Genomic DNA, 72,089 nt, shown 5'->3' with positions numbered 1-72,089 from the left:
AAGATTTGGATCTCCACCAAAACATAAAGTTTTTAGAGCTCTGAATCAGCTTTCTAAATCTTCAAACGGTTCATCATTCGGAGTTCGGAGCGCAAAGTTATGGCCATTTTACCAAAGTAGGTCCGGGCGGAGCAAACCAAGCATAGGGCATTCTGCCCAATTTTCGAGTGCTTGAGGTCCTATTTCGAGCACTCGAAATTAGGGTAGAATTCTACACGACTCAGCCCACTTGTGCTCAGATTTTACCTACTTTGGAAGCTCTCCTTTATGAGTTGGTTGGGGATGTTTCTTGGAGGAGAGAGAGGGCTTTTTGGGTGGATTTCTTATCTAGATAAAGAGGGGAGAGCCACACATTTTGAAGAGGATTCATTTTCTACAAGATGAGAGGAGAAAGAAGAGAGCAAAGAGGAGGAGTTCTTGAAGCTTCAAGGAGGAAGCTCGAAAATGGAGGGGAAAGCCTTGCTTCTTCCTTCTTCTAACTCACTCATGGGTAACTAAACTCCATTTAGGGAGGTGATGAAGCCTCCCCTTTTGTTCATGTTCTAGATTAGGTTCTATTTTGGGGATTATAATGTATAAACTTTGGTCTTTTCATAGTTTAAGAGCTTATTACTTCTTGTAATGAATTTTTATGTTTAAATGATTGATGTGAGTTCTTTAGCTTGTCTTGATGATTCTTACATTAGTCTTATTGCTTTTATTTTCATAGTGACAATGAAGATATTAACTATGAATGGTTTTCAAGGCATGTTGATTTTGAAACTTGATATTCCATTGCTTAGGTACCTCCTTTGATGGACTATGCTTGATTCTTACCTTCATGTGCTTTATCATTTGATTGAATGCTTGATGGTCTTTTACTTAAGTTAATGTATTTGATACTACACCCTAGTCTAGGTAGTCCAAATGTGTTGTCTTTTGATAGACCATTCTTGTTTTAATTTCATGAACTTTTTATTGGTTATGAAGCAACTATGTGTTGCTACATAATTCTTGATCATTACTTATATAGTGTTTATCCCCAATTTAGTCTTGATTTAGCATGTATTTAGGGCGTAGGTGGATTCATTTCCCTAGTCTCTTTTACCGACATTTTATCTCTTTTAAATTCTTGCAAGTTCTATTTTATGCATCTTAATTTCATAGATTTAGTGACCATCAAACAAACCCTTATTACCCCTTATCATTCTAAGAACAATTCTAGACACTTAGGTTGCCATAAACTAGCGCAGTCCCAGTGGTTCGACTTACCCGACCAATAGCCCTATTTTACAATGATTCGTGCTATTGCGAAGGTTGATGTATGATTGACCAACCGATCAATTTTTGGCGCCGTTGCCGGGGACTGCAAACGGTTTAGCGACCAAGGTTCTAGGGTTAATTTTAGTTTGATTGTGAATACTGTGTTTTGTGAATATTTCTTGTGTGGTTTAACCATTTTTGTGTTGAAAGTAAGATTCTAGGGACTCAAAGCTCGCCGTGGGAATGATAGCAAATTGTAAGTCTAGAGGACCTCAGGTAAGTCTCGTGACTTCTAGTTTCAAGTTGTGAATATTGTGCATGTGTTAAATCTAGTTTTAGTTTAGTTGTGAAGCCCTTGTTGAGGCTTTTATCCTGTTTTAATTTCGTGTTCAAGCATCGGTCCTTGTCGTGGCCAATTTAATTTTTGCTTTATAATTGAGGAGAAAGGGAATATCATATGTGGAGGTTATGGTGATGAAGTGTTGTGTTGATTGCTTTGTGTGTTATTGAATTACTCCTAGATGGAGAATAATTATCTCCCAACTCAATTCTACACACCACATGCGTTTTGTGCTTTTTGCTCTAGTAATACACATCATACAAGAGATTGTCTTCCAACGAGACAATTCTCGGATTTTTATCTAGAGCAACCAAATGCAAATTTCTCTGAACCGGGTAGTGATCCATACTTCAATGGTTATAACTCGGGTTCAGGAGATCATCAAAACTTCTTGTGGCATGACATAGGAAATTCAGTCCCACAATCTCTTGGGCAACATTTTCACTCCAATTTTCAACCCAATGATCATTATTTCCAGCCCTCTTCTTCTCCTTTTCTACCGTCTCCATTGGATGAGTTAATAGCTGCCAACGAACAAATGATAGAGTCTATGCATACGTAAATAATGGAGTCCAACAAGCAAATGTTGGATGACATTGTTAGCATGCAATCCACCGCCTATTCTCATTCCCAATCTAGAGTTGATTTAGATGACCAGATAGCCCAAATTCAACAAATGGTTGATGTTCTAAATCAGGAAAAGGAAGAAGAATTTCCAATTGAACTTGTGGTCAATCCAAAAGAGAATTCTATGAATGATGAGTTTACTTCTAGTAATTTTCATCACGAGAATGTTCAAGTGGTTACCGCATGTGAAAATGAAGAAATAGTGGGTGAAGATCAAATTGTCGCCACACAAAAAATTGAAGAATTTGTGGTTCAAAATGAGGAAATTAATGATGATGAGATTGTATCCTATAAAAATCCAGCACAGCCCCTACATAATCCCTTGCTTGATGCACCTCCTTTAATGGAGGATCCTCTAAAAACATGCTTAGCTCATTTTAATTATGAGGATTTTGATGGTGCCAATTCTGTTTGCGAGGTCAATTCTTTGCTTGATATTCCTCCTATTCATTCTCTTCCTTTGTCAACATTAAATGTATCCCTCTCTTGGGAGCTTGCATTTCCTCTCATTCCTTCTCCTGAGTTATCTCAAGCTATTGAGCCCGAACCGCCGGATAAGTGTGAGGAGGATGTTGAAAGTCTGAAGGATAACTTCTTGAGCATTCCCGTGCTCAATATGACCCTTCATAAGTCGTTGCTTGGTGCACCTTCACCTAATCCATCTTCCCATAATCCAAAGTTCTTCATTGAGGATGAAGAGTGGGTTGAGGTCTTTCCGCTACCTCTTTTCCACTTTTGTCTTCAAGCTCTTCCTCCTTCGCTTTTAAAAGAATTATCCTATTTGGGGAAGCTTGAATCTCTTGAGAGACATGGTATAGGATAAGGAGGACTAACCTGATCTCGGTGTGTTTAGTACCTGCTCTAACTTCGTCTAGCTATCGACATTAAATTTAGCAAAGCAAGGGAAGCAATTCTTTCAATTTCCAAGCTTCCTTCTCTTTGAAATTGCTCGTGCCTTGCAAAATTTTCTGGGAAATGGTTTAGAAAAGCCAAAAATTTGATTTTTCTTAGACTTTCTCAACTCTAATTTTCATTCCCGGAAATTTCCATCGCTTCCTAACAATTTCATCGGATCTTGGGAATGCTACTCATGTGCATAATGTCTCATTTGTAATACATTCTTGAAAATTTTCGCAAAATCATCCATGCATTGAAATTCTTGCACTGTTTAAAATTTTTCCATGCATTTGCAATGTTTGAAAATTTTTCAAAATTCCCCATGCATTGTCCCATGCAAAATTTCAATTTCTTTCCATGCATGCAAAGCTTCAAAAATCCATCCATGCATTAGATTGGAATAATGTGCAAAGTTTTAAAATTTTCCATGCATGGCTTGAATTGAAGCTGCTACTTGCAATGACTTTTCAATGCATGGGAATAACGTGAAAAATTTTCGATGCCTGGAATGGCATGTAAAGTTTTCAAATATTTTTCCAACTGCCATGCAAAGCTTTAAAAATCTTTCCATGCATGGGAATGGCATGCCAAGTTTAAAAATTTTCCATCCATACATTGGAATGGAATGAATTTGTAAAGTTTAAAATTCATCCATACATTGGAAATGTGTTACATTTTGAAAAATTTTCCAATTATATTCATGCATTAGCAAGATGTTGCAAAGTTTGACACATTTGTTTCAGCAATTGCATCCACTCAAAATGCTCATTGGGCCAAGATTCTAATGCTCGAATGATCTAACCAAAATTCCATGAGCTACTACCCATTTTGGAGCACTCTAAATTCCATTTGGATTGCTCCAAATGTCTTCACCATTAATCCCAAGCTCACTGCCCATTTTTGGAGCACTCTAGCTTCCATTTGGATTGCTCCAAATTACCACACCAACTTGCCGAAGTCACTGCCTTCATTTCGAGCAATCTAGCTCCATTTTAGAGTGCTCCAATTGTGAACCAATCTTGCATGCACCACTGCCCAATTTTAGAGCGCTCTAAATTCCATTTGGATTGCTCTAAATTTTCAGCCCAACATCCCGCAGCCACTGTCTCCAATTCGAGCACTCGAAGGCCAAGCTTTGAGTGCTTGCAGCTGCTAGCCCACTCTTACCATGCATGCCGAGTGCTCTCAAAACTTCAACTCCACCATCCTAACACCATGCAAACCAACACCATCCCACAACAGCCGAGCCCTCTGCTTATTTTTCGAGCACTCATCGCTCCTAGCTCGAGTGCTCGAACCACTCTCTTCAACCTACACAAACCACAACCCACTTCCCTCTCGCAACCAACCAACCTCCTCAACTTCTCCAAACCTCTCTCTATCTCGGCATCCAACCCTCATCCCTCCCCAACCATGCCAAACACCACCCTCACCACCTCCACGCATGCACACCATGCACGCCAAACCAACCTCACCCCATGCCCATGCCAACCCCTCGGCATCTCTCTCCACACATCAACCAACCAACACCATTCCCCCAACCCCCATTTCCTGCAACCTACCCAAACCATCCCTCTCAAACCAACCAACCTCACCCCTTACTCCTCTCGGCAGCCATCAAGTTTTCCTCCATGCAACCAATCCAAACTCACCCTCCCTCTAACCATGCATGCATGCCAAAAAAAAAAAATCGTATAGATTTTTGTCTTTCTTTAACATTCATGTTTGTATTCTTATTTATGTTTTGATTTTTCTTAAAAGACCTGTGCTTTTACCTGTGTACATTAGTTGTGTTTGGATAGGTCTTCATGTCCAAGTTTGGGGGACGCTTCTGCACATTCACATCGATGGATATCTTTTGTCTTCGTCACTCCACTTGGTATTATTGTTCTTTTACCTTCTTTGCTCTTATTTTGTTTCCCTTGTCTTCACACATTGAGGATAATGTGACATTCAAGTTTGGGGGTGCATTAGGACATTTTTGGTTTTGCATTTTTGCTAAACAATGATAGTATAACTTGACACTTGTCGGAGACAAAGCATATGTTTAATACCTTGTGTATAGAAGCAATTGAGAAATTTTTGAAAATAAAGAAATTTGAATTTGAAGTGATCATGCAAATACAATGTAGTCTGTATAAATGCCTCAATTAGATTCTTGCTGAATTTACACTCTTATAAGCTTCACAATGCACAGATGCACATTGGAAACTTAACTGTGAGGCATGCAACTTGATTGACCTTGACCTTGGCCTAGTTAATCTGATTTGATGAACCTGATAGATGGATACCTTTGGCATGTATCTATTAAAAATAATAAAAAATAAAAAAAATGAGAAAGAAAGAAAAAAATGACCAGTTGACGTTCGTAGTCTTTCCAACTCGAGCTATTAAGCCCTAAGAGTGTCTCTACACTTAGCACCCTAAAGCCGTCTGGTTTGGGAGTTGTTGGCCTAACGCTTGCTACAAGGGTTGGTTAGAAAGCTTAAGGGACTTAAACATTGCACGGTCATTCAAAAAAATAAACTAGTAATAAACATGGTTCGTTGGAGTTCGTAGCCTTTCCAACTTGAGCTATTAAGCTCTATGGAGTGTCTCTACACTTAGCACCCTAAAGCCATCTGGTTTGGGAGTTGTTGGCCTAACGCTTGCTACATAAGTTGGTTAGAAAGCTTAAGGGACTTCAGCATTGCACAACCATTCTATGTTTCGCTTATGAGTTGCAATAAATTGTCAACAAGTAACAAAAGTTGTCTTGTAAGTAAAATCATGCCTTAGGGACCTCATTTAAAGGGGAATTCAATGATTTGAAAACTTGTGCTTGGAAATTGGAAAAGAAAGTAAAAGCCGCATGTTGAGAATCCAATCCACTTTCACTGAAGTTAGAGTTGATTTCCATTTAAGAGATGGCAATTGAGTTTTTTATATGGACTATGATGTTGATGCATGCATGTTAAAATGTGTTTAGTATCAATGCTTCATATATGCAAGGTAGTCTTCCCAATGACCCTATCTCCAGCTCTTTTTCTGTTTCAAGTTATTTTTGAGCTATATATATATCTCATTTTACCATGGATGATATTTTTGTAGTAGCATGCCCATGGTTGTCTTTTCATTAAGTTTTTCATTCTAGTTTTGCTAAGGGACTAGCAAAATGTAAGCTTGGGGGTGTGATAAGCGCCGAATATTGCATATTCAAGTGCCCTTAATTGCATTATTTAAGTCCATTGTTTGCTTATTTTATGTAGATTATCCCCATTTGTGTGTTTGTATATATTTTCAGGTCCTTTTGCCAAAAAGGAGTACAAATAAGACTTTGTGGATTTTAGACCATCAAAAGGCACAAGGCTGAATTTCTGGCAGCAGTGGAGTCAGGACTTTGCTCACCATTTCAACCTAGCAAAATCAAGAACTGGACTTCCCTCATAACATGAAAGATTTAGAGCTCTGAATCAGCTTTCTAAATCTTCAAACGGTTTGTCATTCAGAGCTCAGAGCAGAGAGTTATGGCCTTGTTACCAGAGGTGCGCAGAACTGCCTGGCAGCAATGAAATTCTGCATTGATCTTCATTTTCGACCAACCATCCTTGAGAATTGGATCTCCACCAAAACATAAAGTATTTAAAGCTCTGAATTAGCTTTCCAAATCTTCAAACGGTTTATCATTCGGAGTTTGGACCACAAAGTTATGGCTGTTTTACCAAAGTAGGTCCGGGCGGAGCAAACCAAGCATAGGGCATTCTGGCCAATTTTCGAGTGCTCGAGGCCTTATTTCGAGTGCTCAAAATTAGGGCAGATTGCTTCACGAGATCAGCAGTGGAGTTAGGACTTTGCTCGCCATTTTGACCCAGAAAGTTCGAGAACTGGACTTCCATCATAACATAAAAGATTTAGATCTCTGAATTAGCTTTCTAAATCTTCAAATGGTTTGTCATTCGGAGCTCGGAGCAGAGAGTTATGGCCTTTTTACCAGAGGTGCGCAGAACTGCCTGGCAGCAATGAAATTTTGCCTTGATCTTTTTTTTTGACCAACTATCCTTAAGATTTAGATCTCCACCAAAACATAAAGTTTTTAGAGCTCTGAATCAGCTTTCTAAATCTTCAAACGGTTCATCATTCGGAGTTCAGAGCGCAAAGTTATGGCCATTTTACCAAAGTAGGTCCGGGCGGAGCAAACCAAGCATAGGGTATTCTGCCCAATTTTCGAGTGCTCAAGGCCCTATTTCGAGCACTCGAAATTAGGGCAGAATTCTACACGACTCAGCCCACTTGTGCTCAGATTTTACCTACTTTGGAAGCTCTCCTTTATGAGTTGGTTGGGGATGTTTCTTGGAGGAGAGAGAGGGCTTTTTGGGTGGATTTCTTATCTAGATAAAGAGGGGAGAGCCACACATTTTGAAGAGGATTCATTTTCTACAAGATGAGAGGAGAGAGAAGAGAGCAAAGAGGAGGAGTTCTTGAAGCTTCAAGGAGGAAGCTCGAAAATGGAGGGGAAAGCCTTGCTTCTTCCTTCTTCTAACTCACTCATGGGTAACTAAACTCCATTTAGGGAGGTGATGAAGCCTCCCCTTTTGTTCATGTTCTAGATTAGGTTCTATTTTGTGGATTATAATGTATAAACTTTGGTCTTTTCATAGTTTAAGAGCTTATTACTTCTTGTAATGAATATTCATGTTTAAATGATTGATGTGAGTTCTTTAGCTTGTCTTGATGATTCTTACATTAGTCTTATTGCTTTTATTTTCATAGTGACAATGAAGATATTAACTATGAATGGTTTTCAAGGCATGTTGATTTTGAAACTTGATATTCCATTGCTTAGGTACCTCCTTTGATGGACTATGCTTGATTCTTACCTTCATGTGCTTCATCATTTGATTGAATGCTTGATGGTCTTTTACTTTAGTTAATGTATTTGATACTACACCCTAGTCTAGGTAGTCCAAATGTGTTGTCTTTTGATAGACCATTCTTGTTTTAATTTCATGAACTTTTTATTGGTTATGAAGCAACTATGTGTTGATACATAATTCTTGATCATTACTTATATAGTGTTTATCCCCAATTTAGTCTTGATTTAGCATGTATTTAGGGCGTAGGTGGATTCATTTCCCTAGTCTCTTTTACCGACATTTTATCTCTTTTAAATTCTTACAAGTTCTATTTTATGCATCTTAATTTCATAGATTTAGTGACCATCAAACAAACCCTTATTACCCCTTATCATTCTAAGAATAATTCTAGACACTTAGGTTGCCATAAACTAGCGCAGTCCCAGTGGTTCGACTTAACCGACCAATAGCCCTATTTTACAATGATTCGTGCTATTGCGAAGGTTGATGTATAATTGACCAACCGATCAATGAGTAGGTTACACCTTTTGTTTTTATTTCCAGTAAGGAAGGCAGATGCTTGGTCTGATGTTGTTTGGTGACCATAGAGTGTTGGTCATAGATTTGTTGAGCTAGGATGAGGAGTGACCTCTTGGGCTTGGTGGCCTGTCCTATTTGATTTCCTTGTTTTATGGCCCTGTGGGCGGGTGTGCGTGAGCGTGTGCAGGTGGCACCAGAAAGCTACTGGGCTAGCTGCGGGCACACAACTTAGAAGAAATCGATGTGGACGTTCCATTATGTTTGATGGTAGTCATAGCGATTGGTTGGGAAATGATAGTGTCAGGGGCGTAGGAGTTATATACCCTTTTGTTTGGTCGGATAGGTCAGTCGTAGGTATGACTTAAGTGTCCAGTTAGATACCAATGAGAGACCATTGTTTTGTAATTGTCGTAGAGTGTAGTTTGTATGGTTAACCGTTTAGCATGGTATCTGTTGTCCCTCTTAGGGATTGGTCCTGTAACGTTGTTGCGTAGGATTCTTATTTTCTTGTAGTGGGTTATTGACGAGGGTGTCAGGTATTATGAGTGATGTGTGTTTTCATGTCGTGTTAGCGTCACTTTTGAATGAGTGGTTGGTTAGTAGAGGCTCGTTGTTTCCAAGGGATTGGAGTTTGTGCAGTTATTTAGGAAGGAAGTAATGATTGACTACATCGTTGATGGTTTTGAGGCGACAATTGGGTGTTGAGCATTATGAGATTTGTACTAATTTTATTTTGTGAATTTGTCGGCATAGCATTGCCGTATGAAGGTTCTTTTCTGGTGGAAAGTAGTGGTTGTTGCAGGGAGTATCAAGAGTGGTGTTTATTTTCGCGTTTTGATGGTGTTATCTTAAGGATGTTTGAGGAAGAATTGTTTAGTAGTGACTTGATGGTCAGGTGGGATGATAGGTTTGAACTATTGTTTAGTGCTGTTAAGTGGAACAATTTGAGGTATGATCCGAATTTGGTTTGGGGATCTTGAGTTATTTGTTGTGTGTTGTCAGGTAAGTGATGGTAGTGTGCGCTAGTTGAGGCAATTATGGTCGGCTTAGTTTTTAGAACCAGTGAGGGCGATGTTGCCAGATAGGCACCTTTTTCTTTTAACGAGTAGCGGGTCATTGTGACAGAGGTCGTGGGTCTTATGTGCGCGGAGATTTAGGCAGTGTTGCCTGGGAAGGTAGAGATGAAATGGGTGATCATGTGTCATTATATTTCATAAAGTTTCTCATTGGGAGATTATTGGGTAAGACAGGACGCGGTGTCCAAAGTACAGTGATGATTCCAAGTGTTAGTATGTTGAGGGTGTTAGTGCTTTTATCTGATTGGTTTCGGTTAGCATAGTGTTGCGGAGAAATGTGTGCAAGATTTCTGTGTTGATTGTGTAGGACGGTCCGTTAGTGGCGAGGTCGCTTAGATTGGTGTTCGTGGTCCCGTCTATGTTTCCAAGTTGGTTCTTTTCCTTGTGTATAAGGAGTTCAATTCATCCCAGGTGAGATTGGGTGTCTATGGTTCAACAAATGATGGGTAGCGTGTGACAGGTTGTCGGGTGCATTTAAGTGCGAATCGTCAAACTCTTATGAGAGTGGGGTTCGTTAGCCTTTCCGTTGTTCTAGTCCTGGTAAGGACGTTGTTTGTTGTGAATCTTGTTCTCCATTTAAGAGTTGTGCACGTCTGTAGGTGGACAGACCTATGAGTGGTTTGTTATGCTGTTGGGGTTCATCGGTAGAGGTTATGATCGAATGAGTCAACTAACTCCCTTGGAGGGAGGTGAAGTCTTTGACCGGTGGTATATGGGGCACGAGTTGTCGAATAAGGATTATATGTTTTCAGTGTCTAATACTGGTGGTGGTGGCAAGGAATTGTTATAAATAAAAGATTGAGGATGATCAGGTGATGTGATGTGACTCATGTATTTGGATGTTTTTATAGGTGATTGATTCTAACAGTGTTTTGAGGACAGGTGTTGGTATTGTCGAATGTTATGCAGCTAGAGAATGATTATGGGGTTCCATTGAGGATTAATAAGAATGATGGACTTTAATTTTGAGGCTTCAGGCATGAGATGGTCGTGTTGTGTGTTTTGACGAGGTAAGAATTGAATCGAGTAATGTTATGAGTTATTTACCTGGTGTGGGTGTTACAAGGAAATTAGGGATCTTTTATGCTAGTTGATAACTCTAACGTTTAGTACCGTGTTGTTTTTAGCCTATTACGAGTTTCATGATTGAGGAATTATTGAGATTCTTAGAGCTGGTATGTGACCGTGTAGTTACTGAGGTCATGTGGAACAATGGATGGATAGTGAGTGGATTTCATGATTATTTTATGGATTGTGTGAGACTGTGTTTGAGGTTTGAACCTGAGGACAGGAACGACGTCTGTGTTGAGACCGGATCGAGGATGAGAGTGGCCTGGCCAACCATTACTCATAAATCAATCCTTCTTTAGCGCGACGTCGTGTCAAAGGTCATGCTGGGTGTTGTGTCAATGGGGTGGTGTGACTTCAGGGAGTTGTTTCGGGTGACGAGGTGTGTTAGGTTGGACCGAGTGTCCAATTCATTTGATTATTAAAGGTCTTGTTTTGAGATTTGTGTCCTGGGTACAGGATGGTGCGTTTCACTAATTTGGTGACTAATGTTTATGTAGTCATTAGGGGACTCATTGTTTAATCATCTTGAAGTCGTTAAATACAATGATTGTCATACAGTGTGATTTGTAGTTGTTGGTACGGTTATGTGGTGGTGTAGCTACGTACTGGATAGCAAGTGTTTGGTCTGCTAGGGATGTGTATATTAGAGTTGAGATTAATCAAGAGATAGGCAGGATTTTTTGTTTGGGGTTTGGTGTATCCTTTGAAGGATGTGTTGAGGTTAGATGTTGTCTTTTTCGGTGGTTTGATAACTTTCTTTTTTCTCGGGTTTTGGAGCCTTTTGTAACTGTGTAGAGTAGATTGATGTCCGTTTTGAGTCAAGCGTAAGGTCTAGTTGGTCTTGTGTTTGATGAAGGGAGAGATGGGCAACCGCATAGGGTTTTAGTGGCAGTGATATGTGATTGCCTGATGATGTCCGGTATCAAAAACAATAATGTCGGTGGGTTCATAATCTCGATGTTTTGTGAGGTGTTCATAGAGAAGAGTGTGCGCCTGTGGGCCTTCTTCATAAGGAGGGTAGATTGTGATGTTTCCAAATTTTCGCCATTTTTTATTTTTCTGGAAATTTTGTCTCAACAAGGGCATTTTCGTCTTTTATCTTTTTCTGTACTACTGTGGAGTGTGTCGGTTGTGTCTGAGAGTTGTTTGAGGCATTTCATTGAGTCCAGGACTTTTTGAAATGTAATGGTGGTCATTTTTTGCATTTTTTCATTTTTTGAGCTGGACGGTCCCGTGTGGGACCCATTACCGGAATTGTCGTGCACGGGGATTTTAATTGGGTCCATTTACATTATATATATTTTATTTAATGTGTTATATAAGGTGATGAAAATTATTTAATGTGTGTATATGTATATGTGGTGTAAAATGAAAACAAAAGAAAAAGGAAAAATAAAATAAAAAGAAGTGGGACCCACCATTAATGGAATTAAAGCAAAAGAGATCATGTTTGGTCTCACAATTCTCTCTTCTCCCGCTGGTAAATCTCTCTTCCTCTCAAGCTTTCTTTTTCTTTTTCTTTTTACACCAAAACTTTGAATCTTGATTTTTCTTTCAATCCTTGGTATTTTTAAGTGCCATTTGCGACAAATTGAAGCTCACGACGAGATCTACAAGTTGATTGGAGTAATTTCTTGTTTGGTGCCCTCTAGGGAATTCGGGATCTAGGGCATTAATTTAGGAATTTTGGGGCTTTGCTTCAATTAAGAGTTAGAGATCTCTAATCCATATATTCTTGGGCTTTGTGAGTTAATTTCAAAAAAATTTGTGTTTTAGCATGCTTAAATTGTGAAATTTCATGTAAATTTATTTACTTGCTATGTGAAAAGGCGTGGTATATTTTATGTGATATATGATAATGAAAGCATACTTAATTAATGAATTTTCATGCCCATGGTATTAAATTGTTATGTTTATGTGATGATAAAACATGAATTATATAATAAATAAATAAATGAATTTCTTACGAAGCATGTTAATTGTTGATTAATTCAAGCCCTTTGTGCCTTTAGTGCTAGTTTGGTGATTAGAAAACATGAAATATAATTTTAGAAATTTTTATGTTGTAAAATATGTATATTATTGAATAATTACTTGATGAGCATGAATTTCTCTATTTGTACAACATTGAGATATATGAGACATTCATGCATAGCATTGGGCATGAAAAGGAAAAAATTGTTTTTGAAAGTAAAAAAGGATTTTGTGACAAAGTTTTGATTAAAGTGATTTTTATAAAAACCCGGTCACCGTGGAGTCACCAAAGGGCCGTGGTGTTAATATAACCTAAAGGGAACTAGGGAAACACCCTAACGTGTTTAAGCTATCTGGCCCCAAAAGACGCCGCGGGGGTACCAAGGGTCAAGAACAGTAGCCAATCTTTCTCTCGTGTCGCTGCGGAGTTATCAACAAACGGGTTATATTAACAGTTTGAAAAGTGATGGATTTGGATTTTGGAAATGGGGAGTGACATACATGGCATTGCATTCATGGACAACATTGTTTGTTTTTGAACTTGAAAAGTAATGTTGTATTCTTTCTCGACATAGTTGACCCCGTTTCCTATTTCTATTCATTGTTTGGATTCACGGGGTCACAAGATGTGTGTCTTAGGCGCCACCTACTGAGCTTTATGCTCACCCTATTATTATAACATTTTTCAAGACAGGGGAAAGAAGTGGTGGATGACGTTCCACCACATGCCTAATTTGGATTAGAAGATCATTTTGCTATTTTTGTATCCAAGTCTCACTATTTTTGTAACACTTAGTATATTATATTTTGTACGGAGACTTATGGACTCTTGTTATTGTAATTATATTCATGGACTGTAAGTAGATGTAATTGGAGTAAAATTCTAGTATGTGAGCATGGAACTATGTATAAGACAAGTACTCCTTTATTCTAGATGAATGGGTCGATGGTGATGGGCTATTTTGAGGAGGTTATTGATGTTGTTGTTTTGGGAATATTTTATAATATTTGCATTGTGTGCTGGGACAGGTTAGACAAATTTTGAAGGTCCAAGAGAGGTCATTGCATTTTTATGCATTTAAGCAGGTTGGCGTAGGACCCTTTTTAGTAAAGGTCATACCAATTTTTTTTTTAATTGGTATCAGTTTAGGGTTATTACAGGAGTGGTGTAATCTTTATTATCCTACTAGCTTTGTGGTGGTTGTTCTTGCAAGTATATTGCTATTGTTTGATTTCGCATTTTATTTCAAGTTGACAATCCTAAGTAGTTGTAACTTCTTGTTGGCATTGGTGTTTCTAATATTGTTTAATTACGTTACTTGTTATGGATTGCTTTCAAAATATTTCAAAGTTAGCTTTAGGATAATCCCTTAGCTTTCCTTTGAAACTAAACGTTAGAAAGCATAATCCATACGTGTTTGGTTTGTATTACATTTACAAAAACCATTAAAACTTTAGGGTATACGCATACGTTTCATCCTACTGAGTAACTTGTTTACTTACCCTAGTTGATATTTGTTTTTCAGGCAAGGTGGCTCTCTTTTTGGATGCACAACATCCCTAGCTTGGCTTGAGTTTTATTTGAATACCTTTTGTATATTTTTGACATGCAAGTGTTGGCATGATATTGCTCTTTCGAAGTTATTAATGTATAACTTGTTTAAAAACATGCCTTGCTTTCTTTTGGAAGTGTAATATGAACTTAAGTACTCCATTTTGATGCTACTTTAATTTGTATGTAATGAAGCCAAGGGCCAAACACTTTTTATGTATGGAATGTATGATATTTTATAACATGTTTTTATCTCTTTGGCATAGTTTAATATTGGGGTCATTTTAGTCATTTTATGTTGCATTTTATTTTTGGTTTGGACCATGTCTGATCAGAGGAATCATTTTTTAGGGAGAGTTACTTCACAAACCTTTTCCAAAAAGTCCCGTTTTAGCCTAAAAATCAAGCGTTTTCGAAAAATAATTGCTCGCAGCCAAATACTTTTTCTTCTTGACATACCTTGCGCTCGGGGGCATTTTGGTCTTTTTATGTTACTTTTTATTCTTGGTTTGAACCATGGTTGATTAGATGACTCATTTTTAGGGGTGGTTTCTTCACAAACTGTTTCCAAAAAGTCCTGTTTTAGCCTTGAAAATCACGTGTTTTCGAAAAAAAAAACTGCTTGCAGCCAAATCGATCGTACCGAGCACATTATGACATTTTTTTTTTTTTTTTTTTGTAAAACTTCGAAAATTCATATCTTTTTCGTTCTAACTTCAAATCGATTTTTTAGTATAAGTTTATTAATTTTTTGTTATCTATCCGATGGTATGCACGGTAGCATCCATTTTTGTTTGAAAATGACCATTTTTACCCCTAGTGGCATCTTTGACCGTTTTAAACCCTAACTCCCGCATTTATTTCCTTTTGAGTCTCGTAACTTCTCTGGAAGTCACTTTGGCATCTTAGAGGTTGTATTAATCTCTAGAGACTTCTTCTCTTTCATTGCTTCCGCATCTGGGATCCGTTATCGGGTCAATTTTTGGTTTACTCGTTAACGCACCGGGTTCTTTGAAATTCTAGCCGTCACGGGATTTCTCATTCTTTCACCAGAATTCTTCTTTTCTCAATATATTAGACTTGCTCTCAAGTCTGAAGTCTGGTACATATTAGAATGGGCTCACCTCAACCCCTTTTATAGGGCTCTAATTTAGGGGTGGAATGGTTTAAATATGTATTTAATCCAGAAGCCCAAAGGTTATTGGCCCATTAACCATTAACCCATGTTAGACGACCAAGATCAGTTTGATCTTGTAACTCTCGAGCAATTCAAGAGTCTTGAAAGATCGAACAACTATGATCTCTTGCTTGATCGGGTAACCGATCAAGGGTCCAATATTCTCTCGTGCATGTGCATGGCTCGAACACAAGACCTCTTGTGCAAAATGGTAACTCTTAATCTCCATTTACCTGTTGGAAATTGAGGCATTAAAATCATAAACTTTGGATGAGATTTGGAATAGATTCCGCTGATAATTTTTTGCGGATCTCTAGACGAGCGCGTATATTTACTTTCTCAAATCCGTTTCCGGGTGAATGAGAAATTAGCTCCAAAGTGTGGTGTTTTGATAAGCCTAAATGGGTATGCAAAATGTGGGAAGTGTTTGTCCCACATGGAAAAAATGTTGAAACTAATTGAAATTTAAATAAGCCAAATTTGGGCTTGGGCCTAATTGTAAAGTCTAATTATTTTTTTTACTAAATGGAATCTTGGATTGGGCCTTAAATTTTAGGCTGAGCTTATTTAAATGGGTGGTTAGTATTTGAATTTAAATTAAAAGTTAGTTTTTTTTTTTTAAAGGATTATATCTATTTCTAAAGGGTTCCATCTATTTTTCAAAGAGTTGCATCTGTTTATAAAGGGTTGCAACTTAAAACCAACAGACATAACTATTCATGTGAACCATTGTAACTTATTGGAGTGAATGTGTCTATTGGTGAATAGACACCATATGAACCATTGCAACCTATTGGAGTGGATGTGTCTATTGGTAAACAGACACTATGTGAACCATTGCAACTAATTGGGGTGGATGTGTCCAGTGAAAAGACACATATAAATGGTTGTGTCCAATGATGAAGAGACACACCCAATTCGAAAAGGCACATTGTTGCCTATAAATACCCCCTTTGGATCATTTGCAAATCATTCATTTTCATTTTCTTCTATCTCGCTCTCTACACTTGAACCCAACCCAAGTGGGTTCAAACCATAGGTTAAGTGGTCCGAACCACTTAGACCCTAATCCAATTTCATCGAGCCATATTAAGATTGGTTCGAACCATTTAGTTCGGATTGCATTCAATTCAGCATTTATATAATATAGATGCATTTTTGAGTCGGAGAGAGTATTACACGGAGAAGGTTCGCCGTATCCACGAGTTTGTAGTGCTGCTACTGGTGGATGTAAACCGTTGTATCATGGGAAATAGACGCTATTGAGTCCATAAGTATCATAACGAGTCGAATCTGTCTTAAGGATATAGTATCAAATACTAGCCTCGGTCCAGATTCTTTATTTATTATTATTATTTTATTTTACATATTTAATTAATTATAGAGTTGCATATTTAATTAATGATTTCTTAGCATATTGTTAATTATCTCATAACATATTAGTATAAGATTTGTTATATCTTAAATGCTACATGAAACATATATATTTACCAACATTACCAACTAGGCAGACAACTTGTTGGTTGCGTTATAAAATAGGGAGCAAATATATTTAAAGTATATTTTAAATTCCTTTATAAAACTAAACATAAATTTTAAAACACCTTCCAACATAGGCGGCCATATGTTACTTGCGAGGCAAGCACTTGCAATATATATTTATTGACCAACCATCAATATTCCTGGTGCGTGGTGTCCGAAAAAGATAGGAGAGAGAATGTGTGCGAGACGGGGAAGATGAGGAATTTTAGGTTAATAGAAAAGGGTAAATATGAAACTAAAAAATATATTGTGTGGTTTAGTAACTTTTTTTTTTTTTTTTTTAACTTTATTCTAAAAAAATTTAAGAGGGGAGTGCCACAAGAAATTGGTGGAGAGCCAATATCACTACCCTATTTTAATCCCCATTTGAGTTATCATATCGAATTCAAATAAAAATCCAATCTCTAGGCAGACATAAACATAATAATACATTTTATATTTACAATTTTTATCCAATGTTTTTATTTTTTTTTTACTTTTAAAAATATTTTCTTTTATTTTGTCATTATTTTTAACAAAAAAATTACACATTTATTAATGAATTACTTAAATACTGAATATTTTGAGAGCTCAAAAGATATTTTGATGAAAATTAAGCATTATTTTTTGCACATACATATATATCCAAATAGTAAAAACTTAAAATTTATGTGCTGATTTTAAATTGAACTATTTTTATTTTTATTTTATTTCTTGTACGCTTAAAATTTCATTTATGTCTTAATTGATATCCAAATTATGTTATGAGATGCACTTAATTCAACATATCTCAATTTTGAATATAACTAATCAAAAAGGAAGGGAAAAAATATACTATAATTCTTTTTAGTAAAATTTATATTTGATCCTGTCCAAATCCATTAAGTAATATGGTGAATTATTGTATGAATGAATCAGGCTTTAGGGGTATTTATGATATTCGATTTAATAAACTAATTTGATAAGAGTAGTATTTTTTGTTTTGTTAAATAAATTTAATGCCAAAAGAGATGGACAATACCTACATATATAAAAACCTTATATATTACATTATATAATCAAATTCTGTGATATATATATATATATATATATTACATTATATTGTATTATTATTATATTATGTCAAATAGGATTTTCCCCCATAATTCATCAACATAGTACAACATATTATCCATACTTGAAAAAATTAAGTGTGCTATTATTTGTTCAGTTGCAAGTTTATTGTCAAGGGGAGGGAAAAAAAAAAATTGTGAATGAAAAATAATTAGTTAACATTGAAAAGAAGAGTACATTACATGTACCAAACATAAAAGATTATCATCTATTGGTCAATCCCAAATCAATAGATTTTGGGATTTGGGGCAAAATAGTTGAGTCGGTCAGGCATCAAACATTTTCAAGAAATTTATAAAAGGAAGAAAAAAACCTAAAAGTTGAAGAAGAGAAACATTATACACCTTTCCCCCCTCCCCTCTATCTCTCTCGCACAAGTGGTACGCTTACGACATTTTCCATTCTATGTAATACACTGTATATACATCCATCTATATCTATATATAGTATATGTACTCACAAACCCTAAGACACACACCCGATTTTAAACAACAAAATTGTTTTTCAAATTCATCGATCATACTGTTACTAACTTCAGTTCAACAAGCATGTGTTTTGATTTTGTTAGGTTTTCCAAATTGGTGCACCGATTCGCATTCTTCAGCAATGTTTAGGGTTTCAGAGATTCGTTGAAGACGATAATGGTCGATTCAGCTGGGTATTCTGTTTATTGTATGGGTAGAGAATGCCGGAGCTGCGCAGTGGAGTACGCCGAGGCCGTGCTCCGGTAGTAGACCAGCGGCCAGGGAAGAAATCGGCGCAATTGGTTGGGAATTACGTCAAGACTCGTGCGGCCAAAGCAAGAGAAGCAAAAGCTGCGGAAGCAAAAGCATCTGGAGAGGAGGCGTTGCCGCAGCGGCGGACGCGATTGGAGGCGGCAGCAGCAGCGAAGAAGAAGAATCGGAAAGAAGAACCGGTGATTGTGATTTCTGAGGATAAGAAGGTTGAAGAAGGAGATAAAGGAGGGTTTTTGGCAAAAAGCGGAAAAGGTGAGGTTAGGAAGAAGCGTACGATGGGGGATGATAGTGGTGGATTGAGTGCTAATAAGATCACTGGACAGGAAGAAGAAGGGAACACAGCCCCTTTCCCTGAGAAGGTAAGCATAATATTTGTGTGTGTATGTAGATTTGATACACTTGGTTGTCATTTTTAATGGATTGTTACAATATTACACTCAAAAAGTTTGGTTATATGGAAATTGTGATGTCCTTTTGTGATTACAAACATTCATGGAAATAAATTTGTTTACATGGTCAAACAAATTTTGTTTTCATGTTCGTGATTGTCTTTCTTGTCTTAAAATCACTAACTAAATTATAATCGATATAATGGAGTTTATAAACTTGTATTTGTGTGTCAGTGGGCATGGATGTGTGCGTGTGTAAACCAAGCATGACCAGTCCAAGTCTCCCAGCAGTCACATTGTTTTATGTCTGTTTAGCGTCCTGTATAGTTGAATCTAATGCTGAGTAATGCCGCAATGGCCCTTTTATGTGAGCTTATAGTCCACAAGGTTTATATGATATGTAATTCCATGCATTAATTGTGCACATCTTGTTACTTCTAAAAGTATTGTTCATTTAGTTTTGATGATCCCTTTTGTAATTCCACAGGTTTTTCCAATTGTAAATGGATGCCTGATTTTTCAAATATTCAATGAGTTGTATAGATTATGAAAGTTGTCTTCATTTGTTTTTGTTTTTGTTTTGGGTTGATATCTAGGTTCAAGTAGGAGGTTCACCACTTTATAAGATTGAGAGGAAGCTAGGTAAAGGTGGATTTGGTCAGGTGTTTGTGGGTCGTTGTATTTCGGGTGGAAATGATCGCGCGACTGGTCCTGGTGCAGTGGAGGTAACATTTTCTGAAATCATACTGAAGTATTTGTTTGTATATATCAATTGTTTTCTTTCTGTTTGTTATGAATGCTGATAATTTATATAAATTATGTGGAAGTTCTGTTATGAATTAACTTCGGTTTGTTGTGTTGACACTAGGTAGCTCTGAAATTTGAGCACAGAACTAGCAAAGGCTGTAACTATGGTCCCCCATATGAGTGGCAGGTGTACAAGTATGGACAAGAATTTCTTTTTGTACATTTATGTGTTCATAATGGGAGTGATTTCTAGTGATTAGAATTTGTCATGGGTTTTGTTTGTACAGCACACTTGGTGGCAGTCATGGAGTGCCTAGAGTACACTTCAAAGGAAAGCAAGGAGACTATTATGTTATGGTGTGATATACTACCCTATACATGTTTATGCATCAACTATTATGTAATAATCTAACTTTGATCCATGCTTTGTAGGTTATGGACATGCTAGGACCTAGCTTATGGGATGTATGGAATTCTTCAGGACAGTCGTAAGTGTACCATCTTTGTGAATTCAATATGCTACGCTATGACATGTGTGCAATAGGCTACGCGATGACATGCAGGCTACGTTATGACGTGTGCATTGAACAGGGTGTGAATGTATGAAATTTTGTCCGTCTTTAGAATGTTCAAGATTCTGATTGTATTTTGTTACTTTATACTTTAGTTTGTTGTAGACTGGTTAGTGAAGGACATTATATTAGAATTTCTAGGCTAACACTTAACGGCTTGCCTGGAGATGAAGCTGATATATGCATATTCTACTATTTTAGAGTTATTCTGCCATGTCACGTTATATAGTTATATTAGCCAACACTGACCAAGTGGGTTTCTCTCAGACTCTCATATATATGCATCAGTTCTTATAGATGGATTTTTAGCAAACAGCTTGATGGCGAGTGTGATTTTCCTTCTACCACTGGTAAAGACATGCCTGTCACCATATATATATATTTTGTGTATAGATAGATAGAATCTATTAAACTGAGGTCAGTAGTGGAATATAAGCATCTTACTCCTCTCCCCTCATCCCAAAAAGAGGAAAAAGAAAATAAGAAAATTTCCATTTATGGACTAGTCGAATTAGTGTTACATTTAATGAGGTTAACCTATAAAATAGATAATTATTGTTGCCCTTTTGTGAGATTTAAATATATGTTTGTTAGGTCTATAGGACTTTGGTTGGCAAATTTCGTACAAAATGAAGTCTGTAATCTTGATTTTTAACTTTTTGGGTTATGTTTTAGAAGTTAGTTAAGCTAGCAGTTGGTTTACCTCTGTTCAAGGGCAAATCGGAGAATGTGAACTTCAACAAGGACAAAAAAGTAGATTCAAACTATTAATATTGTGCATTCCCAATTTAGGGTTAATATGCATTCATTCATATTGACGGAGAGCAATCCTCTTTCGGGGTTCTGAAATTCTCTATCATTTGCTCTCTTTTTTGTTCGGTCTTTGGGAGATACTGTAAATCCTTAGGGGAGTTAGTTGATTTTTTGGGTTCCTTTTATAGCTCTCTTATACAATCTTACTTATAAAAAAAATTCATATTAAACATGTTAGGGTTTTTAAGTTGCATGCAGTGTTGTGGAAGGTGCCCGTTTTGTGCCTAGGATATGTGTAGACGTGTTGCCATTACAAAGCTTTGGAAGAATGGTGCACACAACATCGTTTTTGGTTATTTTTGCTAAGTTTATATTTTATTATTTATTATTTTTTTCGTTCATTTGATTGCTGCTAGTGTAAAATACTTTGGTGCTCCTTCACCAATATCATATAGGCCTTCCTATATAAGTTTAAGTTCATTCTCTTCATTAAAACACGTCTTCGATGGACTCAACCAGCTGCTCGGCTTTACAAACTCAATTAAGTGATTGGTGACTAATGACCACTTCGAAGGCTCATCGTCTGTGACCGGTGACCACAAAGCTATACATCTGCCTCCATTTTCTTTTTCTTCTTCTCTTCTTCTTCAAATTGGGACCCCTAATACTTCCCCTTTATAAAATCTCTATAACCCATCATTTCTTTTCTATTTTTTATTTTTCTTCTTCTTCAAATTTCTGTGATTTTCTTCATTTTTTTCAGTGCTCCCTCTTTATAAAATCTTTATAATCCAGCATTTTTTTTTTTGTACTTTCCTTCTTTAAATCTTTCTCTCCCGCGTGCATGCTCGCTCGCGTTATTTATTTGGCTTTTTTTTTTTTTTTTATTATTATTTTTTTATAGTTCTCAATTACTTACTGCATGAGTGCATGTATCTAGTTGTTAAGTTTGCTGAAAATGCGATTTCCTTGTTTTGCTTGTGCCTCATGGTTCAAGCATTAAAAATCAGTGAGGTTTACTATTTTCGAAATTCAAAGAAGTTACCAATGGCAAGAAGAACTCCAAAGGCTTAATCAATCACTGCTTTGTAATATATATTTTTTTGATAAGTTAATTACTTCTTCGTAATGCTGAAAAAGGATTACTATATTTTACTAATACGTGCCCATACTATATCTATTCATTGATTTGATTCTTGCGATGGGTACTGGAAGTCTGGAATTCATTTTAGAATTATGAAGAAATTTAGGAATTAGAACCATAAGAGAGAGAGTTGCCTTTCGATTATCTTAGATAGATCAGAACAAATAGATGTACCAAATAAATAGAATTGGGATCTTGTACCTTACGCTTAGACTCCAAGGGACCTTTGGTGACTTACGCTGTGTTTGGAATGAGAGGATTTCACCAGAATTAAATTTGAAAAGGGATTTCACATGTTTGGAATGGGTGGGATTTTAAAAGGGTTGGGAATTGATGGAATTTCATGGGAAACATTATAACGTAGACAAATCCTGGAAAATTGAGGGAATTTGACAGGATTTGATAACTAACTGTTTAGCTTACCAAAATACCCTTTTACAAAACCGCTTTTCCATATGTCATCGTGCAAACTTCTTTCTCATCTTTCGGTTGTCTAATCTTAAAAATGTACACTATTTATTTCTTTTCAAATTCCATTTTACAAATTCTAGTTTATTCCAAACGTGAAATAGAATTCCTTTTCCAATCTAATTCTAAATCCCAATAGAATTTGTTCCAAACAAAGGGTTAGTGTGCTTTGAGCCGCTGATAAGATTACATGTTTTGATTTGTAAAACGGTTTTTGGAATTTATGAAACTGTTTTGCAAAATGGAATCTTATTAGAACTAGAAATGGGTGTTTGATTGATCCAAGCATTGATTAAAACTTACTGATCTAGGCTCCAATTCCATCGATCGAAATTTACGAAAAAAAGCAGTTTCCAAATCTGATTTGAACTCTATTAACTTTATTCTTCTTCAGCCTTTAAGGTCTATAGATGAGACCAGGGAACCTATGCCAAGAGAATACCTGTGTACAAGCATGGGGAGCATTATTGATCCTCATATATTTGTAAGGCAATTTGGGATTGCATCCTGGCCATCCAATTGCTAGAATACTGTTTCTTTCATTCATCATCCATGTATATAGATGTTAATTTTCATGAGCGAGTATTGAAACATACAATTTCTAGAGCTTCAAGGATTTCAACCCCACATCAAGTTCCACGCAATAAATAACGAATCGGACGTTACCAGTCATTGGAGATTGAGCACACGTTAGAGAGTAGACTGCATGAGGAGTGAGTTTGTTGATTGACATTAGCAGAGATTGAGTTGGGTCATTTGGCTTGAGTCTGGGTCTGAGACAACTACGATATTCTAGGATTTAGGAATGTAGTTAACCTAGTGTGTATACCTTTATTGTGAAAGTGGATATGATCTACTTGGATGAAGTCCCATGATTTTTCACTTTGGGGTATTTTGCACGTAAAATTGGTGGTTATGTGGATAATTTTATGCTCTATATTTCTGCACTCAACCAATTTTTACATGTTTATTGATTGATAACTAATTTTATTTAGTTATGATAATTGAAATTTGAAATTCGGTTCAAGTTCGTTAATTGTTAATACCTATTCACCCCCCTTCTCCCTCTAGGTCTAGATTGGCTTGCACTAACTCTATATCTAGGGTTACGCTCCTTGGATTTCTTAATTAGTGTGACAGCATATCGATTGTGGATTTTTCTTAATTTTGAAAAACTAAATTAATCATTACAATGATATGTGGATCCTAAGACGATCACATATAACAATTGAGATGGATAAAATCAAATTCTCCATGTTCTGTATCGCCTAGTAAAATTCCTTTTTCATTTTACTTTCTTCTTTTCTGGACATGATTTGTAGAATGGGACTTTGTTTTGTAGTCGACACCCACCCCCCCCTTCCCTAGGAAGAAACACACCCACTTGCCCTCATGGGGACTTGAACCCCCGACCTACTTTGGAAGGTGAGGAAGTACCACTAGGCTACAGCCTTTGGTGGTATTTTTGTTTTCTAGTTTTAATTCTTCTCTTCAGAAATTTTTGTAATTTCAAGAATCCTTGGAATTTTTGTGAAGCAATCAATAATCACTTGCAGATGTTGATTTGGTATGAATGAAATATATATGCCAGTAAGATTTCTTAGGATAACATACTCAATCTTTGGCATGCGCCTAGCTGCTTACAGCTAAAAGAACCTCATAAAACTGCTTAGTACATTTGCCTTTATAACTTTTGGCATTTAAAATGTTTCCTCATGTGAGAAGAATTGCTCATATAAACTAAAATTATTCATTAAGGGATTTTAGCTTTCTGATTTAGTACTTAGTTTCATATTGTACCAATAGCATGTCAATGGGACTGCTCTGTACTTGCAAAGGAACTTTGCGATTGATGGTAATGCCACTTCTTGTTATTTTAGTAGATATAAAGTTGCAAAAAAGAGTTTTGATGCTTTTCCCACCTTTGCAGGGTTAATGTTGCTTATCCCAACCTTTAGGTATCAAGTTGTGTTTACTGCATTGAACTTTCACTGTCTATGTGTGCTTTCTTACTCAGTTAACAATTGTACTGCAATGTCCTTTTGCATTTAGATGTTTTGAATATGATTTGTTATCATCTTTCTAACGTGTATTTTTCATTTTTTATTTTCTCTAGGGGTGGGGGTGGGTAGGATTACTTTTATGACTCTTTTTTTTCCCCTTGTATTTATTCAACGTATAACCTCAACGTATAACCTTTAGGTATTAAGTTGTGTTTACTGCATTGTAAGTAGATGTGTTGAATATGATTTGTTATCATCTTTCTAATGTGTATTGTTCACTTTTTCTTTTCTCTAGGTGGTGGGGGTGGGTAGGATTACTTTTATGACTTTTTTTCCCCTTATATTTATTCAATGTATAACCTTTAGGTATTAAGTTGTGTTTACTCTTTACTGCATTGTAATTTCAGTGTATGTGTCGCAGATGGTTTTCCTACTCTGTGAACAATTGCACTAGAATTTTCTTTTTGCATCTTGATGTGTTGAATATGATTTGTTATCATCTTTCTAATGTGTATTTTTCAGTTTTTCTTCTCTAGGGGATGGGCGTGGGTAGGATTACTTTTATGACTTTTTTTGCCATTTATATTTATATTTATTCAATGTATATATGCACACACACACACACGCACACACACACACATACATATCATACCACCCATGTGCTTGGTGTTTACACCTGTCACATGAGATAGCTTATGTTTCACTAAAGGAAGATGGTTCATCTTTTATTCTTCGAATGGAAAATAGATCTTTCTCTTTTTTATTTGTTCTTGTTCACACAAAGCTTGCTGGAACTTAGATATCTGAGTTGTTGCATTTATCTATTCCGTTCGCAGGATGTCCTCTGAAATGGTAGCTTGTATTGCAGTTGAATCTTTGTCAATCCTGGAGAAGATGCACTCCAGGGGGTATGACATCAATTTTTTGTATTTTCTTTTACTTTTTAATTTTTATTAGAGGCTTCCTCAATTTCTTGCGCGAGCTATTGATAAGGTCACGGTGATCTATTCGTCCATTAATTTATTTTTTATGACTTCTGTTTCACACTATTTCTGTTACTGATACCAGTTATGTGCATGGAGATATAAAGCCAGAAAACTTTTTACTTGGCCAGCCATCTACAGCCCAAGAGAAAAAGTTGTTTCTTGTTGACCTGGGATTAGGTGGGTGAATTTTGTTCATTCTTTAATAACCTCCTCTGTTTGTATACTGTATTGCTTCTTATTGTGTTGTTGATAAATGAGTTGCAGCGACGAAGTGGAGAGACAGCAGCAATGGGCATGTTGAATATGATCAACGTCCTGATATGTTCAGGTGAATTTTTACTGTGTATTTTTGAACTATGGTTTGTGAGTTTTTATTTTTATGCTTCTGTCATCTTGATGCCTCTTGTGCATAATTTTCAGAGGAACTGTTCGATATGCTAGCGTGCATGCTCATTTGGGAAGAACTGCCAGTAGAAGAGATGATCTGGAATCTCTTGCATATACGCTAATTTTTCTTCACCGAGGCAGGCTACCATGGCAAGGGTATCAGGTATTACCTGTAATTACTGTACTTGTTTTCTAGACCGATATTACTTTTGCTGGAATTGCTTTATTGATAAAGTATTGAGTTCCTCTTATGCACATGTATATATTTTTTTTCTTTCTATTTGTTAGGGTGATAATAAATCATTCTTAGTTTGCAAGAAAAAGATGGCAACATCTCCTGAAACAATGTGCTGCTTCTGCCCTGCACCTCTTAGACAATTTCTTGAGGTTGTGGTGAACATGAAATTTGATGAAGAGCCCAACTATTCCAAGCTAATATCACTGTTTGAGGGTCTGATTGGACAAAATCCTGCTATTAGGCCTATAAATACTGATGGTGCTCAAAAGGTAGGAATGGGAGATTTGTGCATTCATTTTCTTAGCTTCTTTGTTAGATGCTTGTTAGAGATTTAGGGATTTTGATTGTGTAATTTTTGGTAGATTATTTGTCAAGTTGGCCAAAAACGTGGTAGATTGAATATTGAAGAGGAAGATAATGGGCTGCCTAAGAAAAAGGTTCGGCTAGGAGTTCCTGCTACGCAGTGGATTTCAGTTTACAATGCCAGGCTACCCATGAAACAGAGGTAGTTTTGTATAATACCCCCTCCCCTCTCCCAGAGTAGTTGAGATTTATTTGTTTTATTCATATTTTACACTATTATGTCAAAACACTGTGAAAGGCTATCGGTGGGATTAAATTTAATGATTTACTGTTAATATTGCTGGCTGAATTTAGTTGAAATTTTGAAAATAAATCACATGGTGCATCATGGATGTTTAACTAGCTTTTTATTCCCTTTTTAAAATCATACTTTTTATATTGCGTTGGCAGGATCTGAATGTTTCTTAATTTTTTCTGGTTGAATTTCTTATTTATTATTTGTTGTTTTACTATGACCTGGTTAATATATTATCACTTTGCTATTAAAATAATTTTATGAGGAGTTGTTGACAAATATGCTAAACACAATTTTTTCTCAGATCAGAGTTTGCTTTGCTGTATAACTCTCAGATGGCTTTATAGCTTCACTATACATTATGATTTCCTCCCCATCCCCACAATTCCTTTGCTTCTTGTAATTTGTTTTATGCTCTGCCTTTAAAATCTTATTTATTTTTTATTCTTTTTATTTTCCTTGAGAGGACTGTAGATAGCTCAATTTTAATTAAGAATAGTTACCAGGTTCTTTTAGTTTAATTCAGTAAGTGAGGGTCTTTTTCTCTGGATTTGAAGTTTCAAATACTTGATTGATCTGAAATTTATAAAGTTGCATCAAGGATTGGTAATCCATTGATACTTATAGTTATTGGTTGCAACCTTGTACATTTGATGGTAATTCTGTTGGTTATTCGTAATAGATGATAGGGAAATCTTGTGATCAACTTCCAAGTGCTCATTCCTTCACCTAAGAGGGTTATTCTTTATGTCAGGGGTCTTATGATGAGGGGGGCATTGTTTTATGTTTTTGTATTTTTTGTGAAATTGATCTTATTAGGTTGTAAGATGAGGTAATGTTGGTTCTTATGTGTTAAACGAATGCCTTAAGCCCACAATTGATGGTTTGGCTACACATAATTGTTCATCATTTCACTCTATTTGGGGCCATGAATCCTTCAAATCACAACCAACATGTATTTCTGCTCTAAGTCCACACATGACTTATTTGGGTCTTCTTTGTCTTATGTTTCATTCTATTTGAACCGTATTACTCCTTGTTGGTGTAGTCATTCTTCTTGTTGCATTGACCATCAATTTTTTTCCCTCATTTGTACTCCATTTGGAACTGCATCTCTTCCATTGCCATTCCTCTAACAAATTATCTCTAGCCTTCTATTGTCAACATGTGTTCATCTACTAGCACAATAACCTCATGTATATGCTAGTTTTTTGTTTCTTTATTGCTCGAAGTTCTGTTTGATATAGTCTACATATCTGATGCTGAAAGGAGCTATTGAACTATGCCCTATATAGGATTGTCAAAAGAGCTTGGCTTAGCTGAGTGTCTGGTTATCTGAACTATGCCCTATATAGTCTACCCGTGAATTAGCCAATCTCGAGCTGCTCAGTCCTGCTTACAGCCCTAGCTGAAGAGATTTTTTCCCCCATTAGTCATTTACTAATACTTGGATATCGATTGTTCTAACTTTTGAACTAGTCGTAAAGTAATTTTATTTATTGTGGACGCAGGCATCCTATTACATTTATTTCCTGAATAGATTTGAGTTCTAGTTCCCAACATAGCCAAGGTCCATAATTGATAAATTGTGGATCTTTAGTGGCTGACTGGTTAGAATGGATCAGTCCTCGTGCAGGTAAAGCCTGAAGCACCTCTTTTTGATTTCGTGACTTCAGGTTGAGAATCGGTTTGTTCTTTTCCTGTTAAGTGCTACTGCCTCCCTGTGGAAGGGCCCTTGCTTGCTTTAATATATAAATACGCATATTAGCGATGATAGTTTTAATCCATTCATTGCCAGTCATTTCATCATTATGTTGTCTATTGACCCTCTCAATGGCTTTGTTATTAGGTACCATTATAATGTGGCAGAAGCAAGATTAGGACAACATGTGGAGAAAGGTAATGCAGACGGTCTACTTATTAGTTGTGTGGCATCTTGTTCCAACTTATGGGCACTTATTATGGATGCCGGAACTAATTTCACAAGCCAAGTTTATGAGCTGTCACCTTTCTTCTTACACAAGGTGAACTCTTTGTTCCATATTGACTTTGTTGCCTAGAATTATCTCAGAACAGAATAAAAGGGTAACATATCTACTGCTCACATTACAGGAATGGATCATGGAGCAATGGGAAAAGAATTTTTACATCACATCCATTGCTGGTGCCACCAATGGAAGCTCTCTTGTGGTGATGTCCAAAGGTTTGTTCTCTGTATTTTGTAGTTTATAGGATTTATGGAGGGATAAATGCTGTTTTGAAGGAATAATAAAGAATTTAATTATTCTTTCAAAATTTCAGAGAGGAATACCATTATAATGGTGTTGCGTTTTCTTTTTATGCTTTTAAAAGCACGTGAACTAAGTGTTCTTTTAGATTGTGGGGCACATGCTTTCCAAATCAGCATGGTATCCTGGATACGCACTTAAATTTTATGCTTCCATATGCTTTTGTATGCTAATGTTTAGATATGCCTCCGGTAGTTCCTCGTTGCATGGTTTTAATTGGTTATTTCATGAACACATCTTTTACTGTACATAAGCACCAACATTTTCAAAAACTAGGACAAAGATAATGTCGGGGGTGCTTCAATGCTGTATTTTAATTCATCGAATCTTGTCGTACACTCAAAACAATACAAGGTTCCATGTTGAATAATCTCATTTCAGTTCTCTCTAATCGGAGAAAAAGTTTATGTATACTTATGAGTTGGTAGAATTTATCTATTAAGAATACAACAGAATGAAACCTGTTAATTTTCATAAGAAGTTGCTTTTTATTGTGCATTTGTGAGATGTTTGACTAACTGTTACTTGATTGAGCCAGTTTATCTTCTTAATTTTATTACAAATGTATTTTTTTTAATCTGGCTCTCCCCTCTCTAAAAATTGAAGCTAGTCATTTTTTATTTTAATTCGGCAGTCCCTTCTTAATATTGAAGCTAGCCTTGCAGTTGATATGCTGTATATCCTTTAGTTAAGATGGTTCTGGTATTTTTCAGTGTACTCACGTGCAGACCCTCTCCTTATAAGGGATCAATATTTGCTTGGTTGTATCCATTTTATGTTGATAAACTCAGGCACTAAGCTTAAAAAATATGACCAAATTTCTGCAGGCACCCCATACACGCAACAATCTTATAAGGTGAGTGAATCTTTCCCCTTCAAGTGGATAAACAAGAAGTGGAGAGAAGGTTTTCATGTGACCTCCATGGCAACTGCTGGTAGCCGATGGGGTGTTGTCATGTCTCGCAATGCTGGCTTTAGTGATCAGGTTCGGCCCTTTGTCCTATTCTCACTTACTCTCATCATTCTCTGTTTTATGTTTTTCCTTTCCAAATGTTTAAGGAATTTTCTTGTGCCATTTTATATATATATATATATATATATATATATATATATTGTTGTTTCTGAAAGCTGAGAAATGGAACTCAAAGAATACACACACGCACACACGTTTCTGAAAGCTGGTAAATTGAAACTAAGAAGAAAAATGCTTTTTGTCAGTGCCCTTTGAAAACTGTTTCTGCAGAACTTGATGGCTGACTTAACCCTAAAAAAGAAAAAAACTGAAGACTGATCACTTTTAAGAATCAACTTTGGATAGTTCTCTGTATTTCAATCTGGGTGAATGAGGAAGCTGTGATTTCTTGGTTTGGGCCATCTTGGTGTAATGGCTCTAAAGAGCTGGTGATTAGTCTAATTTGGAAAAGAAAGGATCATGACAAGGAACAAGAATAGAAATAAATATGGCAACTACCTAGTGTTGGTTCTTTGTAATGGAGGAGGCTGGGAGGAATGGACTGGGTACATTATTTGCATTAAGTGTCTGCTGCCAGTTTCATGCTTCTTCTGATGCACGGCCTTCCGAGATTTAATGCAGAAGCAATATACCCTGTACAAAGACCACCAAAAAAGAGAACAAATAATGGAGAGTTTTGGCACCCCAATAGGAGCTTCCTCTACATCAAAGGATCTCCTATTTTGACCCTCCACAAAGACCACCAAACACACAAGGGCGCCACACTCCAAGTGTCATGAGCCCGAGAATCCAGTGTAAAACCTCTCTAAGCCTTAATCATGTCGAGCGTAGACCGAGGCATGACCCATTGTATCCCAAACAAAGCCAAAAGCTAGCTCCAACTATCCCTAGCCACAGGGCAGTGCAACAGAAGATGATCAACCGTTTTTTTTATCCCTCTTGCACAATGGAGATCATTGCTTGAAGAGTTTCGTGAGTAGCTTCCGGAAGTCTGGTACGGTTCTTTTTTGAATATAAGCCGAAACTTCTCCCGATTTAGTCTTAAACTATTGTTAAAGCGGTCATACTTCCTTCACCTAAACAAGAACTTAATTTAGTGCCTCTTTCCAAAAGGCGTGAATGCAAATAAAAAAACGTCCTCTGGATGTTCCCCAGAATGGCTGTCAAAGCAAAGGAAGCCATCTTAAGGGGGGGCCTTCCTATGACAAACCACCTTCCAAGGGAAGGCGTGCCGCTGAGAAGACATACTGGAATCAACCTCCTGAACCCAATGACATACTGCACCTCCCAATCTTGCAAATGCATCAGAAAGCAAACATCCCAGGTTGCCCTCCTGCTATCAAGCCGATAATAGTTAGCTACCATGGCATGCCTATCCACAACAATCCGAAAGAGTTTGGTGAGTGCAAGCCCAGATGATCCCCACACAAAATATTATCCCAAAAGCGAATGTCCCTGCCATCTCTGACCCTGAATCTGATATGTTTGAAATAATAACCTTATCCGACGATTGAGAGGTTTATACCAACTAGTCAACTAGATTTTCCAAAATGTTATCAGAAAAATACTGAGAAACTATATCCTCAAGCATTGTGATCTCCTTCTTAGTTATGGTTGATGCTTGCTCGAAATATCTGAATAATGTTGGGAGCATGGTCACATAGAGTGGGAGCAAGTGCTAGAGCGCGAAAGCGTCAAAGTCTAAAGTTTTTGAAAGCGGGAGTGACTGTACGTTAGGTCTAAATAAAATTATATCAGGTCATGACACATATATTTTATATATATTTTTTATTTATTTAAATCCATATGCAAATATATTCATTATTATTTATTCCACTTGGGAAGAATTTATATCACACTAATAGATGTGTGATTTATTTGTAATATTCTCAAATTGGGAAGTTTTTTAGTGGTATATTTTCAAACATGTATATATATATATATATATATATATATATATATATATGTGGTAGTATAGCAATGCCATACAGTTAGGGCACACGTGGAGTTTAAGTAATTAATGTATATTTTGAGTAATATGGTAATTAATAAATGCATATATGGTAATTAGCTGTATAAAGTGAATTCGTATGGAAATCGCGAATTAGGAAAACAAATTCGCGAATTGCAAAAATTGAATTCGCGGATTTTGTGCGAATTCGCTCCCAAATTGCAAATTCGCGTGTGGAGCTTGAGAGCGGGGCCTCTTTGGACGAATTGTGTGACTAAGATTGGGAGTTAGATTCACAACCTAGTAGAAAATCATTCCATCCAAATTCACACAAGTTTTTGTAAAACTAGGTTTTTCAGTCTTAAGTTGGAGAAAATAATCCTTATTGTAGATAGCTTTTAAAAGGGATTCTTTTGTTCGATGTTTCAAAACAAACCTTGCAAAACCATGCAATCCTTTTAATGTCATTGCTTTTAACCATTAAACCAATTCTATACATGTGACATGAGTTCTTGGAAATATCTGCTATAGGCATCCCTCTTAAGAACTCCATGAGATTGTTGTGCATCTCGCAGAATAGACACTTGGTTATTCAAGCATTTAGCTATATTTTTTTATTTTCGGGATCGTGGAACCCATCCTAATACCTAGGTGGTACTAGATTGGAATTTTTCCATTATATATTTGAATTTCATGATTTCCAAGTAGACCATGAAAAATGTAAGTTTTTTCAAAACTAAGTTGTTTTTATTTAAAGTTTTGAAAATTCATACTTTCTAATTACAAAACCAAAATCCAAAATTATCAATTATAAAATAACTAATAAATAAAGAGTATATGCTTTAAATTTCCATAAAACATATATTTTTTGTGAATTCAACTATAAGCATGCATTCATAATTCAAGATTTAATTATATTTACATGTTTACTGAAATCATGAAAAATAAAATAAACAATATGTATGAAGATGGTAGAATGAATTTGCAAACAAGTGTATGCAAATCAAAGCTTTAATAAGAGTGACTAGTTTAATAAGAGTGCCAACCGCCTTTTGAGAGAGACTAGTTTTTCTATCAAGCAAGCTTTTTATCAAACTTCTCACCCACTGGTTCCAAGGCAGAAGAAACCCTTGATGAGATTCCCAAAGGAAGGCCGTAATATTTCATGGCAAAAGTTCCAACATTTCACCCCAAAATATTTGCTAGCACAAGAGTGACGAGAATATAATCAACCTCTTCCACTACCACAATATCAATCTTTCCAATATTGATCTTTAGTCTTGACACTGTTTGGAAGCAAATCAACACAAATCTCAAGAACCTCAATTCATCTTCTACTGCATCACAAAATACAATAGTATCAGTCTGCAAATAGAAGATGGGATACTTCTAGTTGAGTGCTTGCCTCTCGACGCACCTCAAACCCTTGAATGTAACAAGAGCTTCCCTCCTTCTCATACTTCAGAAAGCTTCCATCACAATAATGAACAAGAAAGAGGACAATGTATCTCCTTGTCTCAATCCTGGGGAGCTACTGAAGAACCCTGTTGGAGATCCACTCACCAGGACCGAAAGTTTTACAGTTAAAATGTATAAATGAAACCATCTAATTGCTTAACAAAGCCCAACCTCCCCATAATGTAAATCAAGAAGTCCCATTTAACATATAGGCCTTCTCGTTATAACTTACACACGATTCCCAAAATCCCACTGGAACACACTTATTTACTGGCAATTAACACTGGATCCAGTATTTGACAGCCTCCCATAAAAGTTTAATCATATAGAAATAACTACGGTAACACATTATAATATTTGATTTAAAATAAACAATTATAAATTTTCATGGTGGCTGTACCCCATCCATATGGGATAAAGGCAAGGATGATGATGATGAATTATAATATTCATGGATCATCATTTTTTATCATACAATGTATGAAATTTTTTAACGTAGTTGGAAAAAAAAAAATTATATTTTGATAAACTAGAGCTACTCTTCCGAGGATGCTGGGAGTGTGCTAGACCTTTACCGAGGCCTGATGTCTTATGGATATTTTTTCTGCTACTAACTTTTTGAAAATCCGTTAAATCATTCTTATATTCCAGTTAGTTATTTGTGAAGTTTGATTTTTCAATTATGATTAAATCTCAATCAGTCAAGTCACAAATAAAGAGTAAACAAAAAGTAATAAAGAGTAGTGAAGAGCCTAGACACAAGATTTTTATGTGAAAAAATCATAAAGAAAAAATAATCACGGGACCTAGTCAAGTCAGACACAATCCATTATTGAGAAAGAGATTACAATTGGGTTACCAGTTCACTCAGCCTTGAACTCAGATTTGACACAGATGAAGCCAAACTATCCCTCAAAACTCTCTAGGTTGTCCGTTCGCTTGTTTACAGCACCTGCTCTTCACGAACCTGCCCCCATGATTTATGCTCTGATTTTGGTTGGTTGAATACGATCAGACTGATGATCTTTTCCTCGACGAATATTCAATCACACATAGAATGGTCTATGGAAACCCTGGATTGAATAAAACAGTTTTTTCTCTCTTGGACTCTATAGATGATTAGAGATATTTTCCTCATCCCTGGACTGGCTATAACCATATATTTACAGCGTATGTAGGAGTCCTATATGTTTTAGGCAGTTGAAATCTTGTAGAATTGTATTTTGAGTGTGTCCAAAAATATCGGTCTGTCAAGTTTGAGCCTTCGGTCAAAGGATACTGGAAACCTTTCAATCGTTCGACTATTCAATGGATACATTCTGGTTTTAAAAGAAATTTCACCTGCAACACTTTCGATAGACTGACCATTCAGTTGATGCTCAATTGCTCATTGAAAATAGTAAATTGATTGATGCACACTATAAATCCAGTTTCGAAAAACGTTTAAAACTTAAGTTTTGAAAAGCAATTTGTTTGGAAGTTTTGAAAAGCCATTGTCTATAAACATTTTTGTAAAACTTAATTATGAGCCCAACCAAGATCAAATTAGGTCAAATGGGAGTCATACCAATGTCATTTACCTGTAATTTAATTGTGTGATTTAGTGCCGGATATTCTGCGTGATCTTCGCAATTTTGTGTCTGTTATGTCTGTATTGGATGTCATCATACTACTCAAAAAAGAAGGAAAAGAAAAATGAAATTTGCCTAAATCAGTTTATTTTATAGCTGACTTAAAAGAACAGCTGTTGAATCAAAATGAGAAGATACTCTCGACATCAGTATCATCTGTAGGACGTCTAAGTTGGTCTTGATCTTAGATTAACAATAAATTTTGGCTCTTGGATCCTGATTTATCAACAAGAAACAAAAAAAGTAACATTCTAAGTCTATATAATAGAATTGGTAGAATCAAAATCGAATCAAATCAGGATCCCACGATTCTTTCAATCCTATAGGACTCTGTTAAAATTATACCCTTTTGGGATTTTTCATGGCATCAGGATTGGTTCAGTATTTTTCGATTGTAAAATTGTAGGATTTTAATAGCTATGGTGGTATTGTCGTTGACTGGATTAAATTAAGTGTTAAAATTATATCCTTCTGGTATTTTCCATGGCATGATTGGCATCAGGATTGGTTCAATTTTTTTGGATTGTAAAATTTTAGGATTTTAATAGCTATGGTGGTGTTGTCATTGACCGGATTAAATAATAGTGAGATGTGAGTGTTATGTTTGTTGATTTGTTTTGCCAAAAAAATTGGATTGTAAAATTGTAGGATTTTAATAGCTATGGTGGTATTGTCGTTGACTGGATTAAATTAATAGTGTTAAAATTATATCCTTCTGGTATTTTCCATGGCATGATTGGCATCAGGATTGGTTCAATTTTTTTGGATTGTAAAATTTTAGGATTTTAATAGCTATGGTGGTGTTGTCATTGACTGGATTTAATAATTAGTGAGATGTGAGTGTTATGTTTGTCGATTTGTTTTGCCAAAAAAATTGGAGTTGGTGATGTCAAATGGTGGTAAAGCGGTGTTGGGCAAGTGGTGGTAGCCTTTGGGGGTTTGGTTTGATGGAAGATGCAGGGAGGCAGAGAAAGTTGGCTGTTACTTGTAAGAGAGAAAGTGAAGAAAGACAGAAGAATGATACTACTAGCTCTAGATGAGGAAGGTTGTCCTGATTTTTAATTTTTTAATTTTTTTTTTTTTTATGAGTAAAGGTTGTCCCAAATTTTGAAGGTAGAGTGAGTGGATTTTGGCATGAGGGGGGAAGTATTAGGAGGTTGAACTTGCATCGCAGGCCTCTTAATTGAGTTTGTTCAAGATGAAGTGATATTGTTGTAATGTTATTCTTGATTTACTGTGAAGGTTGCTTTTCCCCCGCGTGTGTGTGTGTGTGTGTGTGTGTGTATTAACCATTTATCCTTGACAAACTAGACAAGTGTCATCCGACAACCAACAGGCCAGTGGCCTAGCGGTACTAGACCCCTATTTTCTAAAGGGAGGTCAGGAGTTCAAGCCTCAATGGAGGCATGTGTGTGTGAGTACCAACGAAGGAAAAAAAACAAAAAAAAGTGTCATCCGGCTATTAATTATTTTTTATTTTTTCATATAAATTCCAACTCAAGACTATAATTGGTTTCCAATGATCTAACATATCAAAATACTAGCTGGGACCCATTAAATTATTATTACTATTTTTGTAATAATTAATAACATTAATTATATTTTCTTTGGTCAAGCCAACGCACCTGGGCCTATGTAAAAAATGCTTAATTGTAATGCCATTATTATCAAATTTAAATTTATTAGTTCATTTATCTTAAATTTGATGGGTCGTTACAGTTTATTTTTTAAATTTTGTTTAAAGTCTCTTTTCCCCTCTCTAATTTGTCATTGGATTCACAGGTCGTGGAACTTGATTTTCTTTATCCAAGCGAGGGCATACATAAACGTTGGGATAGTGGTTATCGAATTACATCAACTGCTGCTACTCTGGATCAAGCTGCTCTAATCCTGAGTGTACCCAGGCGCAGACCTGGCGATGAAACTCAGGAGACTTTACGTACGTCTCAGTTTCCAAGCACACATGTTAAGGTAATTACCCGGTACAATTTATGATTTGTGGGATTGTGGATCCATGTGTTGGGGGGTTGCTGTCCAATAATATTTTCTCACTGGACTTCTTTTTTTAATATTCCTCAAAAGAAAATAGATTTATTTGCATGATTGTGTCTAGTAAGTTCTTTAGTGGTCAGTGAGGTTTTATCTTCTCAGGTACTGCTTTCTGATTTTGATGTTATTCTTTTGGTCTTAGTTGTGGCCCATTAGGGCTAAACCTTAGCCCTAATGGGGTTTCAGTGGTGTGATACTTGTAAATAACTGGATTTGAATTGCACTCTTGTATTTGAATTGGGATCAGTACTGGGAAAAATAACGGCTTTATTCACATCATAATTTAGGGGAAGATAGCTGTTCTAACATCAATGTTCCTGTGTTTGTATTTCCTTATATTTGGTTGCCTGTAATTTGGGCAGAATCGTTCAGAGGTTCAGCTAAAATTTATTAAAATCCAAAAAGCGTTCGCCAAAGAACATTTGGATGGATAAGTGGTTTCATTTATTTATTTGTTTATTTGGATGAGCGGTCGTAGATCTGACTACCTTGACTTTGGGTTTATGTGCAGGAGAAATGGGCAAAGAATCTCTATCTTGCTTGTGTGTGTTATGGACGAACTGTATCTTGATTCCCGTGTAAATGGAAGATGGATGTCCTTGTCAAGAGAAGCCTGGAGTTTGAGTTTGTTGTTTCATCTTTTGTTGCCTTATATTATTATTTAAAATTGATGGTAAGAGTTGAGGTGTATCAGCAGAAATGGTGCTTACATGTATTCATAGTTGATCCAAGGATATGTATATTTGGCTCTTCCTCAGCTCGTGCATATTGGCATTTAATTGAATACGACTTTGTTGTTGCAATTGTAATTACTGTTGGTGGTGGCAAACATGACTCGCATTTGCCGTGAAAGATCACAAGAGTAATGTTGCATATGAAGTAAGGTTTTGATTTTATCCAGATTCTTTAGATTGTAGGAGGCTTTTTGAGTTGTCAATTTGCAAGTGTGCATGGCTTCTTTTGCTGGGATTTTAAGTTTTTATGCTCTCAAGGGAGGTTGGTAATTGTGTTCTTGTGAGCTGCAATTGCAAGTGTGCTTGCCTTCTTTTGCTGTGATTATTTTTGTTAGATTTAATGCTCTGAAAATTTGGTAATTGGGTTCTTGTGAGTTGCTATTGTGATTTGCGCATAGAACTTCTTAGGGGTAGGTTAAAAAAGAAAAAAAATGAACTTCGGGTTGGTTATCTGCTCATGTCTTGACTTTTATTCTCCCATTCAGCTCAAAATTACTTTTAAAGCCCTACTGTACTTATGTATGTGTTAAATGATTGAACCTGTAGTGTTTACTACTTACAAAATCACCCCCCCCCCCCAAAAAATAAATAAATTATTTCATTCCTTGAGTTGGAAATTAAGCCTTGGGAATAATCTGGTTACTCATGGTCCAAAAGTGGAAGTTTCCGTCATTGGCTTTAGCAGTTATCCGCTCTGCATGCGTTTGGCTACCTTGTGTTTTCCATTGGCATGGTAACTGGCACATCAGAGGTGTGTCCTTCCCATTCCTCTCATTCTAGGGTAAGGTCCTCCAATGCTCTAACTTCCACATTGGATATGGACTCAACTATCTCACGACATTCTGAACCTTGTTCATGAACCGCTTTAATGGGCGAACAACCCAACCCTTGGAACATGGAACATGCTACCGCCACACCCTTGGAACATGGAACATACTACAACACAACTATCTCACGACATTCTGAATCCTGTTCATGAACCGCTTTAATGGGCGAACAACCCAACCGTTGGAACGTGGAACATGCTACCGTCACACCCTTGGAATATGGAACATGCTACAACACCAGGTGGCGAAGAACCGTTGCCAAACCTTTGGGTCGATGTGAACTCTTGGTACAGTCATAAGACTCACAACAGTCGCTAGGCCAGCACATCAAATGTGGTTGAAATGTGAATAACGAGGGGCAAAAAAATGGGGAATCATCACATCAAATGTGGTTGAAATGTGAATGAGGGGCAAAAAAATGGGGAATAAGAATGAACATATTTTTGCAACAACTGGAGTAACATTCATTAGAACTTTTGATTAAGATAATTTGACCAACAAAAATCAACAACTGCAAATAATATACTCAAATGAATCTATTAGTATGGACCATAATCTAATGGTTTCTCTTTTATCTTTGGAGGTGGAAGACAAGGGTTTAAGTTTTCTTAGAAACAAATGGATGTAAAAGTTTTTTGGCAATAAAAAATAAAAAATAATAATAATAAACTAATGTCCTTTTTTTTAAAAAAAATTATGTAGAATTGATTGTCGAAACCTATATGATCCGTTTGGACAGGCAGAGGGCTAAACAGGCATGCTGACATATTTTCTGGGTAATTCCGAAATATCTATTTTTGACCCAAAAGGAGATTTTTAAAATTTTTTATTTTTATTTTTTATACTGGAAACGGGCCAACTAGCAAAACTCACACGTATGCTGTGATGTACACTATTTTTCAAAAATAAGTTTTATTTTTTTATATAGGAAGTCTGCTGAATATGTCTAAATGAATTCAGATTGCTCTCAATAGTTTTTATTAATTATGTTTCTTACTATACCTTTCTATAATTCTTAGAGAAATTTTATTTTTAAGCTTATTTTTCTTTCAAGATTAAGTTTTCTTATGTTATAAGATTTTTTATTGCAATAAATTTTCTTATGATTTAAAATTTTCTTTCATTATAAATACATGTAATGAAGAGAGGAAAATTACCAATTCAATTATCAATACAATATCATTTTTTCTGAACTTTATCTTTTATTCAAAGTTTTTTTTTTTTTAGTTGAATGGGTGAGCTTTCTTTTAGTCAAAGTTGTTTATCATTTCTTGTAGAGACTCTTAACTGTTGCAATGGTAAGGACATAGTATAGCACGTGATTTAACTGATTTGACATCAAGAATTATGGAATTGAAATGGAGACGTGCAATGGGAGGACCACCATTTGAAGAAGAAGATTGGTAAAAAAAAAAAAAAAAAAAACATAGCACCTCAACCATCGGTGTCTATTGTTCCCTAGGAAAATTCCTTGCAGAGACTGTTTTCATTTCATTACTTCTTTATTTTATTATTTTTATTTTTATTCATTGAATGAGATGGAGTTCTTACTTGTTATACCCCAATTTCTAAAAGGACCTTTCGTACAAATTAATCCTCTAATAAAAAATTAAAAAAATAAAATCACTACAAACCATTTCTTTGACCTTCGTATGTACAGACATGATGGGAATGGAGCACCTTCACTGGAAAATTTCGATATGTTTTATATTTCTCTATATATACACTCATCATACTAATATCCCATGTTTACAGAGTGTAAGCGCGTACTACAGAGAAGCTCGTCCCATTAACCGGTGCCAAAGAAGAGCACCGCAGGAAGAAAGTAGAAGACTATGAAGCTATAATCTTTAAGGACTTGGTAACTGTCAAGTTTTGTCAATGTATATATATTCTAAGATTCGAAGCTCGGGTTCTTAATCTCTCTCCAGAAATGAGAAGCTGGCAATGAATTGTTGATTAAGTTTAATCAGTAGTATGTTAAAGATCGAACAGGCCATAAATCTTGTATTTTTTTTTTTCCCCTCCATAAATCTTGTATTTGGGGAAGTCTAATTATAATGTCACTAATTTTAAGTTTGCCGCTAAGCTGCTGATAAAGCGATTATTACAAGACATGCTTATCTAAAAATCATTAAGTCATTACAACTACAAGATATAATTGAAAAATTAAATGCCTATGAAATTGTGGATTCCAAACAATTAAAACAAATTATTATTAGAGAAAGAGACTTTACTTGTGTATGAAAATTTCCTAAATTTTCTGGTAAACCAAACAGAAAATTCACCAGTATGAAGTGGAGATGAGAAGTTTGTGGCAGCATTGTATTGCATGCAAGAAACTAGTTTTTGCTCTTATAGTTGTGGACAATATTCAGCTGCCATACGAGTATGATGCTTCGATCATAGTCATATGAAAAGGGCTCGGATTCTCCATACGCGGATTGATCCCTGGCTTCTCTCTGCATACCATAATGTGGATGGTACAAGCATGTCCCAGGCTGCATTATGTTCAATTAATTGAAGCAAATTAAGCATTCATATATCACATGTCAAAGCTCTATAAGTAATGATAGTACCAAAATGATGCTGCAAAATTAAGCTTGTAAGTTTTAAGGCCACTACAAACATACCCTATCAACAACAAACTGGTATGTGAAGGTGTCTCCTGGCAAAATAGGACATTTGAGTCACTCATTCTGTTCCTTCCTGCAATAGTTCACAAAAATAAGGGCTCACTATTCTGTTTTCGGAGTTTTTTTAGAACTAATTTTAGAAAATTGAACCAAGCAGACCGGTATTCATACAACATATATAAGCAATATAAATCCAACCCAAATGCTCAATATGATCAAGAATTGGATACCTGTTTGATTCCGTGCCAATGGATCGCGGCATTCTGAGTTAACAAACTGTTGGTTAGCTCCATGCACTACGATTGTATCATTTTGTTGTTCTATGATTGAGGGACCTGGGGTTCTCCCATTAATGGCTATAACCAGTTTCTTGTAGCAATCAGGAAACTGGTACTCATACTTCACCTCCCACATGTATCTACAAATTCTTGTTTTGGCTAATGGAACACTACTTAATACTGAAACAAAAAGGCACAAAGCCCTAGTTTTGCTCTTGTAGTTGTGGACGATATTGGACATGACCCGTCCGACAAGAAACTTAGCTGCCGGTTTTGCTGGTCCCATTGTAATATGGATGCGTATAGATTAGTAATCAACATATATTCATGTGATGGGATATAAAATCTATGGTTTCTAGGAGAAAGATATGCAATGACAGAGATGATATATATATAGAGGGAGAGACTAGAAGACTTGCTCTAATTAATGCCGGATTGGAAGCCCATACAAGGTTTTGGGAGAGGCAGGGGCACGGTGCACCGCGGTGTTGTACATGTTGTACACAGTGCGAGCAAGTATTGTGCACGTACAACTCAGATGAGCCGACACACCGTGCACTGAGCACACCCAATATCTACTTCATACAAGTTTGCTGCGAATTAAATTTCTTAAAGGCTATGTTTAGTACAGTGAAAAAGAAAAAAAAATAATAACATCAATTAGAAGAGAAAAGAAAAGGAAGGAAATGAAGGAGAGAAGAAAAGAAAGGAAATGAGACAGCATTGTTCACCACTCATCATATTTGGTTCATTAGCAAAAAATTAAGCTTGTAAAATGAAGTTTTATGGCCACTACAAACTTACCCTATGAAGGGGTGTCTCCCGGCAAAATAAAAATAGTACATTGAGTCACTCCTTCTGTTCCATCCAACCAAGGTGTTCCTTTCTGCAATAGCTCATTCTGTTTTCGGAATCTAACTGTTTTCAGAAAACTAAATCAAAAAACATATATATAAGCAATTTAAATCCAACCCAAATGCTCAATATGATCAAGAATTGCATATATACCTTTCTGATTCCGTGCCAATGGATTAACAAACTGTTGGTTAGCTCCACTATGATTGTAAGTATCATTTTGTTGTGCTATGATTGAGGACCTGGGCTTCTCCCATTAATGGCTATAACCAGTTTCTTGTAGCAATGAGAGAACCCCAGGTCCCTCAATCTCAGCACAACAAAATGATACAATCATAGTTTTTCGTGGACGACATGTCCACATGATCGATCCGTCAGACAAGAAACTTAACTGCTGGTTTTGCTGGTCGCATTGTAATATGGATGCATATAGGTTAGTAATCAACATATATATATATATATATATATATATATATATATATATATATATATTCATGTACGTTGTTGTTGGATTACTAATCTTACTCTCAGAAACCGTATGGAAGCTCTCCTAGCCTTGAAGGACTGGGAATATAATCCATCATCTCCTCGACCGCCAGACTGCATCAACTGAGGGAGAAGAGAGACACAAGGGAGAACCGGTGGGGTTGCTCTAACCATGGGATTTACTCGTTTTTTGAGTTGACCTGCTGTACATGGTGCTATGCAACAGGTTTGGATTGATGTATTGGGACTATTAAGCGTGGTCCTCACCATAACATGTAAAATATAAAAAAATATAAGATAAAATACGAATACGAATTCGAATTTAGGTGAGTATACTAAAGGATGTTTTTGGACATTTAATTAACAAATGTGGTAGTACGATGATAATCTTGTTACATAAACGGCAAGATGAGGAACCTTTTTCCTGGGCCGGCTTGGGCATGGACCGCTAGGCGGTCTCCTAAGGCCTCCAATATAAAAGGGCTCAAAATTTGAAGTTTTCTTATATAACTTATATTATAATTATTTCTTAAAATCATAAAACAACTTTTTATTTTGTCTCTTTTATCTTTTCTCATCGTTCACATTTTGTAATTAAACTTTAACCAATACAGAAATATTGGGCCAATCACACTTATTTATTTATTTATTTATTTCTATCCATCTCTTCCTCTATCTCCTCCTACAGAATCTTAATATTGGTCCTAAATATTTATATTCTTAAATAAAAAAATTTTCTCTCTCTCTCATTCACAATTTTTACAACACTAATTTTTTTTTTTTGTTAAAATATACCCGTAATATATATTAAATATATATTTAACCATTGTTTGGGAAAGTGCTTTTACTCCATCCATCCCTTATTAGTAGTCCATTTTTTTTCTTTTTACATGTCCCAAATTAGTTGTCCTCTTTGAAAAGTCAAAGCATTTTTTCATTATATTTCTATCATTGTCCTTTATCTTTTTAAAAAATTTCAAACTTTGGAAATATATATATTTAATGTTTGAAGGATAATTTAGTAATTTGAAAAGGAGACAATGCATTAATTGCATGTCCCCATAAAAAGTTATAAAACCAAGAATGGACAACTAATAAGGAACGGATGTAGTATCTTTTAATATTTTTTCTCTTATTCTTATTCCTCACATACTTTCTCTCATCTCTTAACAAATTGTCTTTCTCCTTTTTCATTATAAGTTTATAGTTCTCTTTCTTTTCCACTCAATACTCATTACTCTCAATTTGAACCCATTTTTACTATATTGAAGAATTTGTACGAGCATTGGATTGGAGTTTTGTAAATCAAATTCTATTGTTATTTTTATTTTATTTTATTAACTTTTATTATTATAAATTTATGTGTATATATATATATATTTCTATATATTAGCCAAACTTAAATACAAGAATCTAATTAGTAATTTTGCATTTTACAAAATAAGAAAGATGATTTTTAAATAAATATTATTTAATATTAATATATTATTAAAAAAAAATCGCTTAAGGCGCCAAACTATTTCGAGCCGCCCTTGGCGCATATCATATCTTTTTAATGAAAATTTCGTACTCCTATAAATTTTTTGAACGGGTGAAACCTTATGTATAAAGTCCTCGCATTTAAAACTTTGCCTAGAACCTCTCAAAATTTTGGAATTCTCGTGGCCGGCCTGCCTATTTCCCGTACTTGCTTGAATTTTTTACTTTTCACTTCATTCCAATCTTGTCCCATGATTAAATTAGTAAATACCCATTTTACTAGAAGCAAGCACAAAACGAGTCAAGATTCACAATGTTGTAAATCTGCACAACCCATTTAAATCTAATTTTAACAAATTTAAATTTACTTTTTGGTCAGATTTAACGTATTAAAATTAATTTTAGTTATGTTAAAAATTAAAAAATTGAAACCCTTGCCACCCTAGTTGTATTTTTTGCCGCCACCACAAGAAGATTGGTGCTCTAGTAGTCTCACATAACAAAGCAAATGTGATTGAAACCTAACTCTTATCCGCTTAACGTGCACACATATGTGTACATATACATAATACAGATTGATCTTGCTGTTAGAGTGCTCAACTTCTCAAGCTGGAAGAGTGTGCCATTCCCCTTATTTTCCAAGATAAAAAAATTTAAAAAATCAAAGGCCTGCTCTCAGCCGAAGGAAGAATTGACTCGCCACAGCAGTCCATGTGTTATTTTTAGTACAAAAAAAAAAATCAAACTGAACTCATGGAACTCTTAAATTAACCAAATAAAAATGTAAGGAATGGCAGCCCGTGGTCACTGTAATTCGGCATAGCTTTCCTGACAAAAATACACACAATATATAGTTCATTTTGTTTGGTTATGTAGAAAGGAAACTAAAAAATAATTTTTTTTTACCATATGACCATAATGCCATCATAACATAGAGTTGGACTCAGAACTATACCTCAAACGCACAGTCCAACCCAGATCCATACACCCACCTCACGACCCTATCAGAAAACAAATATAAATAAAAATAAAAAAATAAAAAAACAAAAAACAAAAAACAAAAATTGCTCACTACATATGGTGAATTCACCTTCCAATGTTAACTATACAAAAATAATAATAATAATAATAATAATAATAATAATAATAATAATTTAGTACTGAAATGAAGAACATAGAAGGCCAAATTTGGGTGTGTTGGAACTCAAAATTATGGCTGAAAATTATGGCTGAGTGTTGGGCAGCCTAGTGAGAACAGAGTGCTCTGGTTTGTGATCGCATTCAAAATCGAGATGAACAAATGCACGTTCCACTTCAGGAAGTTTCTCTATATTTATCTGCAGACTCTCCCCTATCGCATGTGCTTCTTTCAAGGGCAGCTCTAGTGGGAGTTCAATGTCAACCTATTTTTTGACAGAAAAAAAGTAACGCAGAATGTTTATTCTCAAATGGAATTATATCAAATTACTTCCATCATGTAATTTAAGAAATTAGATTTTAAATAATAGGAACTATTCAAGAAATAAAATCAATTTCATGCTGATATCAAAAGAATGAAGTAAAAATGTTTCTAAAACCATAATGTAAAGCTAAGTTTCTTCAAGACAACCTAAAAACTGCACATATGACTAACCTCCACAAAATACAGAACACCAAAAGTGTAAGCACGGACTGTGTCAATACGCTGGACATGAGGGTGCCGTATAACGAGGTATGTCAATTTCTGCAGGACTTCAGGAGGGGCCGTCTGTCCCACAAGTGATGCTGCATCAAGAAGCCTCGGATTAAATTGAAGTTTTACACACGGATATTTGTCCAAGAGGAGTGTTGAGTGTGTTTCATAAGATATCCAAGTCTTTGAACAGAAAATATGAACTTTCACCACAGTAAAATCTATGTTGATTTACTTGCTGTAAAAATTCTTGCCTAGCATTAAGCCAAGTCAATTACTTGCTAACTCAAGATACGTATAGATACATTTTGAAAAGACTGAATTTCCTTTGTTCTAAGATTATGACGCTACCATATGTTTTCAACTTTGCAGGGAGGGTCCTTTTAAGTAGATGACTCGTCGGGCCGTTGGAGCGGGACTTAGTATAACTTGCAGGATATAACTTTCAGTTCATCCCACCACGCAAGGGGAAGCAAGCATGCATTTCTTACTGCTAAAGGTGAAACTACGTATCAAGTGCACAACAAAGGAAAGATTTTCGAATCTGGTAAATTGAGAATGCTTTAAGATTAGTTAAGTAATTTAAACTACTAGTGGATACAATGAGATGAAGATTTTGTGAATGAATCACTGAAAAACTATCATATATGTTAGGTCAGCGGAAGCAAATGGAACATGGAGTTCCAACAAAAAGCCAAAAAAGCAATCACACAACCAAAGCACAAGATTTACAACATGAGAGAATACAAAACACCAGACTGTGTACACAAACTCTTATCCTAGAGATTTTCACTGTGTACCACTCCATGAGACTCCCCCTCGCCATCAATGTTCTCTCCACTCTACCAATCCGTAAACTCCATCTACCAATTAATTCTCTCATGAGGCTACATCTCACTCAATCTCATAAGCCTCAAATCCATAACCTAGGTATCTATTTATAGAGATCATAACCCAATTCCTTGTTGGACGAGGATTACAATAGTTGGAGCCCAAAACTTGACTAGCACGAAATTACCTAATAAAATACAACTCTAAAAAAGAAACCTAACTAGAATAGAATATGAGACACAATACATGACAATATAAGACTACTGCTTCTTTATTTTTTATTATTTATTTTTTTTTTGAGAAGTCCAATATAAGACTACTACTTGAAGATCCTTATGTTCTTGTATCCTTGGAATGAAAGTGAGAAAAACATTACTATTTTAATCTTAAGCTTTTGGAGATAAAGCATATTAATAGTGTCTGATCAGATGGTCAGTTAGCTATTGGAAGGTGCAAACACTTAAGGTTACATGATCTCTAACAACATATAATTTTAGAGTGCACTTGGTGGTTAACATGGTAAGCAATTGAGCTATGAAGGTCTTTAATTCAACTCTCACCATCACCCTAGTAATTACAATTAATATGCACGTCGAACCAAAATCTGACCACACATGAGGAGGCATGTTAAAAGTATATAAATAGTTAAGGTAAACCCTCTTTAACAGCTTAGGTTTTTTAGAATAAAGAAGGGTGGGTAAGTTGTTATAAAAGGTGACGCTGAAGAAAGTTAAGGATTGAAATTTATAAACTATAATACGTTAGGGTTCTTTATATCATTTCCATTTTTATCTTAATACAAAAAGAACTAATGCAGATTTATTTATATGAAGTAAAAAAAAAAAAAAAAGAAACAAATATTTGGTAGCAGCAGCAGCTACCTGCATTTTCCAGAACAGTCCCGGACCAATTTGAGATTGTATAAATTGCAAGGATAATAGCACCGGAAGGGTCAATCCACCAGTAGAACATATCACCAAGAAGGGCTGCTACTAACCCAACTACATTTGTTATCACATCAAAATAGTGGTCCTGGAAATTAAAAGTCAAAGAAGATAAACAACTCGGAATATTAAAAGCAGAAAGGTTAAGGTCAAAATTTGTGCAAAGTACCTTCGCATAGGCACGGACAATCTTGTTTCCGGAGCTTTTGCAGTACAGCCAGAGGATAAGTTTTACAACAGTAGCAGATATCATGATTGTGCACAGCCATATGAGTTGATTTAAGGTCATCTTTTTAGAAGGTTCATCTTTAACTAGTTCTTCTACAGCCTGAATCAATACCTGAAAACCTGTAAAAATGGGAAGGTTTACAGCTTCAATTCTAAGGAATCTACACTAAATATTAGGTAGGACTGAGATGCCCGTCATTTAAGTACTGCTAATAATTAAGAGAGTATGCTCCACAAGTTTGGTCAATAGAAATAATGAAGTTCTGATGCGATCAATAAATTATCAAAAGAACACATCTTAATGAAGCATATCACATCTTCTGAGGACCATTATCAATGATGTTAAAAGTAGTTTCTAAATCTTCTTGTTAAACAATGTACCTATGCTATACAAGAAATTGATGCCTTCTTTCTTATTTCTAAAGTAATCAGCAGTTAGACCAATATCAACATGTCTATAGATTCAATTTTACAATGACTAGCTCAACCAGCAATAACAATGTTAGCAATCTAATAGCCACAACATGCATCCGGAACACTACAAAATAAGATGAGAGAGAGAGAGAAGTTAAGGTATTGGAATGCCCATATATAAGCCTTATCTTGTTTCTCTTTTTACCAAGTCATTTATGATATCTGCCAGTTTAAATACTTCATTTACAAGCCATAATTTAAACAATGAGCAACTTCCAGCTTAAATCCTTTTGCTGCAATTGGAAATTGGGCATCTCTCAACTTCTAAGTGGTAGGAATTAAACCCTGTTGCAGGTTCAGTTGCTTATAGTCTCCCACAAATCGGTTTAATAGAAAACTGACCTTCTGCGCACAGCAGAAACATTTTGCAAGCGCATTGTCTAATGCCTGAACATCTAATAGCTAAGCTATAAGTTTTATGTATGTATATATATTGTGGCGCCTGGGAATGTGTATTGCAAAAGAACAAGGGATCTATGTTACCCAAAAGAAAAGGTCTCAAACTATGTTGAGCCTCTCTACGCGCCTGATTCAGATCTACATATATGAGAACTGTTAACTACCATCTACTCTAAAAGCTTAAGCTGTTGGAGAGGGTGTAACTTTACTATTTAAATCCTTCAACACGTGTGGCCTATTTGGTCCAACACATGTTTTTCAATTTTAATTAGGGTAACGGAGAGGTTTGAACTCGATACCTTTGGCTCTGATATCATGTTAACTACCATCTACTCTAAAAGCTTAAGCTTTTGGAGAGGGTGTAACTTTACTATTTAAATCCTTCAACAAGAACATTGCAGACAAAGTGTTTCTGCTGGATCCTGCAAATCATCCCCATTTTAGGATTAAGACAACTGGTGAGAAAGCAAATCATCTAAGTTTGCCCGTTTTCTTTACATCTGAAAAGAAGAATTTCTTGAACAACAAAGGGAAACATTTACAACAACCCTGAATAATTTTCTCCTTTTTTCTTTTTTGTTATTACCTTGGCAAGAAACTCACACTTTTATCCCCTACTATGGGGACTTGAACCATCGACCTTCTACTTTGGAAACTACTTTTAAAGGTGGGGAAGTACAACTAGGCTACAGCCCTTGATGGTAATAATTTTATCTTATAACCCTTCATCTAAATCCAGTACTTCACACAGATGCCATATAGAGGAAGATACATAACTCACTGGCATAACTAACATAATTATTTTCTCGGGCAAAGTTTGTTATTCAGAACATATGCATAGAATGTGCTTGCGTGTGAATATTTGCCATTTGTTCTTCAATATTATTGAGAGGAGACAATCTAAGAGTCAATCATATTCAGAACACGAATTCAATAGACAATATTCAATGCGCAATCCTTTTTCTCTTTTCTTTCTTTTTTTTTCCCCCTTTTCTTAATATTAAATGCGCAATCCTCAATGGAAATAACGGCATGTTATAGCACAATGACATACCAAGTGTAGCCATGATAGCAGCAAAGACGATTATGCCTACTGGCTGTACCCTCAATTTTCCAATAGGATATTTGTAGATATTAATGCTCTTCATCGACAAGTGAGTAAACCAAAGAATGCCACCAGCCAGGAGATCAAGTAAAGAATCCAGTGTTGATGCAGCAATAGCTATGGATCCACTCTTTATTGTAGCATATAACTGCACAATAGAATGCATATGGTTATCATGACAACTGGAAAATACAACGGCATAACATCTTCATCAAAATATCAAAACAAAAAGGTGTGGAAGAAAAAGACGTTTTAGGGCCTGTTTAGTAATAGGAATTATTTCCTACTTTCTACTTTCAATTTTGAAAAAGCAAAAATAAAAGTAAAATGACGTTTATTAAATTACTTTCACTTTTTGATTTTGAGAAAGTAATTCCTAAATTTGTGAAGAGAAGAGAAAGTGAGATTTTCTCACTTTCTCTACTTCCTATACTGTGCGGAGGAAGTAATTTCCGCACTGTAGCGCTAAACACTGTAGCGCTAAATACTGTAGCTTTAAAACCTAAACTCCGTCTCGTTTATATCATCGTTCGCAAGCCTCTGCCTCATGTCTGCTTCAAGAAAGCCCTAGCCTCTCGCCTCATCTGCTTCAAGAAAGTTCTACCGATCGTCATCCCTTATCTGCGAGCGTCGATCGGCAACGGAGACTCAACGGCCGACCAACACATCGCCTGTAAGTTCGCCCTCTCTTCTCAGATTCTCTTTCTTCTCAGATGCTCTCTCTCCTTGTGTATGAAGATTTTGCCCTAGAATCTGCAATTTTCTTCCTGGATGTGTGTGTGTATATCTGTATGTGTATATCTATATGTGTATATATAACAATTTGTCTCAGTGCCCTCAAATCAAAGACCTCTTCAGCCCTGATTCCTTTGTTTTCGTTTGCTGAATGTGTATATATTTACATGATCTGTTTAAAATATTTCTGAAAATAGAAGAAGTGTTTAAAATATTTTTCATTGGCTGGATTTGGTGGTTGTCGATTTTTATAGATTGATTGTTTTATTGGTTGTCATTTTGTTGTGCATGTGAAATTTTATATATAAAGGCTTCACTTTTGAAAGTTCCTCTAACATCTCTCAAATTTTTTAGAATTTATTGCCTAACAAATTTATAGTTATAATGAATTACACTTAAATCTGTCATTAATCTATCCATCATGCTTTTGCGTGAATTCCATAGTGTTGGAAGGGGCTTGCCATGAACTACCTCACACTCTGCTTCCACTTGTAGATTATCAAAATAGGGTGTAAATTGGTCAAAAGAAGAGATAGGGTACTGAATGGTGAATTGTTCAGAAATAAATTGGTAATTTTTTTTTATGAGTTTAAGATTGATTGTTGAATTGATTGTCATTTCTGCGCATTAGATATATGTCGAAACCTATGAGTCCCAACTTCTAAGCTACCTACTTCTGTTTCAACTTGGCCAAATGGCTGGAATTTCTTATGTTTTTTCTTGGTGTGCGCGTGTGTGTGTTTGTGTGTGTTCCTGGAACTAGATTCTTGTTGATGGTACCTAATAAGATACCTATCCAGATCTACCAAGAAAATGAACCAATTTGAGATTGTCACAACACTATTCATATTGCAGATGACATGTGCCACATATAGCCAAATATGCTGAAGCAATTTTTCATTGCCCAAGTCTCACGAAAGTTTTGTCCTTATATATGTATCTTAGCATCATTATTGCATTAAATGCCATGCTAAATTTCCAGAGGCCTTCAAATGTGGTTTCTAAGTTTCTCATATTAATATATAGAGGTTACTTTGTAGACACATCTTGGAAAAAAGTATCCTGAAAATGGCCAAATATTGAATTAATTAACTACTAGAGACCATAGAATTTTTTTTTTTTTTTTACCCTAATCCAAAACTACTAGCAGAGGAAAATAAAGCAACACTTCTTCCACACACGATGACAAATGTGATGGGTCAATTTTTCTCCAAAACTTCCTTTTGAATGCCATTTGAATACATAATCATTGTTATAATAGACCCTGTTAAATGCTTTGAATGCTGAAATATGTTTTTTTACTACTATTTGGTACAACATACTTTATCATATAAACTGAAAATATGCATTTCAGAAAATAAATAATAATAAAAGAAGTAGAAATATGCCTATCTAAGTCTGCAAATGTTCTCTCTCTTTAAACTGCTGGTAATCTATAGTTACCATAAGAACTATGTAACTATAAATTGGATTTCTTTCTGATGAAAACTGTTTGATGTTGACTTGGGACTCCTTGGATACTTCTGAGATTCTCACTTGGAAAGTCTAATTAGTGTACTATATGCTTAGAATGAGGTTTCTGTTAAGTCTGTTAAGTTAATAATTATTTGAATAGCTTTAATTTTCAGTTTCCTCTTAGATACTCAAACCCTTACTCTGTGAACATGGTACTTGAACACTTAATGTAGAAGTAGAGTAGATAATAGTTACAATTTAAAAATTTTCAAATATTATATAGGAGTTCATTCACAGTATTATATGTTCAATGCTAAGTTGTAGAAGTGTGTTAATTGTTGTAGTGATGTATCAAAGTACTCAATTAAGTTGTGTTAGCCACTTTGGTATACAGTAATTATTCACATAGTATTAATTGTTGTAGTGATGGATCAAAGTACTCAATTATTGGATGGGGATAATGTGGTCGAGGATCAAAATTCTCAATTTCTATGGAGTGAAAAAAATGAAGAGATCTTAATAACTTTGATGGAAGAAGAAAGAAAGAATGGAAATCAAAAAGGCACCACATTTTCTACTAAAGGATGGAAAAATTTAGAAGAAGGGATGTTAAGGTTAACTAAAGAAAAGTATACGAACTTACAATTGAGGAATAAATTCAATGGGTTGAGAGACAGATATAAAGCATACAAAAAATTTCTATCCAACACTGGTTCATCATGGGACCCTGTAACTGGTCAGGTCACACTTACAGATGCCCAATGGGAGGAGATGGAAAAGGTTAGTTGGAATATATTATTTGTAATATTATCTATTGTTTCATATAAATTAACAATAATATATAATTGCAGCAAGTCAGGCATGCCAAGTGGTTTTGGAAAAAAGGGTGCAAACATTATGATCTGCTTAGTAACTTATTTGGTGATACATATGCAATTGATAATCGTGCTCATCCTTCAAATAGAAGCCCATGTATTAGTGGTGATGAGGGAGATGAAAATCCTAATGAGATCAATGAAGTGGTGGATACTTCTCGTCATAGGAGTCGGTCTCCTGACCTCACTCGTACAAGATCAACTAAAGAGAGCTTTCAAAAGACAATTTCCTCTGCTATGAGTGGATTTGGCGAATATTTTAAGAAAAAGGCAGAGGCACTAGACAAGGGTGGAGGCTCAAGTGGTATGTCTCAAGTTGATCAAGACTCCGCTAAAGTTACTGAATGCTTGCAAATCTTAGAAGACATGGGACCAATTGATGGAGACACATTTTTCAAGGCCCTAAAACAATTTCGTGCAGATCCGCTCTGGAGTAGAGTATTTGTTAACCTTAGTGATGAGAAGAAGCGGGATTGGCTTGAAAGGCTGCAACTGGGACTAGATTGATAGGCTGCAACATTATGTGTTGATGGGTTGCAATAGTTGTGTTTGTTTGAGACAATGTTTTTTTTTTTTGGTGTTTGTAATTTCTATTTGGGATTTGTTTAAGCTAGTAAACTTATGTCTGTGATTTAGAACTAGTAAACTTATGTCTGATGTTAAGTCCCTGGATTTGTTTTGCTAATGTTTATTATTTCTTTGCTTTAATTTGTGTCCTTTTTATTGTGTTAATCTGAGATATTATATATGTCATTTGAAGATGAATTTAGTGTTTTCCCCTAACTTTTATTGAATGCATTATCATTTTATGCATCTCATGTTTCATTGCATCAGGTTTACCATTATGGATCCCTTTTGTTTGCCTACTTTAATTGATGATGATGAAGAAAATGAAGAGGAGGAAATGGGGGTGTGTTTGTTGTTTATTTACATGTTTATAGAGTACATGGAACATTATATGCTTCCACCAAGACCATGTATGACTTCTATGCTTCAAGGCCATAATTATATACTTAAACTAGTAAATGGCCACCCCATTAGGTGTTATCGACTCTTTAGGATGGATAAACATGCATTTAGAAATTTATGTGAACGGTTAAAGGGATTGGGCTTGGAAGATTCTAGATACTTAACCGTACAAGAACAAGTTGCAATGTTCTTGTATACTCTAGCACACAATGAGAGTGTTCGAGTGGTGGCAGAAAGATATCAACATTCTACGGGGACTATGCATAAATATTTCCACCGAGTTTTAAAGTATGTTTGCAAATTAGGGAAGAGTATAATATGTCCACCAAATATGAACGAGGTACCATTGGAGATTCAACATAATGAGAAATACTTTCCATTATTTCAGGTAGTTTTTTTTAAAAAAATATTTTTACTTAATTAATTGGTATTGTGAATTTATATTTACTAATAAAATAATGTGTTGTAAAATTGCATTGGTGCAATTGATGGTACACACATCCATGCAAATGTCCCAGCATCTTCACAAATTCCTTATCGTGGAAGGAAATCAGACACAACACAAAATGTAATGGCTATTTGTTCTTTCGACATGAAGTTTACATATGTGGTGGCAGGTTGGGAAGGCTCCGCGAATGACTCAAGAGTATTATTGGAAACTATTTTTGATCCTACAATGAATTTTCCGTTGCCACCCGAAGGTATTAAATTAAGATATCATATGTTTAAGATATCATATTAAATTAGAAAAAAAGTAATTGTTTTTTGTTTGTGCAAGTAAGTATTATCTTGTGGATTCTGGGTACACCAATATGAGGTATTTCTTAGCACCTTATCGTGGCGAAAGATATCATTTACAGGAATATAGGGGGAGACGAATAAGGGGTCCTCATGAACTATTCAACTATAGGCATTCGTTACTGAGAAATGTGATAGAACGTTGTTTTGGTATATTAAAAATGCGTTGGCTGATCCTTAAGTTGATGCCTCCTTACAAACTGAGTGTACAAGCACTCATCGTTATTGCTTGTTGCACATTACATAATTTTATTCGTGATGAAGCCCGTTTAGATCGTCTTTTTGATTAATATGGGGATGAGAATGTCAATCTTCAAGAAGAAGAAGAAGAAGAAGAAGTGGAGCTAGGTGGTACTTCTCAAAGAGTAAATGTTACACATGAGCTAATTCAAGAGATGAGTGAAACCCGTGATGCAGTTGCAAATGAGTTGTGGAACAACTATCGTGATAGATGAATCACTTCTATTTGCTCATTATAATATTATCACTTTTATTAGGATTAATTTTCTATTTGGATATTGTAATATTGTCATTTTTTTTTGGATTAATTTTGTATCTAAATGCCATTTGAATTCATGTTATAATCTGCATGCTTTTGATATTATGTGTATGTTGGGCCGAAAAATTAGAGTTGTATTTCACTTGTTACTATACTAATATAATCTGACATCTTTTTATATTACATTGAGTAGCAACAATGTGACATCTTTTTCTAGTTACATCTTTAATTTAATGATGTTGTATGATATTGCACTTTTGATTCATTCCTAGATAAAATCCTATGATCCGAATCTGTTGATTTCGGTTTAACTAGTAGATCAACTATAGTATCCCTTAACTTTCATTCAGCTTATTTTTAAAAATTATAATCACTTTGATTTTTGTAGAGACTTTGTAGTGTCATGTAAAATTACAAAGTTCCAATTAACCCCCACAAATCTCAATAAAGGAAAGCAGAATTTTTCTCCAACACTCCAATTGAGCATATCTTAATAGAGTTCATGGCCCCATGGGTAGGGACTGAAAGGATCGAAAGAGAATTTCATTCTTGTAATATAAATTCCATAAAATGCAGAATAATTAGCATGAGATCTACTGTACCACATTGGAAATTTCAGCTAATTTTTGAAACCCCGGGTTCAAACCCCGGCAGCGGAATTATTTTCTAATAATTTTTCATTTTTTATTTGGCAATGAGCCATAAATGATTTATCTTTTTGTGAAAAATAAAATAAAGAGCAGACTAATGACATTTACTTTAATAATTGTGGAAAGGGTTTAACATAGGCTTAGCAATTATAGCCATGCATTACTAATATGTAAGTTTTGGGTGTAACCCAAAAAAATAGAAGAAATCATTAGCCTCAGTTTTTAAGTTGATTATGAAGGTTGAATTTGTTTCTTCTAAGATTAAATTTAATCAGCAATAATGTGAAGGCTAAAATAATACTGTAGCTTTATTTGTTAATAGACTTTTATAAATGCCAAAATGCAATAGATATAAAAAGATATAAAACAATGTAAATTACTAAAAGCAAAAACAGAAATTTATTATTTTTTACTAAACACACTTTCTTTGTTTTGCTTTCAAATTTCAAAAGTAGAAAGCAGTTTACTAAACACACTTTGTGTTTTACTTTCAAATTTCAAAAGTAACTCGCAGTTTACTAAGCATAATTTTACTTTCTGTTTTATCTCAAAGAAATCAAAATCATGATTTTACTTTTCGAAAAAGCGAAAGTAAGAAAGTAAAAGCGTTAGTAACGGGCCCTTAGTGTGCATGCTTTTATTTGACATGTTATCATCAGCAATGAATACTTTTATGTGCTTTGGTACAACATAATAAACTACATTTTAATTAAAAGAAAAAAAAAATGTTTTGCTGGACAAGGCATAGTTGAAGACAAACATATTTCCAATCCATAAATACTTTAGGGAAAATGCTTAGACCTATTTATTGGAGAAATTATTTACCAAAAGTTTTCACACTACAAAATGACAACTACACAAATTTACTCTAAACCCTCAGGCATCATAATATATAAAAACGCACCACCTGACTATCTCAGTCATATTAGGTAAATTTGATTAAAACTTCAAACAAGTAGAACTAAATCACCTTAAACGCCAACAATAAAATATTTGCAAAATTAGAGATCCTCATTGCTCTTTCATGTTGGCGTTGTTCTTGAAGGTCATCCTCATCAATGCAGTCAGATGTCACCAAAGTGTCAACTTCCTCAAATGATTTTAATGTTTCAAATTGCCTTTCATAGTATTCCCTTTCTCCTATAAACAGGGAATTTATGGATAATGAGAGAGAAGGAAAAAAAAAACAATTAGAATATTAGAGAGAAGGGAGAGAGAGAAGTTTTCGCCTACCACTTCCCTTCTTTTCGTAGGTAGGCAACACGCGAGCGCGCACACACCACACTGCCCCATGTTGAGCCCGAACTGCTCACGGCTCGCCTATTTATACAATTGTTGAACACATGCACTGTCTTTTTATGTACATTTTTTTTTTTTTTTCTGACACACAAGTTAATGTGCAGTCAGAGAACTGCCTCATGAACTGACCTCGGACAATAATTTAGTAGAGGTAATCAACTTACTACCATGTAAATATTGCCCATTAACCTATATGTTACCAATGCATAAATGGTTACAATTCAAGTTCACGAGAAGAAGAAACAAGCTTTCTTGAAAATATTGGAAATTCTAGTTTAAAGCAATCAAAATAAGTCCACTTTGTCATGCATATTGATTGATTGGTCCATGCATACCTGGTGATGAATTCTTTCTTCCAAGTGGTTCTTCCCAAGGACCTAAGCAGAATCAAGGTGAATTCATAAAAGAATGGTTTAGGTAGCTGACGTCTAATGCAAAAACCCTAATGAGATCCATTTGAACACAAATCAATTTTGACATGTAATACCCCGGATATCTATATAGGCTTTTAATCTTTATTTCTATTTGATTAACTATATTGGGAGAGTTATGTAATTTAAGGTTTTAGTGTGTTATTTTAATTCTTGATGTCATTGATTTAGTTGTGGGGAGATTAATTTTTTAAAGTTAGTGGGACATGTGTCACGCTAAGGTTGTTAGCAAATCTCATATAGCTTCCTTTGACAGCTCTGTTATAACCTCTTCATAGTTTGATGACATGCTGTATATATACGTGTGAATAGATAAGGCAAAGGAACCTTTTGGGAGCTAATATCCAGACGCATGTTGCCAGCACAAACCCAAACTGCACTCACACACAACAAGTGTACACACTATATCTACGTATTACTTATGCAAAGAGCTTCCTTTAGAAGCTATGTTTGGACCTCTTCAAGTATGGGACTTTCCGGGTGTACTAGTATTGGGAAGAAAATAACAGAGTGAATAAAGGAATGCAAGGAACAGAGGAAGAGAGAGATGGCCATGGGTTTATGAAGATGCAAGAAATTCCTTCTCCTCCTTCTCTCTCTAGAATTCTTACACCTCAAAACCCAAAAAGATCCCCCTCCATTTCATTCCATCTCCTATTTATAGATATTTACAAGATATTTACAAGATATTTACTAGATATTTACTGATTGCTGGATCTGGGCCTATTCCTTCGTAAGCCTTGGTCACCTTTGATGGGCTTACTCTCGTTCGGCCCATATGGCAGTGTCCTTCTATGGGCTGGCCCAGCTGTACGGACTGAATGCTATGTTTGCGAGTCGGATCTGGCCCATGTCATCCGGGGCCTCCTCAACTGCCCCCATAATTGCCCCTTATTTAATAAGGGGTAATTATTGATGGCGTCTCATCATGATGTTGACGGCTCGAGATAACCACGTGGGGGAGCGGACGGTCAGATCCAGAATCAATATTCCGGGGCTCGAGGGATTTCTCGCCTTCCCGACGCTTCGGCCCTCGGGCCCCCTCGCCTTTATAATGCTCTAGAATTCCACTTCACTTCCCTTTACCGTCTCCATCATCAGCCAAGTCTCTCTCTTTTCTAGAACAGTGCTAAGCTTTCTCTGGTGAAATCCTTCAAGAGTCATTCTTCCAGCGATCTTGCAGTCCTCCGAGGTTAGTTTCGTTCTTTTTACTTTCGGCAGGCTTCCATTTACCCTCTTGTAGATTCTTCTAGCACTTCCACCATGGTTGTAGATCTAGATGTTCTTCGTATGAGACTTAGACTTCCTGACAACATCGAAGTTAGGGTTTGCCCCCAAGACGTTAATATTACGACCGGCGCCGGCCTCCTGCCCGGCGAAGTCTTATTCATGAACCTTCAATTGAATGTTGTTAGGTTCCCTCTGCACCCTTTCTTTAGTTATGTCTTCAATAGATTGGGGATATCCCCTCTGCAGGTCAACCCCAACTTCTTTAGAATCATATCTGTTATGCTCTTGTTGATGCGTGACAGAAATCTGGACCTCGACCTCATAGACCTCCTTCTGTGCTATAAGGTGAGTAAGATCCGTACTAACGAGCCCTTCTACCACCTCTACCCGTTCGAGAAGATGTCCATATGTACTGACACAATAAAATCTGAAAAGGGTTGGAGGGATAGCATAGTGGGCATTAGTGGGGCTTGGTCTTCGCCGGCTGCAGAGGGTTACCCAATCCCGAGCGCCTTTGGTGTCTGCTCTGTCTCCTCCTATAAAAAATTCAAATCCCATAAACATGACTGCCCCTGTGAAACATGCGTTCCTCGTTTTTGCACTTTCTTATGCCGCTCCTTGGGAATACCTTGTGATGACTTGAGCTATAGTGTTTGCAGGGATAGGAGTAACTACTTGAAGAGATACGTTCTGAACGATATTCCTTCCTGCTCAGATCTCCTCACTTCAGACAACCTCTTAGCGCTCTCATCACTCGGCTACAACATGAGCAGACTTCAGATTCCCTCTTTTGGCAGGAGGAAAAATACTCCCCCAGCCACTCCTGCTGCTGGGGCGACCTCCTCTCCAGCGTCAGCTTCTTCTTCAGCCACCATATCTGACACTGTCCCGAGCGCAGTGGCTACTAACCCTGTTGCCAGCGCCCCTGCTGCCAACCAGAACGCGCCCTCCCCAGCTACCATAGCTCCTGCTGCTGCGGGGGGCGGTCGGGACAAAGAACGAGGCAAAAGGCCTCATCCTGACAGTGAAATCGATCCTGAGGAGGAGCCTCTCATTAGAAGGACCCGGGTCTCTGGGCCGGGTGCTCTCTTGCACCGAGCGATCAGAGCTCCTTCTCCCTCTGGGCCTCCTGCAGCTGGTGGCTCTGCTTCTGCTTCAGGCCCCCCTTCTATCCCCAGCTTACCGCCATGGGCCCCTCGGTACACCCGAACGGATGGGACGTTCGTGAAACCGAACGAGACCATGCTGAGGGATGGCCAGACCGCTATGGCCTACTACAGGAGCATGTGGACTCCTAAGGACCTTGAGGCGGCAAAGGGCCTTTCCCAGAAGGATGTGTTCAGCCGCTTTCCCCAATCTGCTATGGAGGTGACTTTTATTTTCTAACTCATGAATTCTCTCATATTACTTGATCTTGCCTTCGCCCGTTCTGACTATTGGTTTAACCGTTTTTAATGTGCACCTATGCAGACATTGTTCGGGATGATGGCCATGCAGAAGCAGGTGGAGATGGGGAACGCCAGGGCCCGTAAGTATTCTGACAGCCTGGAGGTGGCTAATAAAGAAAACGACCTCCTTGCCATGAAGAATACCGAGGTGCTGGTTCGGCTTGACAAAACCGAGCAAGAGAGAGATGTCCTGAAGAAGGAGAATGATTCCCTTCAGGATGAGAAGGACGCCCTCCAGCTTGAGAAGAGCGTCTGGCAGACCGAGCGGGAATCAATTAGAGAAGAGAAGGCAGAACTCCAGCGCCTTCTAGCTGATGAACAGTCTGCTCGGATGGCTTTTGAAAAAAGAGCTCTGGAGGAGCGTACCGCTCTGATCGGCGCGATCAGCAGAGTGGGTGGTGGGATGCTGGCCCTTCACGCTCGGTTCTCAAGGGTCGGTGCTCTTAGGTATGCTCAAGGATTCCAGGAAGGTTTCGCCGACCGGGTTCCGGATGAGGGACAGACCAGCTCCACTCCGGATGAGGTAGACAAGGATCTGGGGATCGACCCTCTGGGGGTCTATGTCGACCCAGAACCCACCGAAGCGGAGCGTATATTTGATGAGTGCCAGGACATCGCATCCTCAAGGATCATCACAGCTCCTCCTACCGCTCTGCCACTGACCGCTCCTCAGTCGTCAACCGTGGTTTCTTCCATAGCCACTGCTGACGCTGAACCCCAACCGAACGATTCAGTCATTCACCTTGATTCCCCACCTCATGAAGGTGAGGCGGCTGATGGGGCCGAGGAGGCGAGTCGGCACGACCAGGATGCTGTTGGTACTGAGGCGTCTAGCTAGGGCTCCTTCGAATTCTTCCATTTCATATCTTCTTGTAATGATGGACATCTCTCTTTTGTAAACTCAATGTTCAATATTAATGAAACGACAGAACTCTTTTTCCCTATGTGTTGTGCTCTATTCAACTCATCTTCAGTACATACATATCTTTTCTCTCTTTTTCTTTTATATTAGCTTTGCTGTGTGTTTGTTTATGGCACGTGCCACTTGGCTTTAAGTTTTTAGCAAGTGCCTGGCGCTCGGCTAGGATGCCACTTGCCACTTGGCTTTAAGTTTTTAGCAGTGTCTGGCGTTCGGCTTATAGTGTCAGCTGCCACTTATCTTGCTTAAGTGCCTGGCGCTCGGCTAGAGTGCCACTTGCCACTTGGCTTTAAGTTTTTAGCAAGTGTCTGGCGTTCGGCTTATAGTGCCAGCTGCCACTTATCTTGCTTAAGTGCCTGGCGCTCGGCTAGAATGCCACTTGCCACTTGGCCTTAAATTTTTAGCAAGTGTCTGGCGTTCGGCTTATAGTGCCAGCTGCCACTTATCTTGCTTAAGTGCCTGGCGCTCGGCTAGAATGCCACTTGCCACTTGGCCTTAAATTTTTAGCAAGTGTCTGGCGTTCGGCTTATAGTGCCAGCTGCCACTTATCTTGCTTAAGTGCCTGGCGCTCGGCTAGAATGCCACTTGCCACTTGGCTTTAAATTTTCATAGTAGACCGTTGGAAAAGAAAATTCTTTTTTGTAAATTTCAGTAACTTGCTCATTCATACGTATTTGATTGACAACAAACAACATCCAATTAAAGCCGGAACTTAGCTTTTATTGGTAGTACCTCTTCAGAGACGTGGCGTTCCAGGGCTTGCTGACCAACCTTCCCGCCATGGTTTCCAACGTATATGCCCCCTTGCCAATGACTTCTGCAATTCTGTATGGGCCTTCCCAGGGTGGCATCATTTTTTTGACCATCCCCACCTTTCTTTTCAGAACCAGATCGCCAGGGGCAAAATCCCTGTGTTTTACTCTCTTGTTGTGACTATTCGCCAGCACTTGCTGATACGATGCTAGTCTTATAGCCGCTGCGTCCCTCCTTTCGTCTATCATGTCGAGGTTCAATCTTAACATCTTGTCGTTCTGATCTTGACTCCATGCTAAGCTTCTGATAGTGGGGACTAAATGCTCAACCGGTATAACTGCCTCGGTACCATACGCCATTGCGAACGGGCTCTCCCCAGTCGGCCGCCTTGGGGTGGTTCTGTAAGCCCATAGAACGTTCGGGAGTTCATCCAACCACTTCCCCTTATGATCTTCCAGCTTCTTCTTAATGCAGGCGAAAATGGTTCTGTTTGTGATTTCTGCTTGTCCGTTGGCCTGAGGATGACTTACTGCAGCCAACTTCTGGTTGATTCCATACTCCTCCAGCAGCTTTCTTACTTGCCTGCTGTCGAGGTTTGTGCCATTGTCCATGACTATTGATCTGGGAACACCGAAACGGCAGATAATGTTGTTCCAAATAAATCGTCTCACCTGAGTCTGAGTCACGCTAGGATACAGTTCTGCTTCCACCCATTTAGTGAAGTAATCCGTGGCCAGTAACACATACTTGTTCTGAGCTCTTGCAGTTGGCAGAGGACCGACCACATCCATCCCCCATTGCGCGAAAGGCCACGGCGAGGCCATTACGTGCAATTCCTCAGGTGGGTCAATGGTCCATATCGTTGGCATTTATCGCACCTTCGAGAGAACTCCTCCGCATCTCTTGACATGTTTGGCCAGAAATACCCTTGTGTCATTGCTTTATGCGCTAACGATCGCCCGCCAGAATGATTGCCACACACACCCTCATGAATAGCTCGCAATACCTGCTGCGACTCCGCGGGGGTGACACATTTCAAGTACGGGCCAGAATAGGACCTTCTGTACAGCTGGTTCCGCACGATGGCGTACTTGGCAGCATTCTTTTTGAGTCTCCTAGCTTCATCCCTTTGCATAGGCAAAACGCCATCTCGAATATAGGTAATGATTGGGTCAATCCAACTCGGTTCATACGGTATGACGTTGACTTGCCAAGGGTCAGAGTCCATCGGTTCTTCGAAAATAGATGGCTGGGTCACTATTCCTACTGGAATCACCCTCGCCAATGTTTTACCGCAACTCGAAGCACTGCATGCTAAACGGTCTGCATCTGCATTCTGTTCCCTCGGCAACTGTATGAATTCAATCTTTGCAAAGTCCTTGGCTCTACGCAGAACGGCAGAACGATATGCCCCCATCGTGTCATCCTTGGTCGCGTACTCACCATTTACCTGCCGAACAATCAGCTGCGAGTCACTATACACTGTCAAACTTTTGATCTGTAGCTCTCTGGCCAACTTTAATCCATTTAGCAACGCCTCGTATTCCGCTTCATTATTGGTGGCTCGGAACTCAAGTCTGAGTGCTTGGCTCAAGGAGGTACCCTCTGGGGTTTGCAGTTTGATCCCAATCCCAGCCCCCATCTGGTTAGAGGAGCCATCCACAAAAAGTTTCCAAGAGCCGCTTCTAAGGTCCTCTTCCGTATCTTCGGCATCACATTCTAGTAGGAAATCGGCTACCGCTTGCCCTTTAACAGCTGTTCTCGGCTCATACGTTATGTCAAATGAACTCAACTCTATGGCCCACTTTGTCATTCTGCCCGAGAGCTCTGGCTTGTGCATAAGCGTTCTGATTGGGAAAGTTGTTAGAACAGCTATGGGGTGGGATTCGAAATAATGCCTCAACTTTCTTTTTGCATTTACAAGTGCAAGTACCACCCGTTCGGCCTTTGAGTATCTTTTTTCTGCCTCCATCAGTGTTTTGCTTACATAAAATACCGGGTATTGCACTCCTTCCTTGCAACGAATCAGAACGGCACTCGTCGCGACACCAGATACTCCAAGATATAGAAATAACTTTTCTTCCGGTTCTGGGGCTGATAGGACTGGTGGATTCTGCATATATTGCTTCAAATGAGTCAATGCCTGTCGTTGCTCATCCCCCCAGACCTGCCTTCCATGGCTCCGAATCGTGTCAAAGAATGGTTTGCAGTGATCTGACAATTTTGAAATAAATCGACTTAATGCAGCTATTCGTCCTGTTAGGGCTTGCACCTCTCTGATCGTCTTTGGCTCGGCATTCTTAATCAAAGCCTCTGCTTGAGCGGGGCTAACTTCGATGCCCCTGCGGTTGACCAGGTGTCCCAGAAACTGTCCGGAACTCACACCGAACGAGCACTTGGTCGGATTGAGCCTCATCCCATATCGCTTTAGTACATCAAATACCTCTTGCAGATGCTTCAGATGATCATCCTTTTTCCTACTCTTTACCACCATATCATCAATATAGGCTTCGACAATCTTACCCATTTGATTCTTAAAAACTTTGCTAACAAGTCGTTGATAAGTTGCTCCCGCATTCTTTAGCCCGAAAGGCATAACTTTGTAGCAGTATGTTCCTCGCTCGGTGACAAAAGAAGTTTTTTCTTCATCTGCGGGGTCCATAGGAATCTGATTATAACCTGAATATGCGTCCAGAAAGGTTAAACGCTCATACCCAGTGGTGGCATCCACCATTTGATCAATCTTAGGCAACGGGAAGCTGTCCTTCGGACAGGCCTTGTTCAAATTGGTGAAATCAATGCATACTCGCCATTTCCCATTTTTCTTCTGCACCACAACGACGTTGGACAACCACTCAGGGTAGTGCACTTCTCTGATAAATCCCGCATCAAGCAGCCTATCGACTTCTTCCGCTACGATCTGATTACGTTCTGGAGCAAATCTTCGCTGCTTCTGTTTCACTGGTTTGAAATTGGGATTGACATTCAGGGAATGACAGGATACGGAAGGACTAATTCCAGGCATGTCTAGGTGACTCCATGCAAATACGTCGACATTGTGGGACAAGAAATCCACTAGCTCTTACTGCTCTTCTCTGGTCAGTCTTATACCTACTCTGGTAGTTCGTTCTGGCCTGGACTGATCGATCTGCACATCCAGAAGGGGCTCCTCGGTCAAGTCGACTGACTCCTCCACCCTATTCTGCTCGAGCGGAGGTTCCTGTAATTGCTATCTGGGGCTTGTCGAACGGACGGGCGCCTTTCCTTTCCCAGCATGCTTTAGTGTGACGGAATAACACTCTTTGGCTGCGACCTGATCCCCCCGAATGTCTATTACTTTATCTCCATCGGGCCCGAGGCACCTCATGACCTGATGCAGAGTTGAGGGTACACCTCGGACTCTGTGAATCCATCCTCTTCCCATCAGGAGATTATACGAGGGGTGAATTTCCACAACCACAAAAGTTTCCATAAGAGCTCGTTCTGCAGCTTGAACTTCCACTTCCACCATCCCGACGGGTTCCACCCTCTTCCCATCGAACCCTAATAAGGGATTTCCGGTGGGCTTGAGCCTCTCTGGTTTAATGTCGAGCCTGTCAAATGTGTCCCTCGGCATGACATTCGCACTGCTCCCAGGATCGATCAGAACTCTGCGCACCAAGCAATCTGCCACTGTCAAACTGACTACCAACGGGTCGTCATGAGGCAGTTGAACACGCTGCAGGTCTGTCCAGTCGAACTTTATCTGCATTGACGGGCTCTGCTGGTGTAGAGTAGTCACATTGCCGACCCTTTTCTTCATCTGCGCCTGCCGCAGGCGCACCCGGAGCAGCTCATCTGACTCTTCACTAGGCTCGGGTCGACCATGGATAGCATTGATTATACGAACTGGTTGCGAATTGTGGGAGCTTTGTTTATGACTCCTTTTTATTTGTTCCACCGGTCGATTCTGCTCCATCGCCGAACCTTGAACACAACTCGCAAACTCCCCTCTAGCTATCAACATCTCCACTTGCCTCCTCAGGTTCCTGCATTCGTTAGTCTGATGACCGAAATCAGAATGAAAAGCACAATGTTTAGTTTGATCCCTCTGTTCGAGGGGTTGCCTAATTGGCAGTGGTGGATGAAACTTGTCTTTGTTCTCCTGATACAGCCTCGCCAGAGTGACCTTCAGCGGAGTAATCAACTCTTCCTCCCTGGACCTTTTTTCGGCCTTCCAGGTGGTCTGACGTTGCGGCTGAGCCTGCTTCTGCCTGATCTTTGCCTTGGACTTTTCCTCGGTCGACACAATCGACGTTGTCCGAGCATTAGCTGCCTCCTCTTCTTCTAGGCGCACAAAGCCATCGGCTCTCTCATTGAGTTCATCCATAGTAGTCGGCGTGTTCACTACCAGACTGGTGTGAAATGGAGTTCCGCGTGTCATGGCTAACTTGAAGGCTTGAACTGCCGTTGAAGGGTGGCATTCGATCACCATACTCTTAGTGAGATTAAACCTGGTAAGAAAGGCCTGGAGACGTTCATCCTTGTGCTGCCGCATCGTGAATAGGCTCGAGATGTCCTTCGGCGGGCGTTTGTTCCCATAGTACTGGCTTATGAACCGATCGCACAGGTCTCTGAAACTACCAATGGAGCTCCTAGGCAAGTTTTTGAACCAGCTGAGCGCCGGTCCGGCCAGGCTTGTAGGGAAACATTTGCACATTAAAGAGTCGTTTTCCGTATTCAGGGCCATTTTCAACTGGATATGATACACATGGTCGATCGGATCGGTCGTTCCGTCAAACAGAATAAAGACTGGCATAGCAAACTTCCTTGGATGCGGCGCATTCAAGATCTCGTCGGTGAATGGCGAATCCACCGTCCGAGCTGCGGATCGGAGAGCTTCATTCTCTCTCTGGAGTCCAGCGGTAGCTCTGTGAGTTACGGTTCTGCCCTCCGAACCGTGATGAGTGACAGTAACCATGGAGGGCCGGTAAGACGGATCGAACGACCGTTCCTCTATGAACTCTCTTTGCCAAGGCGACGCTACTCGACGGCGATCAACCTCCATCACTTCCTCTCGGTCAAACCTTTCCCGCTGCGGATCAACGTGAGTCGATCCTTCGTGATCTTCAACTTGACGAACATTTGGCGGCAAATTGTCCATCATCCTTTCATCACGGTGGTGAGCTGACTGATTGTTCTCGTCCTGATCGCCTTGATGCGCGATATTAGATTGAACACCTCCTTCTCCGACCGGAAGTGGATGCGAAACCGCAGGTATTTGCCGATGCTGCAGTCCAGCTTTCAATTCTGCATTTTCTTTTTTGAGAGCTTCAATCAAGTTCATCAATTCTTCAAGCTTTGTTTGCTGGACAGCCTCCATCGGATTGGAGCTTTCACCTATCATTATTCCCGAACGGAGTAAAGGCATTAATCTCAAGTTCGCGAGTAGATCTGAGCTTCGTGAGTAGGAATTTTTAGATCTGGCTTCTAATTCTCCGGATTATGCTCACTGTTTACGAGATCTGAATTGTCTGAACTCTAAATCCGTCAGATCCTGCCACAATCGAACAACTCGTAGATCTGAAGTCACTCCAAAGCTTCAAGAATTGTAATTCCTCCAGAGCAGGTCACAATCGCTCAGCTCTGGATTCAAATCCCAAAGATCGAGTCTCGATCAACCGAATTGGTTTGAATCCATTCGATATTCCTCATTGATCAACCAAACTTCCATGCGTTTCCCACAGACGGCGCCAATTGAAGATGCATGAAATTCCTTCTCCTCCTTCTCTCTCTAGAATTCTTACACCTCAAAACCCAAAAAGATCCCCCTCCATTTCATTCCATCTCCTATTTATAGATATTTACAAGATATTTACAAGATATTTACTAGATATTTACTGATTGCTGGATCTGGGCCTATTCCTTCGTAAGCCTTGGTCACCTTTGATGGGCTTACTCTCGTTCGGCCCATATGGCAGTGTCCTTCTATGGGCTGGCCCAGCTGTACGGACTGAATGCTATGTTTGCGAGTCGGATCTGGCCCATGTCATCCGGGGCCTCCTCAGTTTAGAAGGAGGAAGAAAAAGGAAGAAGAATTCTTGCTGGGATTTTCATACAAAGATAATTGAGGTAGGGTTGCTCTAACCTTGGTTGCTTTGGTGATTTTACTTAAGTCGATCTCTTGATATTGCTATGAATCTTTGCTGTACCTAATTCTTGTTTATATCTTTCTGTTTTGAGTTGTTCCATGCTTTGGTCCTTTGATTTTCCACCATCTGTTGAATTCCTTATTACTTTGTTGAGAGGTATCTTGTATACATATGTTGACATGCCCATGCACTCATCCTTGGTATCATGCTCTTTTGGTTTCATGAAATCTCTTAGCAACCTTTGCTAGTGTAATTTCTACTGGCACTTCTAGTCTCACCCTACCATCATTGCAGGTTTCTATGATCATTGGAGAACAATTGGAGTTGCTGGAAACTGTGTAATAGGAGACCATCTAGTCTTGTATACCAAATGCTTGACAAAATGTTTGTAACAAAGGTTATATAATGACTATGATGTATTTGAAGCCAGATTATTCTATATATATAGACTGAGATTATATTTTGTAAAGGGTGAATTTAAATGTGTTCAATTGTGGGCTGAAATTGGTGTGGGTTGTTGGTGATTGGTGGCTGTTCTAGGTTGGGCTATACTCCTTAGTAGTTTTCGTTTCAAATTATCTTTTAGTCTTCCTTTATTACAAAATTTTTATAAGGAGTTGTGGTGCTCCAAATGCATTCAAATTTTTACCACAACTACTCCCATATGTCTAGTAACTCTCTGCAAAATTTCGTAATTTTTGGATGAACAATTTTTTATTTTAAAAAAATCCGATAATGCCAGCTGTCCGTTGTTTGTTGCTGCTGGAAACCAATTTAAATGGTTTATTTAAATAACTTCTTGACACCGGATCATTACCAAAATTTTCAGTTTTATACTCCCATGAATCTACTTTCAAAATAAATTGAGTTTTCCTTGTTCTGAGTTCAAATGAATTTTCTACGAATTTTTAATGTGCGCAGAATTCTTTCCAACAGGAGGCAGCACTTGTTTATTTGTTTATTTTGTGACCTGGATTTTATCAGAGTAGCACAGCGGGATGTTGTTTGATATTATCGTTGCATTTAATTGATGATATTTCCATATAGTTGAGGACTTTTATGGATTCTTTATGATATTGTTTGTGTGGATGTCGGACTACAGTTTGTCACAGCCCCTAGTTTGGGTACATGACCAAATACATATTGCTTATTTCTTTTTTGTTATAAAATACAAAAAAACTTGCCTACCAAGGGTAAGAAAACAAAAAAGATTTATATAAAACCATTTTGAGTTCATAATAAACTATATGTATATAACCCAAAGGGGTTGCTTCAAGTGGGTAAGAACTTGGCCCTAGTGCCTTATGAAGCATTGGGTCTAAGGTTTGAATCCCCTCTTTGGTGCAAACAATTCTTTGAAGGGGGTATCAATCGAAGGGGGCTTGTTTGCAAGAAATGCCTTCGATAATGTTCTAGGGAATGCTTTTTTGCTTTGTTGCCCACCGAAATCCATTTGCGTGAATCTTATGCCAGTCACACTACCTGCTTGATAGAGATAAGGGGTGTTCAGTCCGGAGCTTCCCCATAATTTCACTTGCCCCACTAAGCCTTATTGATGAACAAAACATCCCCAAATCTATTGCTCAAGATCAATCTAAAACTACTTCTCCACAAACACATACAGGAGGCTCAGGAGCAAAGGGCAAAATAAATAAATAAATAAATAATACACAAATAATTGTGTTTGTGGAATTGAGTTTTATGGGTTAATTTGCACGATTTTGATAGTTGTAGTACTGACTTGTTCACTTTTGTAATCCAGAGGTAAATTGTCGATTTGTAATAGATCAGGGGTTGTTTGCACTTTTGCCAAAGATTAATAAGCTAAATTTCAATTTTAGATAAGGGTAAGAAAATAAGACAAAATAAGAGAAAAATTGAATCTTGTGTCTCTGTTATCTGATCAGCTAAACATAGCATTGATTACACATATAAGAAAAACAATTATCTTTGAATTGCAAGAATATGAAGCCATAAATGGATACAGAGATTGAGAGAGAGATAACCTTCAGTTAAGCGAGTAATTTTGGAGAGATCAATGCGAGAAACAGATTCGAGGTCAAGGCCAGAACGGACATCATCAGGCAACCTCGCCAGAAAATCGTTCCTAAGCGAGTTGACCGAGTTCCGGCGACCGAATCGCACTCGCTGCCCTTCGCTAGCAGCCGCCTCCGCCAACAGCGGCGATTTCGCATCCGAGTACCCCTCCATCCGATTCCTATCCCTCGGCATCACTCACAAACACAAACAGTCACGGCATTGCATGTATATTTTTATATATATATATATATATAAATATTTTTTTATGTATATATATATATATATATATGTTTGTGAGGCCCACAATCTTAAGTCATCCAATGACATTGTTGGTTTAAGGGGAAAGCTCAATTTTTACTTACAGTGAAAGCCTTATTGGCTTGCGAAGAAAGTTCAGTTCTTGCTTATAGTAAAAGTATATATACATATATATTCATTACAAGGTATGAGCACGAGACTTTATCAACTGACAAGAAAATTCTATTTTTCTTTCTCACTTCAAAGGGTAAGAAAAATAATTATTTACATTAACCTGTTGTTGTTCAAATTTTAGATATAATTAAAATTGTTGAGCATGCATTCTCACAAATACTTATTTATTTATTTATTTATATTAGAATATTTTTATCCATTCTTTATAGAAAAGTAAATTGCTGAGCCCGAAGTCTCGCAAATACTAAATTATTTATATTTAATTGGCAAACTCGAAGTTTTGCATATATTAATATACTCTTTGTGAGCATGAAGTTTCACGAATATTTGATATAGTATATTTACTGACAATTCATATTATATTTGCTAAATATCTTGTTACAATCTTTTGCATGTTACTTCATGTACATTATTATACATATAACTTAACTTAGATTTGAATACGTAATAGAAAAACGAAAAAAAAAAATGAAAAAAAAAAAAAATACCACAAGATTCGAGCCGTGCCCCTTTAATGTGCAAGTTGAGTTAACAAGCCACTTGTTCTGTTGTGATTACAAATTGACTATTATATGGTATCACCACTATGCAAATCATATTATAGTGACTGCAATATTTTTATAATCTCAAATTGATCATTCTTTTTATGAAATAATTCTAACTATGTTATTTTATCATTTGTAGTTCCTTCATAATGTCAAATCTTACCAAGCTTGAATTTGTGGCACTTGATATCTCGGGCAAAAACTACTTGTCATGGATCCTTGATGCCGAGATCCACTTGGATGCTGTGAATCTCAGAGAAACAATTAATGAAGAAAATAATGCATCCCTGCAGGACCGCGCGAAAACTATGATCTTTCTTCGCCATCACCTCTATGAGGAATTAAAAACAGAGTACCTCATGGTTAAGGATCCACTTACACTGTGGAAAAATTTGAAAGAACGATATGAGCATCAAAAAACTGTGATCCTTCCAAAAACTCGCTATGACTGGATCCACCTGCGATTATAGGATTTTAAAAGTATAAGTGAGTACAATTCAGCCTTGTTTAAAATCAGCTCACAGTTGAAATTATGTGGAGAAAAAATTACTGATGATGAAATGTTAGAAAAAACATACTCCACATTTTATGCCTCAAA

General features: G+C 37.3%; 3 protein-coding genes across 3 annotated transcripts; 1 reads left to right on the top strand and 2 right to left on the bottom strand.

Annotated features, from left to right (window-relative positions):
• Positions 1-18,189: 18,189 nt before the first annotated feature.
• LOC132311284 (casein kinase 1-like protein HD16) lies at positions 18,190-38,230 on the top strand. The gene is made up of 17 exons (XM_059809131.1): positions 18,190-18,342; positions 18,531-19,058; positions 19,685-19,813; positions 19,957-20,030; positions 20,123-20,192; positions 20,268-20,323; positions 25,612-25,683; positions 25,844-25,938; positions 26,026-26,089; positions 26,182-26,311; positions 26,437-26,655; positions 26,749-26,891; positions 28,834-29,008; positions 29,097-29,187; positions 30,100-30,257; positions 37,068-37,256; positions 37,846-38,230. Exons 2-17 carry the CDS (start codon positions 18,648-18,650, stop codon positions 37,903-37,905), a joined length of 2,136 nt encoding a protein of 711 aa, XP_059665114.1. The 5' UTR covers positions 18,190-18,342; positions 18,531-18,647; the 3' UTR covers positions 37,906-38,230.
• Positions 38,231-41,054: 2,824 nt separating this feature from the next.
• Positions 41,055-42,719, bottom strand: LOC132314830 (uncharacterized). The gene is made up of 3 exons (XM_059813635.1): positions 41,762-42,719; positions 41,529-41,604; positions 41,055-41,396 (listed from the first exon to the last, which is right to left on the bottom strand). The coding sequence occupies exons 1-3, from the start codon at positions 42,093-42,095 to the stop codon at positions 41,270-41,272; spliced, it is 537 nt and encodes a 178-aa protein (XP_059669618.1). The 5' UTR covers positions 42,096-42,719; the 3' UTR covers positions 41,055-41,269.
• A 2,963-nt stretch (positions 42,720-45,682) lies between these two features.
• LOC132311283 (metal tolerance protein 4-like) lies at positions 45,683-70,721 on the bottom strand. The gene is made up of 7 exons (XM_059809130.1): positions 70,481-70,721; positions 57,234-57,403; positions 50,232-50,430; positions 48,246-48,424; positions 48,014-48,164; positions 46,263-46,393; positions 45,683-46,032 (listed from the first exon to the last, which is right to left on the bottom strand). Exons 1-7 carry the CDS (start codon positions 70,704-70,706, stop codon positions 45,853-45,855), a joined length of 1,236 nt encoding a protein of 411 aa, XP_059665113.1. The 5' UTR covers positions 70,707-70,721; the 3' UTR covers positions 45,683-45,852.
• Positions 70,722-72,089: the final 1,368 nt, after the last annotated feature.

This window comes from Cornus florida, unplaced genomic scaffold, assembly GCF_030987335.1.
Source record: "Cornus florida cultivar Cherokee Brave unplaced genomic scaffold, ASM3098733v1 CherokeeBrave_3.0.0_Hap2_Chr06, whole genome shotgun sequence".
Taxonomy (NCBI): Eukaryota; Viridiplantae; Streptophyta; class Magnoliopsida; order Cornales; family Cornaceae; genus Cornus; species Cornus florida.
Note: the sequence above shows the minus strand (reverse complement) of the source record. Positions and strands in the feature narration are given on the sequence as shown.

What these genes read in the sequence shown, in the direction of transcription:
- LOC132311284 (XM_059809131.1), top strand. Translation starts at nt 18,648, where the DNA reads ATGCCGGAGCTGCGCAGTGGAGTACGCCGAGGCCGTGCTCCGGTAGTA. An exon ending in CTGGTCCTGGTGCAGTGGAG is followed by an intron (nt 19,814 to 19,956) that starts GTAACATTTTCT and finishes TGTTGACACTAG; the next exon opens with GTAGCTCTGAAATTTGAGCA. An exon ending in TTCCAAGCACACATGTTAAG is followed by an intron (nt 37,257 to 37,845) that starts GTAATTACCCGG and finishes GTTTATGTGCAG; the next exon opens with GAGAAATGGGCAAAGAATCT.
- LOC132314830 (XM_059813635.1), bottom strand. Translation starts at nt 42,095, where the DNA reads ATGGGACCAGCAAAACCGGCAGCTAAGTTTCTTGTCGGACGGGTCATG. An exon ending in ATTGGCACGGAATCAAACAG is followed by an intron (nt 41,605 to 41,761) that starts GTATCCAATTCT and finishes GAACTATTGCAG; the next exon opens with GAAGGAACAGAATGAGTGAC. An exon ending in ACCAGTTTGTTGTTGATAGG is followed by an intron (nt 41,397 to 41,528) that starts GTATGTTTGTAG and finishes AACATAATGCAG; the next exon opens with CCTGGGACATGCTTGTACCA.
- LOC132311283 (XM_059809130.1), bottom strand. Translation starts at nt 70,706, where the DNA reads ATGCCGAGGGATAGGAATCGGATGGAGGGGTACTCGGATGCGAAATCG. An exon ending in TTTTATTGTTGGCGTTTAAG is followed by an intron (nt 50,431 to 57,233) that starts GTGATTTAGTTC and finishes TCTATTGTGCAG; the next exon opens with TTATATGCTACAATAAAGAG. An exon ending in TGCTATCATGGCTACACTTG is followed by an intron (nt 48,425 to 50,231) that starts GTATGTCATTGT and finishes CCATTTTTACAG; the next exon opens with GTTTTCAGGTATTGATTCAG.